At 36.2% G+C, this 72,089-nt stretch overlaps 2 protein-coding genes across 2 annotated transcripts; one reads left to right on the forward strand and one right to left on the reverse strand.

The window, feature by feature from the left end:
* The first annotated feature begins 12,673 nt into the window (after positions 1–12,673).
* Positions 12,674–28,655, forward strand: POU1F1 (POU class 1 homeobox 1). Its single transcript, XM_026490506.3, has 6 exons — positions 12,674–12,815; positions 15,170–15,319; positions 24,099–24,323; positions 26,623–26,787; positions 27,513–27,573; positions 28,442–28,655. The coding sequence occupies exons 1-6, from the start codon at positions 12,674–12,676 to the stop codon at positions 28,650–28,652; spliced, it is 954 nt and encodes a 317-aa protein (XP_026346291.2). The 3' UTR covers positions 28,653–28,655.
* Positions 28,656–32,710: 4,055 nt separating this feature from the next.
* Positions 32,711–59,661, reverse strand: CHMP2B (charged multivesicular body protein 2B). Its single transcript, XM_026490420.4, has 6 exons — positions 58,930–59,661; positions 45,096–45,187; positions 42,072–42,266; positions 38,034–38,136; positions 34,567–34,673; positions 32,711–34,385 (listed from the first exon to the last, which is right to left on the reverse strand). Exons 1-6 carry the CDS (start codon positions 58,961–58,963, stop codon positions 34,275–34,277), a joined length of 642 nt encoding a protein of 213 aa, XP_026346205.1. The 5' UTR covers positions 58,964–59,661; the 3' UTR covers positions 32,711–34,274.
* Positions 59,662–72,089: the final 12,428 nt, after the last annotated feature.

Here is a 72,089-nt window from a genome sequence, read left to right on the forward strand (position 1 = left end):
AGACACGCATCATATAGAGCCCTCTATCCTAGTCTACCCAGTTCACACATGTTACACAGTATAATTTTTAATAGTACTACTTTTCTTCTAAAGGCTATCTATATTTGGATGATAAGTTATATGGTCACCCTAATGATAAGAGAATGGGACTATTTTAATAAAGGGATAACCAGTGATAATCACTAAAGGCTTCTGAGTGGAAATACCTAGGAAGTAAGAAAGTCATGTTCAGTAGTATCACGTGAGCCACTATGAGTTTGCCTTCATGTAGGACTAGTTGTATTATTGACTCAGTGTCAGAAGTGAAATTTCTCAGTGCTTTTCAATCATTTACTCATTCTATTTTTACCACTAAAATAACTTTTTGAACCTTGATTTCCTCATCTGTAAACTAAGACTGATATCGATCACACTAATTGCCAAAAATGAATTGCATAATTTAATAAAACTATAGATCATAAGTTCACTGGAAAAGAAAATATGCAACATTTTACAAAGATGTGCCTCTTTTTTGTTACATCTATTTTGGTTCTATTTTTTAATTGACGTGTCTCTTTTATTCATACTTTCACAAGGTATCATAACATAGTCCATATCTTCATAAGAATCCTGATTTCTATCTAGCCAATGGGGTTAAGTTTGATTTTTTTATACTTCCTATGAAATTATTCATTTCATTTTCAAATACAGCCTTTTAGATTTTAGTGCTCAGTGTTAATTGAAGAAGGTGCAAATGTTCTTTCTCCACGCTCTGCTCTCAGTAAGTGGGATATACAGCATTGCAAATGACCACTTAAAAGCAACCGATGCACTTACGACAGGATTTGGCTCCTTCAAATGTGGTGGGCGAGGCGGGGAGTAGGTGGACACAGACATAATTCTTACTCATCTCAAATATGTAATTTTAAAAATGTAGTAAAAATCATTATTCTGGAGAGAAGTACATATGGAAGAGATGTTGAGAGGATTGTATGATAGTCATATTCTTTTCAGTTTTTTTTTTTTAATTTACTTATTCAACAAATTCCAGCTCCTCTCCACATCCAAGATTATTTATTTGGATAAAGTGAGATTTGGGGTTTTTGTTTCAAGTCAATACTTGAAAATGGTAGTGCAGTTAGGATATTGCTCTGGTGGCCTTGAAGACAGGCAAGGAAGCAGTCCAGTTGCTTACTATGTTTCCTCTAACCCCCTCTGCAGCTTTTCTCATTATGTTTTATAGTTCTGCCAGCCTAGAATGTCTTTCCTTCTGTTCAAGTACTACTCATTCTTCACAACTGAATTCCAGCCTCAAGATCTCCATAAATAATTTTCACAATGACTTCAACTTGAACAATATTTCCTATTTGCAATAGGAATTTAAATAAGTCTTAGAAGTTAAGGTAAAATACTTTCTGGAAATGTTCATTTACATTTTCTCTTTCTCCATTTTCTCTTTCCATCTCTTCAAGTGCTTCCAAAACTTTTGAGGCAAGACTTTTTCTGGATTATGTTTCCAAATGTCTAGATGATGAGCCTTTAAACTCTTCAAGCTGGGAGAACAGAGTGGTGTTGGTATTGGGAGAAAAGGGGACTTGCAAACGACTCCCTGGCAGGACCCCAGGAGCTCAGGTTGGACGCCAGTGCTTGAGTTTCAATCCTTACCCAGAGTTCTGAGCCAAAGATGTCTGTGTCTCAAACATGGCAGAAACATAACAATGAAAGCTTGAAGTGACCATACCAGCAACCCAGATGTGGTATAGATTCACCCCTATTTGTTTCTGTTATCTAGAGATTTTTTTCTTCCTTCCTTCCTTCCATCTGTAGCTCAGCTACGCATATAAAAAAACCTTTATTTTATGCAGCATTTCTATTTGTAACAGAAAGTTTTCTAGGTTATATGACTGCCATTTTTCCAGAATCAAAGTATTAAAATTAGTATGTTTATGGTGATTTTGATATAAAGACCTTTTTAAATATGTATCTATAGCTGAATCTGCATGTCTTTTCCTAAAGGAATCTTTTTAATTTTCTTTAAAACTCAATTTACATCGTGAGTTAGATAATCAACTATAAATTCTGTTTGTAAGGCTGCATTTTTTTATAACAGATGTCTTAATCCATGTGTACTTATTTGATATATGCTCAGAAGCAAAGCTCTTATTCCAGTGTTTTTCAAAAGTAAGCCAAGAGTCACAGGACCACTTATTAAATAACACTTTCTTTTCCTACTGATTCTTAAAAACATCTTCACCAAAAATGAAATTCTCACATCGATATTTCTGTGATTTTGAAATTATTAGTAGAACTTGACAAATTGTAAATATCAAGTATTAAGAACTATTTTGTTAGAAAACAATTCCACTACAATGTTTTCAGTTTCAAGTCTTCTCTGTCTTATGTTTCAAAGTGTTACAAGTGACCTTTTACAGGTGCTGGGCACTGATTTGAATATGCTGATGAAATCACTTGGCTTGCAAGATGTTTGATAGAAAAATGAAACCTTAAACTACCAACTGAGTTTGAACAGATGATGTTTTTCTGCCTAATACACCAATATTCATTAAACAGAAGTATGTGTCCAAAGTTCAGTTATGAATAAAGATGAAATGGCTTTTCTGGGTGCTTACATGTTAATCTCCGTTAGGTCATTATTTCTCAATACCATTATGATTTGTACTTTGCTCTTCAATATAAAAGAAGCAATTAAAATATTACAAAGCCCCCATGAACTCCGAAGAACTTTTGTTCTCATTACTAATCATTTGTAAACTGGAATTCTGAGGTTAGCTTTACAAACTTGCGTAAGTGACTAATTCCAGGAACTTGTTCTACTCCTATTTTCATCCCTATTTCCCTAAATTTTCTCTCCGGGTTATGGGTATCAAGTACAAGCAGAGGAAATACTAAGAATAAGAATTTAAGAAGACAAAATTCTTTGTAATCTTTTACATTGCGTTTACCATCTCTGTCATAATGAACTGAATCATATGACGGTATAGTTTGCTTTTCTCTCTGTCCCATGTGAAACATGACCAGCATTCTCTGCTATATGTCTTCCATGCACCTGTTCCTACCTACCTTTAAATGGGATTCTCAGTGGTCTTTAAACACATGGTATAGGTTTAATCCTCTTCAACCCCTCTACCTCTCTTCCCCCAACTCCCTCTAACTTATCCTCTTCTCTTTTCCCCTCACCCATCCCAATCTATTTGATGCCTTGGAAAATATAGAGAGTAAAAGTAAGACAGGTAGGAAACATGTTCATTTCACTGTGTGTCAGCTACTCAGTACATGCATTTATTAAAGGGAAATGTATTTGGAAAAGTAATGGTCATGTGTTTTTTATATTTTGTAAATATCAATACTCAATTATTCATATGGCAATATGACTTCTGAACCACTGATTCAATTTTTCATTAGAAATACAATTATATTCAATTATATATATATTCAATTCAATTATATTTATATATAACGTATTTTTAAGTGATCTTATAGTACGAAATAATTAGGTGATTCTGGTCAGATTCAATTTTATATTCTATTAGATAACTTTATTAAAACTCACTTTTTAATTTTCATTTATCCATGGTATCTTAAGAATATTGATGCCATTGGTTTTATCACACTTATTGGTTTTCTTTATTTTATGTGTTCAATTTTGTCAGAAACGTTTTCCGTTCAGTTCATTGTTTTACTTGGATTATCATCCTTTATGATTCAGAATTTAGCTTATCTAGTTTTAAAAACTTTTTTTGAAACACTTTGTTTACACGCCCTACCTGTTTTCTGAGAACCGTGGGAAGAACAGCTTTATCCTCAGAGATAGTTCCTTTCTTCAGTGTACAACAGAGTGGTTTTCATTTGCAGAATCAATCTAGTGCAAGGCAGGTGTCTCAGTGAAAGAAATTCTAATTTTATTTACACTTTATTGAATCCTTCATTTTTTCTTAAACTTCTAGGTTCTGTCAAGAGTAATGTAATTATGTTTGTTTTTATTCAGAGACCTAAGGCCTAGACAGTTAATTAATCACAAATATATATAAATATATATATGCATATATACATACAATGTACTTATATGGTTAATTGCTATTATTCAGGGCATGAGGAAGCATTCTCCTCAAATTGTCTTAATCTGTTCTCTCCATTTTTCCCTGCAGAGACAAACACAGTCTACTTGCATATTAAAGAACTAAACTTGAGTTTTCCTCTACAGACTTGTCCAGTTACTACATTGAAAGAATTCTAGTACTTGGAGAGATTACTAGTTTCAAAGTAAAGTGCAAATATTTGGAGATTTCTGTGATAGTCACACTACAAGAAATATAAAAGAAGCGTTTTCAAGTAAAGATATATAAATAACAAATTTATATTTAATGACCCACATATCTAACAATGTCAGGAAAATATAGAACAGAGATTAGCCTAAAATCACTTGGAGATCATTAGAATTACACTCAGTTAAATAACATGTTGGAATAACGTACTTCAAAGCACTTAGGACAAATGGGTCACAGAGTAGATGCTCAGTAAACAGTAATTGAATCTGAATTCATATTAGAAAGAAATGTCTTACTATTAAAAATAAAAAGTGTTCTTTCCTAATAATTGAGCACTAAAGAGTACTATGTGCCTATGTGCCAAGAACAGTCCTCAGCATTATTTTTTTAAAGATATTATTTATTTATTTATTTATTTAAATTTAATTTATTTTACTGGGGGAGTGAGCGCAAGCAGAGGTTGCAGCAGGCAGAGCACCAGAGGGAGAAGCAGTCTCTCTGCTGAGCAGGGAGCCCGATGCGGGACTGGATCCCAGGACCCTGGGATCATGACCTGAGCCGAAGGCAGACGCTTAACTGACTGAACCACCCAGGCATCCCCTCAGCATTGTTTTTAAATAATGTCTCCCCATCACTGGAATTTTTCAATGCATTTAGTTGTGCTGCCAGTTAGTTCTCCCACATTCATCAAGCCATTCATTTTTTCCCCATTTGAATTATAGAGAAAAGTTGAACCATATCTGATTCAGAGTAGTGTCGATTTATGAAAGTTTAAGTTATTAGATCTTCTAATCCTCAAATGATCCCACAGAAATTTACAAAGACTTCATCTGTTCATGGCAGTCCTGCAATGTAAGTAGGAAATATAAAGGCAGCATAAATTATACTTTTAAACATGGTAGTAAAAAAAAAAAGGATAAGTGGAAGAGGTTACAAATGGTATAGATAACATTTTAGGATAGGTGGTATTAAAGCAGAACATGGTATGACTGTCTTCTGAAAGCCTTCTGTTTCTTCACTGTGATCTGTGAAAGTCTTGCTTACCTTCACTTTTATGAATTTTTTAATGAAACATTGTGAGTTACACAGAAAGGACCAGATTTTTTAGTTGACATATTCTGCCCCCCCAAAAAAGCCAGCAGAACACTGAGGCAATCTCAAATAATCAAACGTAGCCTTTGATCTCTATCAGAGGAAATGAAACACCTTTCTTTCTCCCACTTCACACCCCTGTTTACCTTGTCTCCCTTCTATAACCCCCACATTAGATTATCTTGTATCATGAACTAAGCCATAGCCAGATGATTATAATTAAATAACCTCATTGCAGTAACTAAGGAAAGCATTCTGCTTCTTTCATCTTCAGAGATGCCTAAATGAAAAAAGGAGGCAGACTCTCTTAGCACAGTATCAGTTAATTCGCTGTGTTCTGTATTTATTTCTTGTTACACCATATGATATGCTTGTGTCACTCAGTAAGACTACTAAGGAGCTAATCATTTCTTTCCATCATGAGTTTAAGGAATAAAAATATAACTTCTAATTCAGGTTCAAATAGAAAACATCTCCTGTGAAAGATTTATACACTTCAAAATGTACCTCTATGCATCTTGCGGTAATGCTGTCTAGTGAAACTCGGAGCAAAGAGGCTTCCCAACTTAATTAATTCAGGTGCGGCAGTCCATTGTTTAGACAGGACTTAACTCTATTTAAGTGAGGAAGACAAATGATAAATCTACCCATGAACGGGGATATGGCCCTTATGGGTGAGCGTCACTCCTAAGTCAGTGTCTCACCTTGACATTTATTTTCCGTAAGTAATGAGTTTACCCTTTAGACAGCATTAAGAGAGCATTCATTTTCAGGACGGTTGCAAGCCATCGACATTATCTCTTCCTTGGGCAATAAAGAACCTCGATTTCTGGATACGAAGGAATTTAAGTAAGAATGAACTGAATAATGCACACATTCATTGCTGTTTTCACAATCAATAAAGAGCCAAACATGGCATGCGTGACTGATGTGCACTTTAAATAATGTCTGTTTCCAGTGTGACAGAGTTCCTTTTCAAGCCATATGGCTGTATAATCTTTTCCTTAAAAAACTGCTTTGAGTAAAATTTATCATCTTTTCAGAAGTTATGAGTTGTGGGAATACTATATTTTATTGCCACTAAGACTCTCTGAATAAATTAATTTAGATTCATTTTCATGTCCTGTTGGGAATCTCTCATCTTAATACCATTTCTCTCTCTCCTCTCTGTATATATCTGTATATAGATACAGATATAGGTATACAGTTAGAGATACAGATATATTTATATAAATGTTTATATATATATATAAATATATATTTAAAATATCCACAAATTTGGGGCACCTGGGCAGTTCAGGTCGTGATCTCAGGGTCCTGGGATCGAGCCGCCCTAACTAGGGCTCCCTGATCAGCGGGGAGTCTGATTCTCCCTCTGCCCCTCCCCCTTGCTTGTGATTTTTCTCTCTCTCATAAATAAATAAATAAAATTTTAAAATATCCACAAATCTGAATCAGTTTGAAGGGCTTTGAATTACAAGTTGATGAAGAAAGAATTATTAACATCAATTAAACACATTGTTGGATGGGGTTAAATTATTCATCAGTGTTAGCCCTTTGCCCCATAAGAAGTAATATCTATATTATTCTTGTAACATACCTGCATACTCATATAGGTTTATATAGCAATCTGGATGCAGAAAAGATAGAACACTACATCTTTTAAGAGTTATTCTTTTTCTCATGTTTTCTCTCTGAAGCCATGTGACAAACAAAAAGTGTGCATATAGAGGTACATAGAAATATGGAATGGATTTAGATAAATCTCAATATCAACATAAATTTTCCTTATACAATAAGAGGCAGTATTATGTAGATTGCTCAGGCTTCAAGTGGCTTGAATTCCTACACCAGCTCCACGATTTCCTATATGACTTTAGGTAAAGCTTTAGCCTCTCTATGACTCAGTTTCTCAGTCTGTACTATGGTGCCTACCTCATTGGATTCATGTGAGGATTAAGTGAAATACCCATAAAGTATGTAGACTTAATAAGCATCAACATTATTATAAAAAGTCACTTATTAATAATTACTAATATTTAGAGTTTATTACATGCCTGGCATTGCTCTGACACGAGTAATTGTCTCCATTTTATGGATAAGATAAACTGAGGCACTGAAAGGTGAAGCTAACTGTCAATCATTACATAGCTGCTAAGGTGTAAAGTTTGAGTTCAAGACCATTCTGGCTCCAGAATCTATCTATATGTTGAATCATTATTCTATAGTTTTCAGCTCAAACAAAAACATAGAAAAATTAGCAAAAATATAGAAAAATTAGCTATTGTTTTTTAATAGCATGTTTTCTAGATTTGTATGTTTTTCTCAAAATATGATCATTCTGTCAAAACTCAAACAGTATATTTAAAAAAAAAAATACTTGGCTTAACTGAAGAGGAGTAACAATGAATGAACAAAACTAACAAATATGCCTGGCTAGGACTTCTGTTATATTTTCCTTTATTACTTTAACCTGATTAGGCCTTTCTTTTTATTTATCTAATAGTTTTCAAATTATGCTATGTTACTCATTAGTATCTAAGCAATTATAAAGAAACTCTAAACATAATGAATATGGCAGCTTAAAATGTCAAAAGGAATTTTTAAGGCTCCAAAATAACAAAACACAAAACAAACAAATTTCTGGACAAGCAGCACCTGGGTGGCTCAGTTAAGTGTCTGCTTTCAGCTCAGGTGATGATCCCAGGGTCCTGGGATCGAGTCCTGCGTCCGGCTTCCTGCTCAGCAGGGAGTCTGCTTCTTCCTCTGCCTCTACCCCTACCCCTCACTTATGCTCTCTCTTGCCCTTGCTCTCTCTCTCAAATAAATAAATTTTTTAAAAATCTTAAAAATAAATTAAAAACAAAAAACCCAAAATTTCTGGACAAGATGTAAAAACTTAAAATTATTAAGAAATGCATAAAAGAAAAGATCAATGTAGTTAGCTCATACTTAGACTGGTATGTATGTCAGTGTCCAATATAAATTTAAAAGACAAGAAATTAGGAAAATTTTAATCATAAAATGAAAACACTAAAAATTAATGTTCTTAATCTATTTTAAAACACAAATTGATAATAAAATAAAAAGATATTAAATAATGGGGTGAAATACACCGCTCATTAAAACAATAAATACAAATAGCTAATATAAATATGAAAAATAGCATATTAGCAATAAAAATGAAAATTATATTAATAAGATGCCATTGTCTTAACAGACTAATATTTAGTATTTAAGCATAAGTATTTAGTCTTTATTACCGACATAGAGAATGCAAGAAAATTGTCAATTTCACTCCACTGGTGTTTTTGTAAAATTGGAGAGCAGCATCAGTCACATTTTAAGAATGTCTTCCCAGATAACAATCTATCCCTCATTGTCTACAAATGCCTGACTGCTTCCAATGCAAACCAATCCATTCCTAAGTAGAGGCACCAGGACCAATGCTGTACTTCTGCGACACATCCCTAGCCATGGCCAATCAGAATGTTTCTCTCATAAATATAGACTGAGGGGCTTTTGCCTGGTTAAAACATTAAGGCATAATCTGGGGATAGATGGAGAATCAGTCAGGCAGAGAGTGAGGAAAAGAAGATAAACAAGTCAGAGGGATTTGGCAGATGGCTTTCCATTTTTCTATTCAGTCTCTCCCGATGGCCTTTGTTTTCTGTGAGTTCCAAGATACCCCATATCTCCTAATAATAAACGGTTATTTTTTGCTCAATTTGTCCCTAATATTTGAAACAAAATAATAATAGAATTAATTGCTTGAAAAATTAAGCCAAAGACTGGGAGAAAATATTTGCAAAAGATTTACCTGATAATGGATTGCTACCCAAATATACAAAGAGCACTTAAAATTCAACAATAAGAAAACTAACAACCCGATTTAAAAATGAGTAAATGAGCTGAATAGACACCTCAGTAAAGAAGATATACAGATGGCAGATAAGCATATGAAAAGATGCTAAACGTCATATGCTATCATGGGATTACAAAATTAATACAATGAGATACCACCGGACACCCACCAGAATAGCTAAGACCCAAAATAGTGACTACACCAAATGTTGACGAGGATGTGGAACAGGAAGTCTCATTCATTGCTAGCGGGAATACAAAATGGTACAGCCACTTTGGAAAACTGGTAGTTTCTTATGAAACTAAACATACACCTATCATGCAATCCAACAGTCACATTCCTTGGTATTTACCCAAAGGGACTGAGAACTTATGTCTACACGAAAATCTGCACACAAATGTTTTTAGCATCCTTATTCATAAATGACAAGACTTGGAAGCAGCAGGATGTCCTTCAGAAAGTGAATGTATAAATCAACTGTGGTGCATCCAGACAATGGACTCTTACTCAGCACTAAAAAGACATGAGCTATCAAGGTGTTGAAAGACCCAGAGGAATCTTAAATGCATATTACTGAAGCAAAAGATGCCAATCTGAAAAGGTGACGTACTATGAAATTGACATTCTGGAAAAGGCAAAACTGTGTAGACAATGAAAAGGTAAGTGGTACCAGAGGCTCAGGTCTTGATCTTGGGGTCCTGGGATGGAGCACTCAACAGGGAGTCTGCTTGAGGACTTATCTCCCTCTACCCCTTCCCCCATTCATGTGCCCTCAGTCTCTCTCTCTCAAATAAATAAATATTTTTTTAAAAAAAAAATGGTAAGTGATACCAGGGGTTAGAAGGGAGGGATGAACAGGCAAAGCACAGGAGATTTGTAGGACAGTGAAACTTTTCTGTACTTTTCTGTTACTATATTGGTAGATTCAAGTTGTTATACATTTTTCAAAACCCATAGAATATATTACAAGAGGGAACTTAATATAAACTGACTTCGGGTGATAATTCTGTGTCAATGTAGATTCATCAATTGTAACAATGTAGCAGTCTGGTGGGTGATTTTGACAGTGGGGAGAACTGTGCATGTTCCAGGGCAAGGGGTAGATGGGAACTCTCAGTACTTTCTGCTCAGTTTTGCTGTGAACATAAAACTACTCTTTAAAAAAAGTATTTTTTGAAAAAGCAATTTTGGAATGTACTTTAAAAATCTTATAAGACAAACTCAATAATCCCACTTTTAAGAATCTATCCTCTGGGAGGATTTTTAGATTATATTGTAAAAGACAGATTATACTGTGAAAATTCACTGCATAAAAAAAATTTGGATAAAAACATTCATTGCGCTGTTATTTATACAAGCGAAAAGCAGAAGGTGATACAAACACCCAACAATAACGAAATGGTCAAATTGTAATAGGTCCATACAACTTGGTATTATGCAAAATTATAATGGTTTCCGTAACTGATTTTAAAAACTGATAAATTAACAGTTGGTAGTACTAAGTGAGAAGCCTGTAGTGGAAACGTCTGTTTTCTGGCTTTGCACATTTTTAACTGGAGCATTCTGTTTGCTTTTCACAGCCCAAACAGTTAAAAATTTTAAAACTGTTATTAAATGATGTCTAAGATTCAACTGTAGAACTTTAGATAGTATGACAGACTGCTGGGAAAATGTTTTGTTTTGTCCAGCGAGGTTGTACAGTGCCCCTCAGTATCTACCACTGGGTTGATATACTTTATCAGCATATTGCAAAGACTCTATCATTTAGCTTATGTTTTTAAATATTTAATGCCCAATAAACTTATTTTTATTTAATTTTCTTAGGAAATTCTCTTTATAAATACATTGAAAAACTTTTTTTTTTTTTTTTGCTTGTGTGGTCTGAAAATTATATAAAATTCTGCAAGTGTGAAATACATACTTTTGGTTACCTCTAACCTTCTCTCGTTTAGGGAACAGAACTTCAAAGCTACAGAATTCAAAAGGAAGAAATATGTCACTTTCACAGTAAGTATTTTTCAGGCAATATCTAATGATTTGCATAACCCTATATTTTCCTACAAAATAGCAATGGTTACTAACAAAATGCTCAAGTTGCAAGTTTTTTTTGAAAAGTATTATTATCAATATAAATGTTAGGTTTAGCACAAAACAACCAATTCCAGGTTATCTGGAAACATTCCATAATACAAAATTTCAAAGAAGCGAGTGAAGCATGGCCCTTGCTTATGTCAGTAATCTCTATGCCTCTCAGTTTACTTCTGTCTGTTATATTATCCCCAGCAGACATTCTAAAGTAGTATTGCATTCACTCATTTATTTGTAGAAATCATGATCATTGTACATGATGCTAAAATATTTATCTTTGAACTGATGCTAAAATATTTATCTTTGAATGAACTGTTCTTCGTGTGTGTGTATTTTATATATATATATATATATATATTTTTATATATATATATATATATTTTTTTTTTTTTTCATGCTTCTGTGATGTCAGTATTTTCTGTGTGGAAGGTTTGCACCCAGTGCTACCGTGGTGACTGTAGGCTCTGGAGGAGTCAAGCATAGTTGAGGACAGTATGGTAAAGAACTCACACAGATGTGAGCTTTGCATGAGGTGAACTATATAGAAAGTGCCTAGAATAGTGTCAGCTTCTAGTGTGAATGAATGTGAACTAAATGTTCATTCTTAATGAGTAAATTGAAATCAAGGGAAAGGTACTATATCACTCATGTTTATCTTCTCTACACAGTACTAAAATTTCATTCAATATTTTTCTATTTTCTATTTATAATACATAACAAATTTACATAATTTTCCACAATTGCATTGTTGAGTCTGAATCAGTAGTTGGCAATATATTCATTCTCCATATTTAGTCTTCTATGCATCTTTCAACGTAAACATCAGTATTTATAGTTTCTTAAAAATTGTGTAGTCTGTTTTATGTTATTTTGCAGATTGAACGAGAAGTTATCAAAAAGAATCTCCTATGTAAAAATTTGTTATTGTGTTAGTAACACAAAGACAGCTAGAATTTTTCAATTCATTTTAGGATTATTTCTTGGAGGGACACTGACTTCTGAAGTTCTTGAATCCTTTCTAAAATGTCTGAATCACAAAAGTTCTCAAACAAGTTTCAGGTTTCTCCCTTTCCCTCCATCTATACCCCAGAACCAGGTTCCCTCTTGGGCATGGATTATGTTTGGCTGAGAAGGAAGACGGTTCAGATTGATAAAGCAATACCCCTGGGAAAAGACGATTAACATGTATAAAGGGATTTCCCTGCAGTATAAGTACCAAGCACGCGCCCTCCCGCCGCTCCGGGGCCTTCCTGATGTATATATGCAGGTAGTGAGATTTGAAACGGCCCTTGGAAACAGTAATAGAATAAAACTCTGATTTGGGGAGCAGCAGTTCTCCTCAGTTTTCTACTGTCTTGTGGGAATGAGTTGCCAACCTTTTACTTCGGCCGATACCTTTATACCTCTCAATTCTGAGGCTTCTGCGACTCTGCCTCTGATCATGCATCACAGCGCGGCCGAGTGCCTCCCAGTCTCCAACCACGCCACCAACGTGATGTCCACAGGTACGGACTCCCGCACCGGCCTGCCTGTGGCCGGGCCGAAGCGTTGCAGGATGGATGCTTTGAATCTTGGTAGTTTAGAGCTTCTTGGTTCTTCTATTTCACCTTCATTTTAATTGGTTTTAAGTTAAATCGGAAGAATGTTTTAAAAAGCCAAACTACCTAAGACATTTTTAAAGAATACTATTAAGTGTAGTAATTTCAATTGTTGGTTTTATTATAAGGAAGATCTATTTTCTACAAAAGTAAACAGCGAGTCTGGGTGTTTTTAATCCAAAAAAAAAAAAAAAAACATGTTTATGTAAACATTTATGGGTCAGGAACAAAACTAAAGAAACAGTCTAAATAGTGTTGAAAGGTGTTACTTCTTTATCTTAAAGATTTATCTGGTTTTACTGTGTCTAAAAACAGCCATATACTTTGTAGTAGCCATATACCTTGAATGATTCCCAATACCAACAACAATGAATTTCAAAGAAGAATATAATTAAGTGGTTTTAACAAACATTTTTAGCATAATTCAAAACTCAAAAATCAAAGCTAGAAGCAATATGTAGCATTCAGAGCCCACAAACTGTGTTAAAATAGCTTAAAACTGAATTCTGGATAGGCTTCAATTTCTCTAACCAAGTTTTAATATTTTCTTATGGAACTTTCTAACATAAAAATTAAGCTTGAAAATTTGAATATATGGTCTCAAATGTATCAAATAGGTATGTGTTGCTAATGCGTCCTTCATGCGGTAACAAAGTTTTTAAAGTAGCTTTATAAATGGACAAAGTCTTCAGTTTCTTTCATATGTAAGTTTGGATTAATATGCAGCTGAATTTTTAAAATCTAGAGAGTGAATATTTGGATTTTTGGTGAAATCATTAATATAAAGGGGTTTTTTGTTTTGTTTTGTTTTTTCATCTACCAAAGATTCTCACAATTTAAATAAAAAGACAATAATGGGAGTTTCCAAACACATTTTTTAGAAAATATAAAGTATTTTAACCAAAAATATGTACTAGAAATAAATTTAAACAATTATCACATAACTAATTATATATTTTAAATAATCTAATCTAAATAGATACTTAAATAATATTTAAATATATGATAATAGCATTGATTTTATAATTTTTCCAGCAAATTATAAATTACTAGGTAAGAAACTAGAAATATTGCTTATAATGAGAAGAACACTTGGATATTACATGGATTTCTTGTTTATTTAATTTTAGATTGCAGAGTAAGATTTTTACGTGTAACCATTATAATGTAAAATGACTTCAGTTCTTTCTACATGTTAATTATAAAATGAAAATTTGTGCAGATATTTTAAAATATTGAAGATTTATCAATAGTAAGAGAAGATGTTTTGCTTTCTGAAGTGACCTCATGTCTTTAATCACTGGATTGTATCTCAATATTTTCAAAGGATTCTAATTCTATACTTTATAATATATCATATTTATTCAAGGATTTATGATCATATATTCATGAAAACCCACCATTATATTCAGGTTATGAAGGAAAAATCAGAAAATAAAATACATAAAGAAACAGTGGTTTTATTGTCAATACCCAAACTCTAGTCAACTTGGTGATTCATGTTTAAAGTTTACTAAAAATTAAGGAATTTAAATTTACTTTCATAATATACATTGATTCCATAAGGCAAGTAACTATTTATGAATGGTTATGTTTATATACTGGGTTCAACCATTATGGATCTCAAGTCATTCAGCAATCAATTTTTTTTGACCAGCTTTATTATTGGAATTGTTGAACTGATTGCATGCAGAAAACCTACCACCTTTTGGTTTCAACATCAGCATAAATGCATCATACATTGTCACAGATTTTTCATAAACCTCTGAATTTACTGGGGTTTGTATCCAATTAGAGGCTAGTTGGTTGGCCATTTTCTCTTTGATGGAATAAATTTGTTAGGAGAATAAGCAGAAGTAAAGATTGTTCAAGAGTGGATTTCTGTATTCATTCTTCCGGAGAAAGACCGCTATTTAATACCATATTACACGAGATTTTAAAGAGATTATTCCTCTAGTCAGTTTATTGTAATATCTATATGGGATGGAACCTAAAGGATTCTGCAACTCCCGGTTGAGCAACGTGAACTGGTCAGTCACCCCTTCACAGAGCACAGCATAGTTAATGAATGCTATCATCCACACTGATGATTTATGATCTGATTACTTGAGACAAACTTTGATTCCTGCTTTTAACCTATTCATCAGAGAATTTCCCCCAAGTGAAAACAAATTACTGCCATATAACTTTAAGAATCACATAAATGTGTATTTTTGCAATGAAATGAATGTGTCTTGAATCCTCATACATTTTCTTACCAGTCCCGTCTATTTTGTCTTTGATCCAAACTCCTAAATGTTTGCGTGCATATTTCTCGGTGCCAACGTTGGGAAACACAGCAACGGGACTTCATTACTCTGTTCCTTCCTGTCATTATGGAAACCAGCCATCGACCTATGGAGTGATGGCAGGTAAGAAAAACTGTCTGTGTATATGAGATTGAGTTTGGGGACACCTAGATGGATTTCTTGGGTCTGAGGGAATTTTGAGCAGAGCATATCATGAAATTCTCAACTCTTAACCTTGGAAATTGCTGGTAAACCACTACTTATCAAAATGTTCCCTGACATGGGATCCCTTCAGTGACCATAGTGGTTAAGCCTTATCGCCCCTGTTCTCCATAACCCTGAACGTCTGTGCTTCATTCTTTTGTTTGCTTTGTATGGTTTTTACTCTGATTGACTACTACCAAACTGCTGATCGTCACTTGATGTCATCAGTGGGCTCGATCCCGTAATAATATGGTAGTGACTAACCTCATATGGTTATTTAAATTTTTTTAATTTAAATTCAGTTAGCCAACGTATAGTACATCGCTAGTTTCTGATATAATCAATGATTCATTAGTTGCGAATAACACCCAGTGCTCATCACAGCATGTGCCCTCCATAATGCCCACCACCCAGTTACCCCATCTCTCCACCCACCCCCCCTCCAGCAACCCTCAGTTTGTTTCCTGGTGTCAAGAGTCTCATATGGTTTGCCTCCCTCTCTGATCTCTTCCCCTTCAGTTTTCCCTTCCTTCCCCTAAATTATTTAAATTTAAACGTAAATTAGCTAAAATAAGGTCAAATTTGAGATAGAGTCCCTCAGTTGCACCAGCCCCATTTCAAGTGCTCATGAACCTCATGCGGCTACCCAAGCAGACAGCACAGGTGTACAAAACATGTCCCTCCCTGCACTATGTCCTCTGGACGTTTGGTCCATAAAGATAAATAAGACATTGAAAGCTAAGAGTCAATTGCAGTGGCTTTAGAGATAGTCATCTGAAGTTGTGGCAGCTCACAGTTGTTAGTCTTCAATGAGATTGAAGAGTTGAAGTAACTTATGTTTCTCCGCTGGATAAATAAAGCACCACTAAATCGAGGTTAATTATTTATTGATGCTTGTAGGAAAGCCGTGATAACACGTGCCTTAAGGAAGAGGAAAATCTGACCTAATCCATTCAGAACAAAACTTAACGACTTAATTTTAGGATATGGCCAGAAAAAAGATTTTGATGGTTTCATAGAGTACACAGTTTTCTACCCATGTTTTTTTTAGCTATTCTTTGATCTTTTCTATTCATTACTCAGGGAGAGAATCTGATGGGTGACAGTAAACTCCTGGGGCTCGGTGTGAGAAAACAAGAGTGTGTGTGCACGTGAGAGAGAGGGAGAAGCTTTCGAATAAGGGATCCTATATAAGGGAAATCTTTTCTCACTGATGTGTTTTGTTATCATCTAGAATAAGTGACGGAAAAAGAACCCATGGATTTAGGACTCTTAATTTGAAATAAAATTGAACAAAAAAATTAGTTCACCAACATTTAATTTCTCCATATTTTTTTCAGTTTGAGACTAAATAAAACACTAAAACTTTAAAATAAAATATTCCAGAACAAATTAGCTTCACTCACATCCTACCGAGCAGCATTCTGAATAAACTAGTAAAATGAAGACTGATGTTCTTAGTGATTACCTGTAAATCCTAGATTCTCTTTTTTTTAAATAATTATGAAATAGAGACAACCATATTTTTCCCTTTGAAAACTGGTCATTTATGATTCATATATTTAATACATAATCAGTATTCATGGTTAATGAGAACAGCCTTTGTTGATGATAAACTCCTTTCATTATAAAAATGGTAAAATGTGCATTTAGCCACTAGAGGTGCAGGCAGAATGCTTCGTGTGGTCCACACCACATTTTGATTATGAAGACAGGAAATGACAAGCACGTGGCCATGTGCTGCTGTCTCTTGGAGGGGAGTCAGAGTGATTCCCACAAACCCAGGTCCAACTTTAGGTGCCTTCTAAACCCAGCGACAGGCAGCAACGATTGCGGTTAGCACGAAGATAACATCAGCCACAGACCAAATACTTTTGCGGGGGCGGGGGAGGGTTAAGAGGGGCAAAAGGAGAGGGAGAGAGACTCTTAAGAAGGCTGCATGCCCAGTGCTGAGCCTGACGTGGGGCTCTATCTCAATCCTGAGGCATGACCTGAGCCAAAATGTGAACACTTAACCGACTGAGCCACCCAGACGCCCCCCAAATACTTTAAGATGGTTTTTGCTACTACCTCCCTCCCCACCAGATCAAGGCCACCGGCTACTGGCCTAGTGAATTTGCAGCTGGCCTGAGAATTCTAACATGTTTCCAGTTTCTGGGCCCAGGTTCACAATGAGAGTCCACAGGCAGCCCAGCCTGTGCTGGTAAGTCCCCTCAGCAGGCACTCAGCAAACCCCTTCCCCACTGCAGTTGAAAAGGAGAGGCCCCCAGAAGGGCCCTTTAAACGGATCCAAAGCCTGGGTTAGTACCATGAGGAGCAAAAATGGTTATCCTAAGATTTGAATGTATCACCATAGTCTTAAAAGTAAATATATGTTGTCACTGAAAGAAAAATTCACTATGGCAAGTGTAGAGATTATATCTGAATATGTTTTGAGAGTGGTCTGCTTTATTATTTGTTGGAATGTCACTATTTTGACATGTTTAGTGTGAGTATTTGCATCATAGCAGATTAAACCTCGGAGAATCCGAACTCTCCTGCCTTTATCCCCAGAGAAGCTACACAAATTGAGTTGTAAAACACAGGAATTCAAATGTAAGAGAGCAAAGGTATAAAATACACGAGAGAAACCTGGTTAATGTCATTAGAATTTTCTGAGAAGTCCCAGGGCAGTCACAGAGAATCACATATCTCACACAACTCACAGAAGCATCTTCTCATCTACAACAAAGACAGGTGCATTGCCTCACGTGCCATATGAAAGGAAAGCTGGAGAAAGACCTACATTTCAAAGCATATGAAATTGCTTTATTTTAATGTGGTAATCTTATAACCCATACTCTGATGCTTACGTTTAGTTTGAGCATTTCATTAAATGAATAACCCAGTGGAAGGGAAGAGCTGTAGCTAACGTTTTGTTAAAGTTGATAGAGAGGACTTTGCAATTATCAGATGAATCCTCTGTGCCTTATCGTCCAGGTGTGGGCACAGCAAAAAGAATGACTAATTGGGAGCAATGAATTAGCTGCACCATGAACTAATTACAAACATTGTTCAAGTCACTTAACCTCTCTGAGTTTTGGTCTCACTCTCTTTTTTTTTTTATGTGCTTCACTTTCTTTTTATTTTTAATTTTTATTTTACTTTATTATTAACATATACCGTATTATTTGTTGCAGGGGTACAGGTCTGTGGCTCATCAGTCTTACACAATACACAGCGCTCACCAGAGCACATACCCTCCCCAGTGTCCATCAGCCAGCCACCCCATCCCCCCACACCCCTCCCCTCCAGCAACCTCTGTTTGTTTCCAGAGATTAAGAGTCTCTTATGGTTTGTCTCCCTCTCTGGTTTTGTCTTGTTTCATTTTTTCCTCTCTTCTCCTATGATCCTCAGTATTGTTTCTGAAATTCCACATATCAGTGAGATCATATGATAATTGTCTTTCTCTGATTGAGTTAATTCGCTCAGCATAATACCCTCTAGTTCCATCCACGTTGTTGTCAGTGGTTTCAGTCTCTTCGTATGTGAGCTGTGGTGAGTGCCACCACTCTGTTGAAGTTGAATTGTGGCAGATTTGTACCAACTTGACCCGTTTTCCTATGATCTTCTCTTTAGATACATTTGCAACTAAATGCCTTCTGTGCCTTCACTCCTGAGAATTTAGGGAATTCAACAGCCTACAGTGAATTAAAGGTGCCCTTCAAAATCTCTTCTAGATAAACACAACATAAAAGAACAACAACAGCAAAAGCCCCCAAACTAATTCTTGGGTGTCTGGAATTGTTTCTGTTCCCTGGTTTCCGAAGCTGGGTGAAGCTGGCGAGGATTCTCAGCGGGCTGTCCACCCTGTCCGCCCTCCTCTGGAAACAGTGTCTCAGCCACGCAGGGATGACAGTGACCCAGCCAGCTCAGAGCATATAATGGCCAAACCAAGGTGCCGTGTGGGAGTCCTCGTTTAAAAATTAATTTTAAGAGAAAAGCAAAATAGCAGAGGTTTGGGAATTAACCACGAAGATGGATGCCCATTTTTTGTTGTTTTATGTTTTAATGGGAAGTGGTTAATAAGAGAAAAGATCATTACGACTGAAAGCACCCTCTCCACTGTTCCTATGCACAAAGCAACAGAAATCCGTTTGATGGTTGACATGGAGATATAGTCAGCTTTGGAGTCCATCTCTTATTCTTAAATTATTTTCTTTCTTCTTCTCCTTCTTTTTCTCTTCATTCCTGTGCTCCTCTTCATCCTTCTTTCACCTCCTCCCTCCCTCCCTCCCTCCCTCCTTTTTCTTCTTTCTTCTTCTTCCTCCTTTTTTCTCCTCCTCCTCTTCCATTTTCTTTCTCCCTAACTTGTTCTGGTTGTGTTGACTCTGAGGGAAGTAGTAATTCTGAAGATTTTTTACCTCCGAATCAGAAAAGGCAGTTCAGTAGCAGTAACATGAGGTATTTTCCCTAAGTTTTCTTAGTCTTTCAACTACTCAGTTTCATCACTAGAGCAGGAAAGCAGCCAGAGGCGACGTGCAAACATAGGTGCGTGGCCGTGTCCCAGATAAATGACACCACCAGGCGGAGGATCCCTGTTGTATATGGATAGGATTTACCAAGGCACAAAAGAAAAAAGATCACAATTCACATTTATGCTTTGCTTTGTATTGTCTTGTGTGATGAAAAAGAAATAAATGGAAATATTCAGATACACATTTCTTTGCATGTCTCCGGCAACACGGCGTATTTTACCGTATCCCTCTGCTTTCCCTGTGTGTTCTTTGACGGCTTCACGCCTGTAACCTCAGAGATGTTGTCACTTAGCATCGGCAGGACCACGTGCTCCAGAAGAGCAATTTGCCCCCTACCACGCCTCTACCTCCCCATTGCCTGCTTTAGAAGATGTACCCCTTCTCCCACTTCCGCCGCACGGAACTATATACACAGCAATTTAGAAGGGCTTTGCTGGATTAATCTACAGGGTGAGGATATACTTTGGGCTATAAATACCGTGCACACTTCCAGGCTCTTTAGCTGTGCGCTGCTCTAGGCTCGCAGGCAATTTTGCTTTATCAATGTTTTGGAAATTGTTTATGAGACCTTGGCTGTGCAGGACTCCCTGCTTCTTTTATCTTCTTCCTATTTTTTTTCTTGTTCAATAATCCATGCTTTAGAAAGATTTTAAAAATATCTTGCCATAGAAACCATACCAGTCACTCTGCACTTTCCCCCAGATACAGGATCACAGATACTGCCGTTCGTTTGGCTTGCCTGTGACTGTCCTCGTGAATTTCTGTTTAAGGTTAGCGCCAGGAAAACCGCGTCTGTGTGGATAACTGTGCGTGTATTCACGGAATGAAAAGCACAAACGTATCACACATCGTGTTTTCCTCTTTGCTCTGAACATGGTATTTCCTGTGCTCTTTTCATGGACTCGTGTTCAGATTTATTCTTTAAATGTTGATTTTTTCCCCCGGAGTATTTATAACATATAAGCTACCTTTATAATTTTCCAGAAATAGGGGTGACTATCTTCTAAGATTGTAATGATTATAATATCTTTGTCTGAAAGCATCTGTTTGATGTAGCCAAATGTGTTTAAACTGCAGATGTCTTTAAAGGAAAATCATCAGGTTTACCTGAGGACAGACTGCCGGAAAAATGAACGAGGTGTTTGTTTTGATGTGGTTTATTGCAGTGTTCATTGGACTTCGGTTCTGGTTTTCACTGTATAGTTGATTCATTACGGCAGCCAAGGGAGGTTATTGCCTTTTACTTAAATTTTCTAAATTTTAAATTGTGAACAAAAAAATAGTCTTTCTAGCTCACTTACATAAGGCTAGGAAGATGGCAAATGTGAAATGAACACAGCACAAAGCAGCACATGGAAGATTTGTAGTGGTGTGTGACTGTGGTCAGCAAGAAAAATTGAAAATAATGACCAAGACTGCTAACAGATTCAGAACTTATGGCTTATCCTATAAAAGATACGTAACAAATTACTTATGGAAAATAAAAATAATTTGACATAGGTTAAACGAGTTATCTAAAGTACCTTAAAATACATTACATGTGCAAAATCGAACAGCAGTCTGCACATATGTACACAGGGAGATATTACTCAGCCTTAAATAAAGAATGAGATGGGGGCGCCTGAGTGGCTCACTTGGTTAAGCATCCAACTCTTGATTTCAGCTCAGTTCATGATCTCAGGGTTGAGTTCAAGCCCCACGTCTGGCTCCATGCTGGGCATGCAGCCTGCTTAAGATTCTCTTTCTCCCTCCCCCTTTGCCCCTCCTCCCCCTCTCTAAAACAAACAGAAAAAAAGAGAGAGAGAGAGAGAGAGATGGCTATTTGTGAAAACATGGGTGGATCTAGAGGGTATTATGCTAAGTGAAATAAGTCAGGGAAAGGTAAATACCATATGAGTTCATTTATATGTGAGATCTAAAAAACAAAACAAATGAACAAACAAAGTAGAAAGAGACCCATAAATATAAAGAAAAAAGTGATGGTGCCAGAGGAAAGTGGGTAGAGAAATGGGCAAAATGGGTGAAGGGGAGTGGGAGATACAGGCTTCCAGTCACGGGGTGAGTCACAGGGATGACAGGTACAGCCCAGGGACCATAGTCAATGATGCTGTAATGGCATCATCTGTGATGGATGGTACCCATACTGACAGCACGCGGAGCGTAACATATCAGGTTGTTCAATCACTGGACTGGACCCCTGAAACTAATGTAAATTGTGTGTCAATTATACTTCAATTAAAAAAAAATAATATAGTAAGAAAGAGAAAAACCCAGCAGCCTAATTTTTGCTCACTGCTTTTACTCTTTTTCAGAGTATTTCATCATTAAGTGTCTTGAGTGACATGTGGTATTTTTGAATGATGAAAGAAGAGAAGATTTTTCATATATCTACTAACTCTGAAAGCCTAAGTGAAAACAAAGTCTTGAGATAAATACCAAGTAAATGCTAAAATAAATGTGATCAGTATTCTTTTAACGTACGTTAGTCTTTCCTTTTACTTCAACTAGCAGAAATCCAAAACTAATAGAAAGCTAGAAATAAACCCCCAAATTAACAACCATTTTCAAAAATGGAACTATGTACTAAATTAAAAATTGACAAAACTGCTTTTAAAAATGTTATCTGGTCTGATCAATATACTACCCACTAAAGCATAAAATGGATGATTAACTGACTTTAAAAAGTAAGACAATAATTTGGTTTATAAAAGCATAGATTTTTTTAGACAAGAATACTTTCTTTCAAATATTTTTCACAGCAGCTAAATTTATTTTATGCTATTTTGTTTAACCCCTCACTTGTATATTTACTTTGCTTCAAGATAAAAAGATAGTCTATTGGGGGTACACTTTATAATTACATATTGTCATATAAATAATACAAGCCAACAATTTGCTGACTTACACTATTCTTTGGTCATTACATATTGATATGTTAATGTAAGATTTATATATTCTGGAAATCTACATTACTCATGTCTTTGGTTTGTGAATGTATATAGAGAGAAATAATAGGTAACATAAACTTGATATATTTTTCCAGTGTTCTCAAGATTGATTATTGCATATATTCTATAGCAATTTATTTTTAGTTTAAATATTTATAATCATAAGAAAAATGACTAATTACCAAATATTTAATTTATATCAAAATGTCTTCGTTATACAAATGTCATTTAATGTAAATCGAGGTGAAATCTCTACCAATAAAAATGTGATGTGTTAAGGAAAACAGAAATAAAATGTCTGGAAATTTGGCTTATGCTATCCTGTCACCCATTGAGAAACTCTTCTTTCCAAGTAAAGAATGAAATCAGGAGACAATTTTTTAAAAAATAGATCTTTTAGTGGGTTCTTTTTGGTGATTTATCATTTAACCCAATTGATCTAACGCTTCATTGTCTGTGGATGAATGCCCATCATATCTACAATTGCACCCTTCCCACCACTTATTTTTCTTCTTAAATAATAATCAAGAAATGATTCCACTATATTGTATACTTTTCAAGAAATCTTGATGCTGACTTTTTAAATAGAACTTTAAAAATTACCTTTTGTCTATTCACTCCTTGAATCTATTTAACCATATTAATGTATTTTATGTTCTCATAATTTTCTTTTTACCTGCCTTTGTTAAACTTTTAAAAAGACATGACGATTTCCCCCTTGAAATTAAGCATTATCTGATAAAACAGTGGAGCTTCTTAATATTGTAAAATCAGTTTTCGAATCCTAAGAAAACTTCCCAGCATAGCACTTAACTATATGCCTTGATTCCAATAAACATCACTGATTTTTTGTGTAATGAATTAAGAAAACAGAGATCAAAATATACATCCTGGTTTCAGTGGAACCTCAGATTCGCAGGAACCAGATATCTTTTAAGAGAAAAATGAAATAATGAAAACATACCTCTGAGAGAATTTGCTTATTTCTATTTTAATTATTTTTCCTTTGGCATTATTTTTGTTTTCACTGCCCTGAGGAAGGTGGAAAGGAAATAATCACCTTTTTACTAAGCTACTCTGACTTCTATTTCAGACGGCTGAATGTCAGTTAACCTTTGAGAATTGTGACGGCTGCAGGGGAATAATGGGTTCTAAGTGGCAAAACTTTTGCTTGTATAGAAATGGGGATAATTACAAATGGCCCTTTTCTTTTCTTTCTCTGTTTCTTCACAGGTAGCTTAACCCCTTGTCTTTATAAGTTTCCTGACCATACCTTGAGTCATGGCTTTCCGCCCATGCACCAGCCTCTCCTGGCGGAGGACCCCACAGTCACGGATTTCAAGCAGGAGCTCAGGCGGAAAAGTAAATTAGTCGAAGAGCCAATAGACATGGATTCTCCGGAAATCCGAGAACTTGAGAAGTTTGCCAATGAATTTAAAGTGAGAAGAATTAAGTTAGGTATGCACTTTTTAAGAGTAACGGGTATACAACTTGGTCTGCAAATCCTTACGATGTTACTGTTCAGTCTCTTATACTCTGCTCGGAAGTGCAAGATACTTCTCATTATCTGTGCTGTGGATTTAAGTTACTCTAATTATGAAAATCCTACAAGAAAACCCTTTATTTCCTTGTTAATTCTTGATATCCTAAATACACAGATTTTTAAACTAGTGATATTTTTTTCAACTTCCCTAGCTTTGAAGTGCTGGTTTTACTCCCTATTTTATTTGAACTTTTCTAGATGAGCCATTCATATGATTCAAAGGCATAAAGGGTGCAAGCGAAACGTATCTTTTATGTTTCTTTCCTGTTTATCAATGTTGTTGGTTTCTTTGCACCCTTCCAGAAATATATTTTGCACATACAAGCAAATACATACATTTCTTCATACAGATTTTTTATTTAACTATTTTATAGAGCTTTCCTTATTAAATTTTACAGAGATTTTTTTTAAATGGGTCTATGAAATTCCATTTCGTGAATATATTATTTAACCAGTCCCCTACTGACGATAAATTTAGGTTGTCTCCAATCTTACATTGTTAAAAAACAATCCTACGATGATTCACTCCATAAATGCCGTTTCGTACCTGTGTAAATAGATGTGTAGGACACATGTTAAAAGCACAATTTCTTAAAGTGCACGTATATTTGTAATTCTGATAGATGTTGAGAAACTGGCCTATATAGAGGTTGTGCCAAATTTTACCACCACCCTGAGTGTCTCTTGGCAGACTCCTTAGAATATAATTTTTATGAAAGCAAGAGTTTTTTCTTTTTTTTTTTTCCTTAAATTTTTATTTTTCCTTAAAGACATAGCCTCAGCACTTGGAACAGTGACTGACAGCACAGAGAATAACTAAATTATTGAAGGAAAACTATTGTTTAATCTTTTGGATCTTGGCAAATCAGATAGGTCCAAGTGGCCCCATGGTAGTTTTTTTGTGTGTTTTTGGGTTTTTTTGTGTGTGTGTGTTTGGTTTTTTTGTTTTGTTTTGTTTTTCTTGAGAGGGGAAGAATGAGCGCGCGAGAAAGTGGTGGGAGAGAGGCATAGGGAGAGGGAGACAGAGAATCTTAAGCAGGCTGAACGACCAGCACAGAGCCCCACACGGGGCTCAATCTCACAACCCTGAGATCATGACCTGAGCCAAAATCAGGAATCTGATGCTTACCTGCCCGAGCCACTCAGGCGCGACGGTGGTTTCATTTTAAATTTATGAGTGAAGATTGAAAAGTATTATTTCATGTGTTTTACAGTCATTTGTAATTCTTTCTCTGTGAACTGTCTGTCCATAGGCTTTGCACACTCTCTTTTCAGTAGTGTTTTTAAGATAAAATAACTATAATAATTAACCTTGATTTAAATTCATGAAATAGTGTATCTTTTAAATGGATTGAAAATGATAGTTCCACCCTCTGCACTTGTGGAACAAACCACAGGTAATTCTGTAATGATATTTATTGATGGGCATCATATGTAACCATTTTATGCATACAGATTTATAGCTTTAGGCCCTGAATTAATATACAGTTACTATATGGAATAAAAACAGCGGTAGGCATCTTTATAACAACCATTTTCAGTTTGCTGTTTATATTGTTGTGAATATTTCAAATTCCATGTTGATGGTTGATATCGACTTGTACTCTAAAAATGTTTTGAGACAACCAGTAAGGATCTTTGGCCTGAAGATAGAAACATTACCAAATGATATAATAAATGTGCTTAGAGATACAGTTAAAATATTAGGTGATCACAGTCTTGTAATAAACATGTTTTCAGGGGAAGTAAGCATAAGTCTTAGTTTTATTTGGTACCTTTTAACAATATAGTTGAATTTTATACTCTTACTGTTGAGATACAAATATATCATCGTATAATTTATGCATTATATTTAATATACTATATTGTTGAGCATATATCATCAGATATTTAATAATAATAGAGAGCAAGAATTTGTAAGTATCTTATAAAAAGTGTTTATGACACATCTATCCATTTTCACTAAATACTGTGAATGGCGGGGGTTCCTGTCTGAATTCTTTTTACTTCTGGAAAAAATTAACTACAAGTAGTTTTTAAAGTACCAGACAAGTCTCCACTGAACTTACTAAGTAATTCTAAATTGCCAATGAACATATGCTTAAAAGCAATATTTAATAGTTAAAGCAAGACACAACGATTTCTGTGATACCCGGCCACAAAGAACACTTCTGGAAGAGCTGAAGCTGACGGGTCTCTCCTGCCCTTTCACAGGATACACCCAAACCAATGTTGGGGAAGCCCTCGCTGCTGTGCACGGCTCTGAATTCAGTCAAACCACTATCTGCCGATTCGAAAACCTGCAACTCAGCTTTAAAAATGCATGCAAGCTAAAAGCAATATTATCGAAATGGCTGGAGGAAGCTGAGCAAGTGGGAGGTACTGAGGTTACAGGCTCTGGGATGTTTTAACCTAAAAACGATGGCTTCTGTTGCTAGGATTTATGCGAAGCGGAGAGGTTTGAGGTTTAGTTGGGTTTTTTCTCTTTCAGATGAAAAATAGGTGTGTTTCATATTCGAAAAGAGGAAGGCTCATGCAAGTGTAGAAGTAAATTTACTGAGAAGGTAAAATATAGTGAGAAAAGAAGCTGCGGTAAGGACAGCTTTCTGGAAAACGTGGCAGAGGCATAAAGTGGTGAAATGATTTTTTTAACACATCCAGATTTTCTGGCTCTGTGCATACGGTAGTATATGTACATGAGTTTTTATAACCTGATATTACTGTAACCAGAGCATATCTGTACACACCAGCCTTCCGAGTACGTACATAAGCAATTGCTAATGTAATAAAATGATCTACTCATACTAATGTCAAGGCTGGGTAAAGAGCAAGGTTTGAAAGCATGTAAAGCAAGTGTTCCAAGAAGAGTGTGGTCAGGATATCATTTATAGACTGTTGTCTTTGCAAAGTTAGTATTTTCTGCATTAACATTTGTATCTTGGTCTTGTACTATAAAATGATGTAGAATGCAAAAATTTAAGACAAAAATGGATAGCACCTTTATTTCACATTGTTCTACAAAGAACATTTGAAACTCAAGTCTGATAGGTTTTTTTTTGAACCTACTTTGTTTTTTGTAATTACTTCCCTTTTCCCCATTACAGCTTTATACAATGAAAAAGTGGGCGTGAATGAAAGGAAAAGGAAGCGAAGAACAACTATCAGGTATTCTTGAGATAGATTACAACGTATAGAGGAGAGGGATACATACGATATACACAGAGAGAAGAGGGAGGGTAATATAGGTACAACATAATGTAAGTATATGGTGTCTAGAGTCAACAGGAAAAACAAGACTGGTGAAAAAGCATAATTTAATAATTTGGTAGTGAGAAATGGAGAGCTAGTAATTCTAAACATTTGATGGAAAAGTAGTTTATTTGATTCAAGAACACTTGCTCCACAAGTTTTGGATAAAATGGAAATTAAAAAAATCACTTCTACAAAGAGGGATCATTTCTGCTGTCGTTTTAGATACATCTGACTCTGGCAACTTGGTATCTATGTTATTAAAAATAGCAAAACTAGTCATCAGTGTTTCAGTCTCTTAAAGTCCAACATGATACCTTGCATTTCAAACCAAAAGATTGTTGGTTGATCTTTCGGTAATTTGCGTGAAAATTACAGAGGAAATGCTAAAATACAGGTTTTGTTTTGGTCGATGAGTTCACTAAACATTTCGTCTATTGTAAATCACACATGATTTCTGAGGGACATTTAGAAATGCCTGCACAAGTGTTCCTTTCCTTTTCAGGAAGTTAGTGCCCTCTAGTGGCACAGAGTGGGATACACGTAGAAAGCCCAGAATACCTTACTTCTTTCCTCCTGTGACTTGGCTCAGGATACCCTAAGACAAGCATCTACATATTCTAGAGACTGCACCTTTAGCTTTGTTGAAGCTTTGGAAGTGTTTTCAGAGTCTTTAAAAAATATTTTAATGTTGATATTTATGATATTCAACATTACTTAATTTTGATCTGCCAAACATCCTAAAAACACCACAATCTCACCCTTCTCCACCCCCTCCCCTCAGTATTGCTGCTAAAGATGCCCTGGAGAGACACTTTGGAGAACAGAATAAGCCTTCCTCTCAAGAGATCATGCGAATGGCTGAAGAACTGAACCTTGAGAAAGAAGTAGTAAGAGTTTGGTTTTGCAATCGAAGGCAGAGAGAAAAACGGGTGAAAACAAGTCTGAATCAGAGTTTATTTACTATTTCTAAGGAGCATCTTGAATGCAGATAAAATTTGTTGTGTGATAGCCACTTTTTTTCTATCTTTCATTCCTTTCTCTTCTCCAACAAAAATAGAAATTAGTTATTTGGTTGGCTCCAAAAATCATTTTATATCAATAACTTTTGCAGAAGCTTTTCTACTTTTTTTAAAAAAAGAATACAACTTGAATGTTGACAAATTTTCTTTTAAATAATTATTCTCAGAAGCCAAGCTGTACATTTTTAAGCCAAAGATAGCAATAGGAATAAACAGTGATTCTCTCTCAATCTTTCTCTCTCTCCCTCTTGCTCTCTCTACAAAACACACACAGTGTGCACGTGGGTCTTTAAGATTCCTTTCTCAAAGGCTGTTTATTAGCTTTTTAACATTTCAGTCATAATGCCAAATAAAGAATATCACAATAGAAGACAGTTAGAAAATTGATTGACTAATGTCCTGCTTACCCTCAGCTCTGTTTGAACTAAATAGTTGGTTTGCACATAAGGGCAAAGGTGCCTTTGAATTTTATTAGTGCATTTAGAAATAATCGTAATCAGAAGCGACACTTTTTTATCTTTTTATTCTTCCCAGAGATTTCGCTTTTCTGATGTTTATTTATAGAAAATATGCTTTAGGGTTCGAGAAGCCCACACCGCTCCTCGGTAAGCTACAACAGCGCAGCAGCGATGGCGTCTGGCGTGTCTGCCGTTGCTCCTCTGGCTCCTGAGGAAGTGTTTGCGCGTTGCGGGCACGCGGTCTTTGTTAAAGGAACAAAGGAGTGTGCTGTTAATGACTGCTACAAACTCGAAGGTGCCTAACTTAATAACGTAATTTATTTTAAGTCTCACGACCTAGAAAATCATCTGGGATGCTACCAGAAAAGACTATCACTTTGGTTTAATTGGTTAGAGTATGATTTATTATTGATGAAAGAGTTGGACATATTGAGTTTATAAATTTGGGGAATTATATACAAGGAATATATTTATTTAACTTATAAGAATGCACTTAATTGAAACTTGCAAGTAGAAGCAAACAGTAAGGTAGTATCAATCTAAGTGACCTTTTTTTGCGTTTAAAATATAAATCTGCTGGCAACGTTTATAGAACTTATGTGACAAAAATGGAGACAATTAGACCAAATTTTATTACTGATTTAGAATGCTTACTAAGTTATACTGTCCAGTCTCATGGTTTTTATGATCTTAATAAAGACCAAACATTATACATGTCATAATCTCTATAGATCATATGTGTTTATGCACACATAATCGCCATTAATTGGATGGCGAGAAACTTTGATATATTATTAACAAAAAGAGATCTTTTTCAGCGGCTTAATCATCGACGCTTAAGTACACATCTAGCACCCAGGAGATGTTGAACAAAATATATGTACAAAGACTTTCATTACTCAAGAGTAAATTCCAAATTATTCAGCCATGTAGATATGTAAGTTCCTTCTCTGTATAATTCAACCAGCTTACCACACACACTAATTGGGAAGGGATTCTTTAGTTTGCAAAAGGCAGGATAGGATGTATCTATGTATATATATATACATTCTACATACATACACAAAAATGCATATATACATGTCTGAAAGCTGCAGATAGAAACAAAATGTAATGCAAAATAAATCTAGAATAGCGACTTTTTTGCACTTTAAATGTGAATCTGCTGGGAACGTTTAATCTGACTTTCTACAACAAAAATAAGCATGTATGTATGCTTCTATCATCACCACATCTATATGATCATAATCTCATCAGACATTCACTCATAAGGTCATTCCAGTTTAGATGCAGCTAGCATTGAGAAGTAATTTTTCTCCCTAAATGGAATTATTTTGAATCAATACTTAATATTGAAATAGCAAATCTTTAGTTATTCACAACTTAGTTGTAAATGCACTGGTATTTACTATTCACTTATTTGTATTAATGAGTTTGAGAATATTTATTCTTACTACATTGAGATATTTTAATAGATATACATTGATCTTTTTATAAAAATAGAAAATAGTTCTTTAGAACCCTAAACTGCAATTAAACAAATGGCAAATGTAGTTTCCTATGCAAATTTGGGAATATTATTTGAGAATAAATGGCACAGCTGACTTTAGCCATAGTCTTTCCATCCTGTGCTGTTGTCAACTCTTCAGTGGTAAATCTTCGGGAATTCAGTGTAGTCCATTAAAGCGGAAAGCTCTATTTGTCAACTATACCAGTTGGTACGTTCAGTTTTATCTGGTAGAAGTGGTTGACATTCATCCATTTACCTTTCCATCTCTAATGGTGCAAAGATTGGTCTAGTAAAAAAATATTTTCAGTGCTCAGGGAAGGGAGCGGTGTGTGTGTGTGCACCTGCACTCAAAGGTCTGGGGAGGATGGCAGGATGGAGTAAGGGGAGTATCCATTGTGCGGTATTCCAACAATTAGTGCCTTAAATCAAACTTCACAATCCCCAGGCTTCCTCTAAGGTGAGTTCAATCCAATTGACTTTTAAAGGAACCAAGAATAGAAGAATGGCCTTAAGTCCCTTGATGGGACTCAATTTCTACAGAGAGGAAATTGGAAAGTTGGTCCGTTCTTTTGCTGCCCCAAAAACCTATTCTTGCAGAATAATGGCATCAAAGGAGAAAGTCATCACAGTCTCTGGACACACACCCTGTTTTTACAAGGGAGTATCTAAAATAGGAGCACATATTTAAATTAGGCCCACAGGGATCAGGCTAAAAGTGTGGCTCCTGGGCTAGTAAGGAATGTCCTTGTGGCTCAGGGGACAGTACAGTTTTCTCCCAAAGGCACTCAAATGCAAAAAATAAAATATAGATCACTGTGCAGGTTGAATAAAATAAAGCCCAAAGCTGCCAGATTCCCTCTGGTCTTAAGGGTCACAATCTTGAGCCCCTTTCCACTGGGCCTGCCAGAGCCAGGTTCTCCTCTCAGAGCACGGAATGTAGTCCGTACAACATAATCATCTGACAGATGGTCATTTTATGTTTTCTAAGACTAGCTGTTATCATCATCAGTACTGACATTTTCAGACCACATTCCACTTCTCTGATATCCTGAAATCCACACCCAGTAATGAATGTGACACTGGGCTACATCTTGGTAACAGAGGTATTGCTATACTCTCTCACTCTCTGTTGGCAATCTTGTTTGACTACAATTGTTAAAGTAATCCTTTTGCCAAAAAAGGGAAGTTAGGGAAAGCAAGGCAAAAAAAAAAAAAAAAAAGTCAGTGCAGTTGACCATTGAACAATATGGGTTTAAACTTTGCAGGTCCACTTATATGCAGATTTTTTTTAATACAGTACCATAAATGTATTTTCTCTTATGATTTTCTTAACATTTTCTTTTTCTTTATCGTACAATATATAATACATATAACGTGTTAATCAACTCGTCATGTTGTTGGTAAGGCTTCTGGTCTACAGTAGGCTATGATAGTTAAGCTTTTGGGAAGTCAAAAGTTCTATGTGGACTTGTGACCGCATGGTGGGAGTGCCCCTAACATCCACGTTGTTGAAGGGTCAACTCTATTTTCATTGAACTCAATGTATAAGAATCCTTGTTTCCTAATCTTAAGGATTGAAAATAAGTTTTATTTTTAGTAAAGGACAGTGTAACAGTATAAATTTATAATGATTGTGAAAATTGCCACAGGAGCATTTTATAAATACAGCCAAATCAGAATGGCTCCACTCTCTCCATTGAGTCCCAAAGCCGCCTTTTGTAGTATCCATGTTTGACTGAAAATCAAGGAAATCACTAAGACTTAACTGTTTAAAAATAATTATTTAAAAATGTTTATCCCCTGGAAGTTCTAGAAAAGGACTCATCAGATCAATTTCATGTGAAACCACCAATTCTTAGGCTTACTCCATTCACAAACATCAGTCCTGTATCAACTGCTAATTCTTAGAACAGACATTTGTTAAAATGTAAGGAGCAGAGTTACCTAATTTTCTTTCCAGGAAAATAATAAAAATCATTCTTTTGAAAAATTACCAGATATGCATAAAAACGTTAACTTTAGCAGAAGCCAAAAAGAGAGTAAAAGATAAGGAAAAAAAAGCGTAACAGCAATAAATCTTTATTGGAATTTTTTTTTTAACAAAATAGTTTTTAAAAACAAAAGCCCCCGCATGTAAACAAGAAAGTAAATAAAGTTAGTTGGCATCATTATGTACATCCAAGAATCAAAACAAGTTCTGGGTTAACATTCCGTAATCCAGTAAAATGTTTTGACCCATCAATGGTCAAGGAAACTAATACTATCAATAATGCAACCTGATCTTTGAACATCATACAATGGTTTATGAATTATAAATGATATAGTTGAACTTTTTATTCTCACACCAATCCATCTGCCACATGTAGACTAGGCCTAAAATGGATTTGCATTGTCGGTATTAGACCAAAATGGCCATCCTCGTAAGTTGACCAGGTTACACCTATCTGACCTCCTCTACAGTTTTTATGGTGGGATATGCTAGAACCCATATATTACAACATAACTTTTTAAAATCAACCTAATCCTAAATTCTATCTCTAATCTGTAATTTCATTTTTTCTCACTTCCTATACATACATTAAATACCATAGCAACTTCACCTTGAAAAATACTGCTAATACATTAATACACATTTAGGCAATAATTTCTTACAAAGTTGTAGTTTATTTAGCAAGAAAAAATGCTATTTTTATTTTAAAATTTAGGTCAAGTATTATCAAATAGCGTTAAATTAAGAAGGATGGCTTCCATTTAGAGGGTTCAATATACACATTAATGAAGATCAAAATTAAACAGATCAAATTATATCTCACATGGGGAAATTTTTCTCAGTTCTTGGAAGAAAGACCAAAATACAGTTTTATTACTTATAAAATGTTACTAATTCAGTGTCCGTTTTTGCTGATTACATTCAATTCACTTTTGTAAGCTTTACAAAAGAGAGCCAGGATAATTTTTCTAAGAGGTCTTAATTTTGGTTTAAAATGTAAGTCTTTTCTGTCAGTTAAAATAATTTAAAAGATGTGCACAATATGTGCTGTTTAAGGCAGGTGCCAAGCACATTTTGAAAGGTAATAAACTTACCAGCTAGAATGTTCTCCCAAAGGAAAAAAAAGAAAAGAAAAGCTCACAACAGTTTTTAAGACAGAGGTTTAAACAGCACTCTTCCTTTGGGTCATTTAAAAATGATCTGGCAGCTGAACCACCTACGGTCATGCCACGCGTCACTAACAAAGGACAAGCAACAGGTACGAATTGATGATATCTTTTTAATATTTCTACAAGTCTCTTTAGTTGGTGCCTAGTGGCATTTCACAGGATTTTTGTATTCAGTGTAAAAAGAACATAAACACTAAGTAATGAATATAATTTCTCTATGCCATGCAGAAAAGAAGTCAAACATCTTACACATCACTCCTAAATAGTTCTAATTAAAATCCAAACTGTTCCCATTTTTGCATCTTTGTCATTCTTTGGTAAAAGATTCAAAATAGTCACGGGTTAGGAAACAACTCTTTGCTCGTGGTCTTCATTTTTGCAAGTAAATGTGTTTTGTAAAAGGAATTTGCACTGGGCCTGGTTTATACTAAATAATTATAAGTAAGCAAAATATTACTGTTTTTCTGACTAATCTACTCCTAAAGCTTTGAGTTGCCGCTCAATCTCTTCATCGGAGATTGTAGCCTTTGAAGTGGAGGCAGATGGTAAGCTTCGGGCAGCTGACGGAGCTTTGGCCATCTGTATTAAAGGAAGAGGGAAAAAAACGTGCATTATCAAACATTTGGGCAAGGACACAAAGGATGTGCGGCAAAGATGTTTACCATTGAAATATAAAAAGATGCATCTAAGAGCAAAGGCTAACTTAAAGTGACAAAAGTGGTAAAAACTATTTCCAACCAAGGAGAGAAGATATTCATACCTTTCCAGAGATTTCAATTCCGATTTCATCAAGAACTTGATTTACAATATCTTGGCTTTCTTCTTCATCATCAGAGCCATCAAAAATGTCATCAAGTGTGTCATTGACTTGGGGGGGAGGGGAGAAACAAAATTACAGTTACTATCAAACAGATTTCACGTTAGATTTACATTTTTAGAAGGTGGCCCAACTGTGTGTCGTATATTACTCAACGGCCAACTTAGCTGAACCAACAAACTACAGAAGTCCTCTTCAAATGTTAGTGAAGATCACTTATACATTTTTGAGTTACTAAATCTGGAGTACTTTTCATTGCAAACAATTATCCTATAATAAAACAAGTCTCTCATTTTTACAAATGTCTCTTTAATGAACAATAAAAGAAATTCACAGCTAAAGGCTTAGTTTTTAAATGTGATTCCACAAACTGTATTCACTTAGTTAGTAGCTGTTAAATCTGACCATGGAATAATAGGCAAGAATCAAATATCCTGTAAATATTACGGAGACAATTTACTCTTTTTATACCTATAATTATGTTTTCAACTTAAATTTACATTCAACATGTAGGTAGAATATTCTAACAAAGTCTAAGGTTCAATATTTTATTAAACTTGTCTAAGAATGACATCCAATTTAAACTTGCAAAGATTATTACTGTTATTATCCCTCTCTTCCTCCCTTCCCTTCCCAAAATATTTATGGAAAAGCTTCTGTATGGAAGGTGTCACGTTAGGATTATGTCTTGTTTATTTCTGAAACAAAGTGCCTAGCATGTAGTACAAAGACAATTAATGGATAGAGAAAAATGAAGACCTCAGGTAGTTTACACTTAAGTAGAAAAGAAATTAATATTCAGATTGTGGTAAATAAGATATTAAAGGGAAGAGACCAGATCCAACTGGGAGGAAGTACATGTGAGGTGGTCCTTGAATGATGCCCAGGATTTGACCAAACAGAGACGGAGTAGAATGAGCAAAGACTTGGTGGAAGACAATATAGATACACTCAAGGTAGAGTAAGTTCTTGTTATTATTTAAGATGCATGAATGGAAAAGGTGTATATTCTGGGTCAAAGAGCTTATGTCTGATATGGGAAGAAAGATCTGGGGAATCATTTGGGATGTCCTACCCGTCCCCCTGTTTCACATGTACCTCTTAATTGCTTGTGTCCTTGCTGTAGTTAATAAAGCTTGATACTGGTTAAGATCTCTGGTTGGTATGAGCATGATTTGACAATTTGATTTTTTGTGTTAGCTCAATAGCATAAACTACATTTGGAAAAAGCTATGTTCAACAACAACAACAAAAAAAAACCCCAGAGTATCTATCATCTCTGAAGAAATAAAGCAAATGTTAAGCCTTCAATTAGAGTCTCAATTTTTCCATTTAGTACATAAATGGACAACTTTTGGAGAAAGTCATTTTACCTCTCTGGACCTCAGTGTGCTCACTGGTAAAATAAAGGGGCCTGACTTGAAAACTGTTTTTGATGATTGACATCTGGGGATTTTTATTTTGTAGTCAGCAAGAAGCCACTAAAGGAATCTCATTGGCATTCTCAGAGGTAAGTTTCTGGAAAAATAATTTAGATGCTAGTGAAGTAATAATGAGAGTGGTGAGTCTAGGTCAAAGTTTATAAGGGACTCGATGAAGAAGTAGCAGAAAAAATGAAAGAAGGGAACAGATGAGAAAGAACAGAGAGGTATAATCAGGGATTAACAAAGAAGGATGCTTTCAGAAAAGGTGTAACAAAATTAACCTTGTGTGTGTGTATGTATATACATATATATGTATATATACACACACGCACAATGTACATTTCAACTGGAAAAAGACACATCCATTTAAATCTTGAATTTATCTTTGGATGAACATACTAATGTTAATGTACTTTACTAGGTCATAGAAGAAATGAGTAATCACCAACAATTACTATCCTTTCAGACCCATTTGCAAAGTACTAAAATACAAATGAGAACTATGATTGAGTTGTGTGAGCCTATTGATTCTCTTCATTATAGCTTAATGGAAAAGTTAATTCTGCTAAGATCTGCTCACACCTGTGCCATCACTGGAACTCACATAAACATGTTAGATACTGTGATCATTATATAAATGACAATTCTCACAGTCATTAAAAATTCACTAATGATGTTTCAAAAAAGTCATATTTTTCAAAGTAAAGATTCAGAGTCAAGGCTAAAGAATTTTTGATTAAGGATACACATACAATTTCATTAATTCCTAAAAGGAAAATAGATATTCTGAAATTGAATACTTGAACAGTGGTGAGTTTAGTATTCCTGGTAATTTAATTAGATACTATTTTATACAGTAAATGCCATTATATTAAAATGCTGGCAGCTAAGCAGAGCTAAAGTGGCATATCTCTATATAGCTGTAAAACAATTAGAAAATATCTTTGTGAAATAATGATGTCACTTTTGACATACCATGGTAAGTAATGACTCAATGCTCACCAGGACGCTGCAAAGGGTCACTTATTTATTAATGACAAGTAAAGACTGGGATAGTCTTTCTGAGAAGAATCTGGTAGAACCAAAAGCCTTAGAAAACTTAATACTCTAAGAAGATTTAAGAAATTTAGTCAAAAATAATGTAGAAACATTTATCAAAGAATTAGCAAATACACAACAAATTTTAAGACAATCTTACCAACGTAAGAATGGTTCAATAAATTAAGATGGATATTTAATACTGATGTTATGCAATATTAATGCTATTAAAAAAAGACTTCAGAGAAAGTTTAGGTCATAAGTACATGCATAATATCATACTATTATATTTTTTAAAAGCAGGGTAAGGTTCAAAATTGCACATGTAATATGATTTAACTACTATAAGATACAGGAAAATACAGGAAAGACGCATATAACAGTAACTATGTCTGGGTGGTGTGATAATAGATTTTTTAAATAAATTTTGTTCCTTTGTGTTCTCCATATTTCCTCTATAAAATGCAATTAGTTTATAGTCAAAAAAGAAAACTAAACATTAAATAACTTTGGGAAGGAAAAGGAAAAAATAACAAAAGACCTCCATTATCTCTGTCTCCAATAAAAACAGAGATGATCTCTAGTATGAAAGAATCAAAACAACCCTGAAACCACCAAATTCATACCAGGAAGAGTTATTTTATTCACAAGTTGGTTTTGGTCCCCTCATCAATGAAGTAAAACTGCTGGGGCCAATATGGCATAAAAATATGGCATATCATATTTTATATTTTTCCTTCCAGTAAAGTTTGATAAGATTTGAGCCTTATAGTTGGCCAATTTAAAAATACACTGAAGTTATAATATAGACATCTATTCAGAAGGTGCTGTATCACGGCTTTTTTCAACATTTGTGCTTTTATGGATTAGAATATGAGGCTGCTAGTACATAAACTTAGCTGATTCAAAGATGAAAAAACTAAATTTCATTCACAGTTATTAACTTACTCATTTCTTCAGTCATTTCCATTTTCATGTTTTCCTTCTGGAAATTCTGCATTGTTTGTAATGTCTTTTGTGGATCCATCTTCTTGTTAACTGCTTGCATTGTCTGTAAATATATGAAAAGATTCATGTTGGCTACATAAATGTGACATTTTTACTATGAAATAAGTCCAAGGAGAACATATCAAATTAGATATAGCCTTTCTAAAGATATACATACTGCCATAATCAAACATAAGACTGTTAAGTATTCTAGAAAAAAATGAAATACTCACTTGGAAACCATCTGCTTAACATTTATGTAATAAAGACCAGGGTGAAAAAACTCATATGAACAGTAGGCAAAAAAAAAAAAAAAAAAAAAAAATTAAAAAACATTGTCAACAAAAAATCCATTGCTATTCAAATGGGAAAACTACATTTGCCTACATTGTGTCAAGCAGGTAATATCTACATTGAAAAGAATTAAAATTTAGATTTTATAAAATTTTTCATTAAGCTTTTGAGGTCTAAATTAAAAAGGATACAAAGCATACACATTTAATCCATTAACATATTTTAAACCATGGTTAAAAGAAATGAACAGAACAGAGTTTTGCAAAAATATGTGAAAAGAATTCTTACATTTTATATTCACATGTTATTTCATTAAGAGAAATGCTATCTAGTATGGCCAAAATATTTTATACATATTATATATAAAATTTATGTATTATATACAGTTCAGTATTAAAAGACGCCATACAATATAAAACACATCAGTTTCAAAGATACCAAGCAGTCTTTTCTCATTCTGTATACAATGCTACAGCCAAAATAACCTTTAGGTATAACACTGGATTTCCCCACCCCCTCCAGCCCACACATACCTTTGAAGTGACTTTCCGTTCTTAGTATCAAAAGCCAAAATCCATAATTCACTATGAGACTAAACACCAATGAACTCTGCCTAACAAGCTAGTCTTATGGTGCACCACTTCCCTCCAGCCACACTGATCTTTCACTTCCTTAAATGTGCCATACTTTCTCTTGCCACAGGACATTTGCATATGCTGTTTCAAACTTGGACTGCTCCTCTCCATTTGTTTTCACTATCAACACTTCAGATTTCACCATTTTCCTTGGGAAGTCATCCCTGACACTCTGATTAGAATAGATACCCCTGTTAAATCCCACTCACTATAGATGAAATTATTTATTGATGTAAATTATATTACTTCACTTGCAACTTACAGTATTGATGCAACAAATACGAATAACAATGATAATAATGATAATAAAGCAGTAAATGCCTATATAGTCTTAATTATGTGCCAGACACTGTTCTAAGCGCTTTACATATAATAACATTTAAAGTTAAAAGACATTTACTTAAACCTGACAAATTTTTCATGTGCTAGGTGCCACCATTTTCCCTATATTAAAAATGGAGAATGAAGGCACAGAAGGGCAAAATAACTCGCCAAAAGTCACAAAGCTAATGAATTGAAGTGAGATTTGAACTCAAGTAATCTGGTCCAGAACGTATGTTCCTAATCACCACACTAAATTACCTCTCAAATGGACTGTTTTTGAAATAGACCGTATGGGGCGCCTGGTGGTTCAGCTGGTTAAGCATCCAACTCTCAATTTTAAGTCAGGTCATGATCTCATCAGGGTCCTGGGACTGAGCCCCGCATTGGACTCCAAGCTCAGCATGGAGTCTCCTTGTCCTTTTCCCTCTGCTCCTCCTCCCACTCTCTTTCTCTCTCTCAAACAAATAAATAAAATCTGAAATAGACTGTACAGTTTAAACCCTTGCCTGGTTTTGCTTTCCACTTCATCCCCTCATTTGCTATACTTCCTACCTACAGGGTCTAAACAAATATTTGCTGAATTAATACATTTCTAAAAAGATTAAGTGAAAATCCCAGTTCACATATCTCTATATGGCAGGCCCATATTCGGTACCTTTTCCTGCCTACCACCTGCAAAAAAAATTGCAAACTAAGTAGTTGTCCCCTTCACATTACTGAAAGGTTACCATCTCAAGTATGTGATCATCACATATGATCTTTTCCTAAATTAGATGTTTAGTTCTGTCCGTTTGTGAAAGAAAAAAGGAAAACAAAAGTTTTTGCCCTTACCTGTGTATTTTTCACTGTAAAATAACAACAATCCATCAAGAGTAAATTAACTGACAGAACAAAACTAATATTGAAACTTCCTCTACTTTTTTGAAACTTCCTCTATTTTTTTTAAAGAACATAATGTGTCACTGCACTTATATCTATGATGGATAAATTCTATTTCCATGTGCTCTGTAATCTAAAACACAACTATAGTTGTTCCTCATTATTTCTGGATTCCATATTTGTGGATGTGCCTACTCACTAAAATGTATTTGTAATCTCAAACCAATACTCACAGAGCTTTTGTGTTCCTCTGTGGACCCGCAGAGGAGAGCAAAAAATGTGAGTTGCCCAACATGCTTGTTTCCAGCTCGTGTCAAACAAGATGACATTCTGCCTTCTTGTTTCAACTCATACTGTAAACAAGTGTCCTTATTGTGGTCAACTTAGTGCCACATTTTTGTACCCTTTGTTGGTGATTTTGCCATTATTAAGATGGCCCCAACCACAGTACTAAAGTGTTGGGTAGTGTTCCTAAGTGCACAAAACTACGATGTGTTCATGGAGAAAATACATGTTAGCTTTGATTAGGCATGAGTTCAATGTTAATGAATCAACACTTATTAACTACGGTGTCTTTCAACAGAAACACATAAAACAACATTAGGTAAAAGCTGGTTGACAAAAAGGTTGTGACCAAAGGCTCACAGGAACCTAACCCTGTACTTCCCCTAGGAGCAATGGTTCGATATTCACTAATGGAGTGTTCCCAACCTAACATAACATTAACTACTTCAAATAATGAGAATCAATTGTATATACCATTTTTCCAATATGAACCTCCTCCTACTTTCTCTTCTCTGTGGCTTTTTCTTTTGGTCTTCATATTCATACTCCTCCTTCCTTATCTTTAACACCTAATGGTATTTTTAAGACCTAGGTCTTCTGCAAAGTCTTTCAGATCATTCAATTCAAAGATCTGTGCAGTTCACAGAAACTTAGCACAAACTGATGTATGTAGTAGGTCGTTTCCCTGTCAGATATAGCTTAACCTCCCTGCTCTCTACCCCCACTCCATCCCCAACTGAACTAAAAAATCTGTGAGAGCAGGGCCTTTGTCTTAAATGTCTTCTTATTCCTTATAGTACTTCATATGCAATAATTGAGGGACTCATTATTTATTAAAAAATCAAAAAGCCTGGGTGGCTCAGTTGGTTAAGCATCCAACTCTTGATTTCAGCTGGGGCGATGATCTCAGGGTCGTGAGGTCAAGCCCCACATCCATGCTGAGTGTGGAGCCTGCTTAAGATTCTCTCTCTCCTTCTCCTTCTCCCTCTCTCCTCCACCCCACCCATGAGCTCTCTCTCTCTCTAAAAAAAGCTCAGTCTTTTAAACTCTATAGTAAAAACATTTATTTTATATAAAGACTATAAATTAAGCATAATTAACTGATAAATCCTTCTGACAGAAATCATGTGTCCTTCTGACACATACATGAAAATGAATCAAGAGCAAATTATTACTCAGAAGTAATTAAAACTTATAGCTTAATGAAATAAGACCAAAAGTCTTTTGAAAATTTAAGGGAAAAAAGCAAACAACACTTAAGTCAATTTAAAAAATTTAGAAGTTACACGTGACCTTGGAAAAATCAAAATGTCCTGAAACAAGAAACGTTATAGTAAAACAAATCAATAAAGAATCTATGTACATCTGAAACTAATATAATACTGTAAGGTAACTATAGTTCAACTAAAAAATCCAGAAGTAGTTATCTGGATTATCTAGTATTGTAACTCCTTTTACTAAATATTACACAGATTCTGCACCATATATACATCAGAAGGTACTTTTAAATCTGATTTGAATACTGACACTTAAATGTCTTAGATAAAACTATAAATGTACGGATATAAAGGTTCCCACTTACTTTTGCGGTAGTAGACATTGCTCCCGCCATCTTCATCTGGGAATTCATCACTTTCGTTTGTGTCGACATAGAAGTGACTTTTGAACTTACAGCAAAAGTTCTTGTTTTCTGTTTCCGTAGATGCACAAGCTGTTTGGCTAAAACTCTGCAAGCTTCTTTATTACCAATCTTAGCCATTTTCTTAATTTCTAATTCCTAAGAAAGGAAATAAAAAGAAGGGAATAAAATCATTAATAGGTAGTCCCTAATGATTTACTTCAGGAAAAAAATCAAACTCACATCATATACCCTTTTCTCCCCGATCATGAAGAGAGGAAGAGGCAATCATAAAGTCACAGAAAAAAAAAAAAGTTAATTTGAGAGGGCAATTTATTCCACATGTTTACACAGGAAAGACAGAATTTGTACATTCATCCACAAATACAAAGCAAGTCTATGGTATTTACAAAGAGTCCAAAAGAAAATAAAAAACCTCAACCCAAAAGTCAGTAGGAAAAAGGAAAAAAAAAAAAAGAGTTGGTGGGATAGAGCAAAAAGAGCGCAGTGGTAGATTATATAGAGAATAATACAGACAATTACATTAAGTGAGAAGGTTCACCTAACACCTCAGTAAAAGACAGGACGTCATTTTAGGTAAGAACATAAACTGTACTATATGCTATGTCAAGAAACCAACTTTAATTAGAAAAACTAAGCTAAGGGGTGCCTGGGTGGCTCAGTCATTAAGCGTTTGCCTTCAGCTCAGGGTATGATCCTGCGGTTCTGGGATCGAGCCCCACGTCAGGCTCCTCCGCTGGGAGCCTGCTTCTTTCTCTCTCACTCCCCCTGCTTGTGTTCCCTCTCTCGCTGGCTGTCTCTATCTCTGTCAAATGAATAAATAAAATCTTTAAAAAAAAAAAAAAAGAAAAAAACTAAGCTAAGTAAAAGGATAGAAAATATATCCCATATAATTACTTAGCTAAAATCTGAAAACCTGGAGTATGTACATTAACATCAGATAAAACAAAAAACAAAAAACCCCTTGAGAACAAGGACTACTAGCAGAAATAAAAAGGGGCATTCATAATGACAAAGAAATCAATATATAATGATGTTAAAACAATCCTATATGTGCATGCACCTAAGAACAGCACTTCAACATATGTGAAGCACAACTGACAGAACTGAAAGGAGACACAAATACACAATTAGCATGAGGAATATCAACAACTCCTCTCTCCAGTACATTGCTATAATTGTTACAGCAAGTAGACAGAGAATCTGTAATGATACAGATGTATAAAAAATACTATCAACTTCACCTAACCAACATTTATAAAAACTCCATCACCAACAGCAGAATACTTTTTTTTTATAGATACACACTAGAAAATCACCAAAACATATCATATTTTGCTCAGAAAACAAGACTCAATAAATTAAAGAGGACTGAAATCATACAAAGTATGTTCTCTAACCACAGTGAAATTAAACTGGAAATCAGTAAGGAAGAGGAAGGAATATCATAAATAAGGAGAAATTAACGTGGTTCTAAATAAGTCATGGGTTGGAAAAATCTCAGGAAAAATAAGATATTTTGACTTAAGAAAATGAAAATGCAACATATCAAAATGTATGGGTTACAGTTAAAACAGTTCTTAGAGGGAAATTTATAGCATTAAAGCTTGTATTAGAAAAAGATAAATATCTCACAAGCTTCACAATTATCATATGGTTTCACTTACATGTGGAACATAAGGAATGGCACAGAGGACATTAGGAGAAGGAAGGGAAAAATGAAGGGGGGGAACCAGAGGGGGAGACGAAACATGAGAGACTATGGACTCCTGGAAACAAACTGAGGGTTTCAGAGGGGCGGGGGGTGGAAGATGGGTTAGTCCGGTGATGGGTATTAAGGAAGGCACGTATTGCATGGAGCACTGGGTGTCATACGCAAACAATGAATCATGGAACGCTACGTCAAAAATTGATGTACTGTATGGTGACTAACATAACATAATTAAATAAAAAGAAAAAAGAAAAAGATAAATACTTCGCAAGCTTCAAAATTGAGAGAGTAGAAAAAAGAAGAGTAAGTACAACAGTAAATACAAGGAAAAAATAATATAAACAATAAAAGAAATCTATATAGTGGGAAAGAAAAAATATAGAAAATTAATGAAATCCAAAGCTTTTTTTCATAAGAGATTGCTCAAATTGATAGTCCATTAGCCAGATAGGATGGGGGGGGGAATGAAACAAAAAGAATACACGAATTACAAAGATTAGGAATGCAAAGGAAGGATCATTTCATATGCTAAAGATGTTGAAGGATAATATGGGAATATTATGAATAATAGGTCATTACATTTTAAAATTTAGTAGACATGGACAAATCACTTGACAGATGTTAACTACCAAAGCTCATTTAAAAAGACAGGTATCCTGATCCATTCTGTATCTGTTGTTTTTTCTAAAAATTGAATCTGTAGTTTAAAAACCTATCCACAAAGAAAGTTCCCTCCCAATGGCTTTACTGATGAATCCTATCAGACATTTAAGGAAGAAATACACAAACTCTTCCAGTAAAGTAAGAGTAAGAGAAACCAACTCATGCTTCAAAGTCAACATCACTCAGATGTCAAAACCAAATAAAGACACTGCATGAAAAGATAACTGCGAATCAGTATCTTTCACGAACATCAAATATTCTTAACAAAATTTCAGCATACTGAAAAAAATTTTTTAAAAAAAACCATGTTATTACCAATGGAGCTTATTCCACTCTATGTGTTTCTATTCATGACTTCTACAAACTGAAGAATAATTTGATTTTATAATCAGCAGAATAACACAGAATCCTGATAAAAGTAAGCAGAATGACACAAACAAAGGTAAGCAGAGAATGCAGGAAGACATTAAATGCCATTTCTTAGTAAATCACTTACCGCCTGCCATGTGTCTTTTTCTTAGTTAGCTAATTATTCCAACACTAATTTCCAAATTTGTTTGAAAAGTTAAACTGAAATTTAATGTTCTACTTACCAGCTGTTTTTCTTGTTTCTCTAAAGCTGCTCGATCTCTGATTATAGCCCTCTGTGTACCTCGTAATTCTCGATTCTGTTCTTTTATTACATCTAAGAGAACCACAAAAGAAACCTAAATGTATGAATTCCAAAATCTTTTTCAATACCATTTGAAATATTAGACTTGGAGATCTTAATAAAAAAAAAGAAATCTTGATTTATTAGATGTTAAAATTTTTTCATTCACTATATTAAAAAATTAGTCAAATATTAATACTTGGATTATAAATATTAATTATACAAATTACAAAAGATTAAGTGCAGATATGCTATAGTCAGAGGTTTAACCAAAAGTATATATAAATCACAATAAAATATTCCCTTAGAGAACTGATAGTATGCAATGCTTTATGTGGTACATATATATGTCTGTCTGTCTCTCTTTCTCTCTCTCTCTCTCTCTCTCTCTCACACACACACACACACACACACACACACACACACTTTTCATCTCTTCTTACTCCAGTACTGTATGAAATTCCAGGAAGGAAGACAGATCATGTGTTTATTAAATCCTTTTTTCTACACTAAGTCATCATAACAGAGTAAAGCAGCAGAACTTCCAATGAGGCAGACCTGGATTTGAATCCTCCCTCTGCCACTGGATCATTATATGATGATATCTTGGCAAAATCAGTATTCTAAATTTCAGGTTTCTTATTCATAAAATAAGGATAGTTGCTAAGGTGTAAATAACATACATAATTGCCCTGATATACTATTAAATTTCCACTCAATGTTTTTCTAACTTAATTCATTTGGATTCATTAGTTCCCATCTTTTGAAGAAATAAAGTATTAGTCTAGGCCTGATGGACCACAATTTGAGTTAGTTGTTACTAAACAGTAATTTCTTCAAAAATCACATATATTGATGGTAACTCTTGCCAAAACTGATGTCTCATTATCAGGAATCTTGCTCAGTGCTGTACATATAAATATCCACACTAATGCTATGGAGTTGATTTTTCTATTATTTTATATTTAAAGAAAATGGAGTGTTCGGAAGTTTAAATAACTTGCCCAAGGTCACAAGGAAGTAAGCAGTAATGCCAGATTTGGATCCAAGTATTCTGCCTTCTGAATCAGTAATCTTAATCACTTCATTAGAGTACCTTTCTAGTGAAGAGGTAGATTTAAAAACAATAGTAACAACAGAAAGAACAGTCTCTTCATCAAATGGCATTGGGACAACAGGATGTCCACATGAAAAAAATGGACCCCTACATCACAGTGTATATAAAAATTAACTAGGGGCACCTGGGTGGCTCCGTCAGTTAGGGTCCAACTCTTAATTTGAGCTCAGGTCATGATCTCGAGGTCATGACATTAAGCCCGCACCGAGTCAGCTTGAGATTCTCTCCCTCTCCTTCTGTCCCTCCCACTGTTCTCATGCCCATGCACTCTAAATAAATAAATAAATAAATAAATAAATAAATAAATAAATTTTTAAAAGATTAACTAAAAAAAAGATTAATGACCCAAATATAAAAACTAAAATCAAGCAATTCTTAGAAGAATACATAGGAGTAAATCTGCATGATCTGGGATTTGGCAATAGATTCTTAGATATGACTCTAAAAGCATGAGCAACAAAAGAAAAAAGTAGACAAAATGGACTTCATGAAACTTAAAGGCTGTACATCAAAGGACATCATCAAGTGGAAAGATATTCCACAAAAGGAAGAAAATATATACAAACTATATATATATATATGGTAAGCGTCTAGTATCTAGAATACATAAAGAACTCTTAAAACTCAAAAACAAGACAATCTAATTAAAAATGGTTGAAGGACCTGAATAGACACTTATGCAAAAGAGATACAGAAATGGCCAATAAACACAAAAAGAAGACGCTCAACATCATTAGTCATAAGGGAAATGAGAGATACTTCACACCCACCAGAATGGCTATAATCAAAAACAAAAATGGAAAATAACAAGTGTTAATAAGCATGTGAAGACTGGTATCCTTATATACTGCTGGTAGGAATGTAAATTGTTTCAGACACCGTGGATAACAATTTGGTGGTTCCTCAAAGATAAACATAAAATTACCATATGATGCAGCAATTCCACTTCTAGGCATAAGAGAGATGGAATATAAAAATGAAGTATTCATACATACTACAACATGAATAAAACTCAAACATACTATACTTAGTGAAAGAAGCCAGATATAAATGGTCACATTTTATGATTATGTTCATATGAAATATCAGAATAGATACATCCAGAAAGACAGAAAGCAGACTGGCAGTTGCCAGGGGTTGGGGAGAGAGGAGAACGCTGAGCACTGCTTTACCTGTACAGGATTTCACTGTGAGGTGATGATGTTTCGGAACTAGAGGTGGTGGTTATACACCAATGTGAAAACACTAAATGCCGCTGAACTGTTGTTCGCTTTAAAATGGTTAATGTTATGTGAATTTCACCTCAAATAATACAACAACAGAGCCAACGCCCATTATCCTTTTACTGATGGAACATCACAACCTTGTCTTTACACATTTCTGTGTATAACAACTTTACTCAGAATAAAGATAACTAATTATATTGAGGAATAGGCAGTATACTAAGAGGTTCACAACAACCACAAAAGTAAGTACTATTATCTCTCTTATCTCAGAGAAGGGAATTGACATTCCGTGAGGTAATCTGCCCAAGAAACAGTGCTAGGATTCATATACAGACGGTCTGATTCCAGGGCCTCTGATTAACAACCGTATTATTCCGTGAAGCCTTTTAGGCAAACAAGAAATAAAGTTATCAGAGACATAATCCTTATAAATACAGATCTGCATCAGCAAAAATATACAATTTTAAAACAGAAGGAAAAACATTTCAAGTCATTATATAAAATATAACTAATCAACTACAATGACTTTCTGAGTAAAAGTTAAGCTGTCAGAATTCCTCCTGACAAGACATCTATTTCCCCTCCTTTGACTCTGTTTCTCAATGAAGTTATACTGGTGGACAGCTCATGCTCAGGACTTTCTAGAGATGTACTCTATACGTTCTTTAAATATAGAAATAGGAAACCATACCATATATATAAGAGCAATGGGGGGGGGTGTCTTCCCCCCCCCCACTTACTTTCTTCTGAATGGGTAACACATTTCACTTATAAAGACAGAAGAAATGTTCCAGAGACAAATATATTTAGGAAATGTTAAAGTTGAAAAAAACTGAACAGATTTGCTTCAAGGCCTCTAAGACTGTTTAATATATGAATATGCACTGTCAATCCTTAAGGGGGGGAATACATTATAGATTATTTCCCAAATTAATTACTTACCTTATTTTTAAAAGATTTATTTATTTATTTATTTGAGAGTGAGAGAGTGCGCGAGAGAGCACGTGTGCACACACATAAACAGAAGGAGGGACATAGGGAGAGGGAGACAAGCAGACTCCCTGCTGAGTGGGGAGCCCAACGTGGGTCTTGACCCCAGAACATTGACATCATGACCTGAGCCAAAATCAAGAGTCAGATGCTTAACTAACTGAGCCACTCAAGTGCCCTTTATTTCCCAAATTTATTAAGTCAAGGGTCCCTTTTAAGAAATCTCTATTAACATTCCATGGAGCACTGGCTGGCATTCTATTGTCACAATTTATTAGTTTCCTAGGGCTGTTATAACAAATACCATAGACTCGATAGTTTAAACAACAGAAACTAATTTTCTCATAGATCTGGAAGCTCAAAAGTCCAATATGAAGGTGCTGGCACGTCTGGTTTTTCCTGTGGCCTCTCACTTTAGCCTGTAGAGGGCTGCCTTCTTGCTGTGTCTTCACATGGCCTTTTCTCTGAGTGTGCCCATCCCTGGTGCCTTCCTCTTCTTATAAGGTCACCCTCCTATTGGATAAGGTCTATACCCTCATAACCTCATTTAACCTCAATTACGTCTTTACATACCCTCTCTCCAAATATAGTCACATTAGGGTTTAGGACTTTAACGTATGAATTTTGTGGGCATACAATTCAGTCCACACAGTGCACAGTATCTTTTCTCTGACATCTGTAGACACTGAACAGCAAAGCTCTCATTTCCCTAGACTTAAAAGCAATCATCAGCCTTTTCATTCTCAACATTCCCAATTTTCTTCTTTTGAACTTAGTACACTATCTTGCCAGAGCCAATGAATTGGTACAAAAACACTGGCCACTTACCCTACTGTTTCAACAGAAAATATGTTATATATTTAAAACTATGAAATTACAAATGAACTTTTGGAGTATAACATCTTTGTGTACTGACAACTTCCTAAACTCAACTAGTACGAAATGAAATGGTAATAATGAGATAGTGATGAGGGTCTTTTAAAGCCTTAGGAGTACAGAAGTGAAGCCACCATATTGGCAAGTTAAATTGTGATCAGATAATTGACACAGATGCAAAGCAATTGCAGAAAGCCTTGACTGCTAAGATCTAAAAATCCATCAATATATACTTATTCATTATTAGAATGGTATAATATATAATAAGAAGTATATGTTTGATCTTTGTCTTGAGTTCCTGGCACAGAGCTCCTAAAACCCTTGAGATTTCTTTAGTGGTAGGAATATTATTTAACTCAAGAAGGGGGACCCCTAGATAGTTTCTGGAGGGGGCTGGTGACCAGAAAGACCAAATGCTTGAATAGAGGGTAGGAAGTTCAGCCCCACCCCCTGGCCTCAGAAGAAGGGAATGGAACTGAAGACTGGGTGATAAAAACTCCTGAATAAAGAGATGAGGAGAGCTTCTGGGTTGGTGAACATACTGATGTGCTGCATGCCTGAAAAGAGCAGGAAAGCTCTGGGCCACTTAGAGCCGCTAAAACCTTGCTTCCATTTGGCTATTCCTGAGTTCTACGGGTTGTCCTAGCAAATTATCAAACTGTGGGGGAGGTTATGGGGACTCTATAATTCACAGCTGGTTAGTCAGAAGTACTGGTGGCCAACTGGGACTTGTGACTGGCATCTAGCATGAGGACAGTCTTGTAGGCCTGAGCCCTGAACCTGCGGCGCCTGTGCTAACTCCACAGTGTTAGGACTGACTTTTTAGACACACCAGTTGATGTCTGAGAATCAGAGAGTAGAAAATAGATACAGCCATCTTTGTTGGGAAAACACATATCATGACATGAAATTTTACCAAAACATGTACCTTAATCAAAATAGTTTTACTTCCCTTTTCTTAATTTTATGTAACTATATGTACCATAACTGTCACTGTATATTAGAGAAAGAAAAATAAAGAAAATTAACTACTGCATATTCCATAGCCCCATAGTTAATAGGCCTATTAATATTTAAACAGTTCTAAGCTATAAACTGAGAGCATCTAACGTTGCATACTAAAATATAGACATAACACTTTAAAACATATTATGGTAAGTAAGAAAAGACAGTAGAACGTTTTCTTCATATAAGATAGGCATATCCTATGAAACAAACAAATTACTCTAACTTAAAAAAAAATCCCTATGTTAAAGCCACATTTAATGGTTTGGTCTTCTAGATAATTCAGAGGGACTAATATGAGAATGGTTCTGAGACACTTTTAATGTTTTTAGGCCAACTTTATTTTTCATTATATTTATTTTTTGGCAGGTTTGATTTCCTCCCAAGATTACAAGCCCTTTAAGAGCAAGGAGCACATGTATTTTATTTATTTGTATTCCCACCACACTTCATGCCAACTACTACCTCAAAATAGTATACTTAGCAGTGATCTACGGGAGTACAAACATACTGAAATGTAAAAGAATGTGCCTTACAGGCATAGTTAATACATTTCTTTAAAATGTATAATAAACTCTATTGGTTACCAAAAAAGATGGTTGATAACTTAACCATGAACCTTAACTTTGATAGATCTCTTTATACAGTGGAAAATGGAGTACTGAAATAACCAGATATTTCCCTTACAATTTTCTGCTTTCCCTTTTCTTCATTCTGAGTCAAGACAATGACAGAAACATGTACGGGGCATTGCTGACATCTAGGAGATACAGCGCTTGGCTCCTGTCCATCCCTGCTTTCTTCTCTAGGCAAAAGAATATGCCCAAATTTTTATATTCCAGCACTTCATCTACCGTTTGGGGTTGCTGTGAAGCACTTCAAAATAGGTAGTAATAAAGAATTTTCACATCGTGAAAATGGCAATGGTACACAGTTGTGACTCTGGTATGTCCTCTTTGCTACTGTACTGTGAGGTAAAAAAGGGTCTGGAGGCCACCTCAACCACCACCCTCTTCTCACCCATACCCAGCACAACACTTAGAGAAGGCCACCCAAGCCAGCTCCACTGTAGGCATTAAAAGCCTATCTCAAGGGGCACCTGGGTGGCTCAGTCATTAAGCGTCTGCCTTCAGTTCACGTCATGATCCCAGGGTCCTGGGATCCAGCCCCACATTGAGCCCTGCCCCACATGGGGCTCCCTGCTCAGCGGGAAGCCTGCTTCTCCCTCTCCCACTCCCCCTGCTTGTGTTCCCTCTCTCACTGTCTATCAAATAAATAAAATCTTATTAAAAAAACAAAAAGGCTATCTGAAGCCTTTCAGGCTCTTTTTACTGAATGAAATATACATGTATGCACTAGAGTGATCACAAACTTAAATTTTGGACTTAAGACGATACAGACAGAAAAGGTCATTCTGCTCTCCTTAGTTCTGAGTCAATAAGGTCTATCTGCTTACAGAAAAAAAAAAAAAGTCAAAAAATAAAAATAAAAACAAAAGGGGCCTCCATGTGGTCCAGCCTAGCTTACTAGAACTCTCTTCTGGGGTTTGAGGCTAGGCCCCAACTTGAATTATGGCTGTCCTTCCAGACCCTGCTTATTTATATACAATTTGCACGTTGAAGGATTAAAGCAAAAACTAATTATCAACTCTAAAAAGAGGCATTCATTAATTTGTTGAGTTATATTTTAAATATGTTTAGGGGAAAAGGAGGTGGCCTGTCTCAAGCTTACAGCATAGTTCAGGTTATTGCCCCAGGAGCCCTGAGGCACTGGTCTACTAGACAGCAGCCACTCTACCATATACTGGGTTTTGTGCTGTACTGTAAGGTCTTGTTTATTATAAGGTCAATACAGAAATTTTAGTCTAATATATATTTTCTGCTTCTAAATGTGTTTCTTTAAAGAAAAAAAAAATCATTTTGATCCATGCATTTTTATTGCCTACCAGTTGTCCTAAATCTAGTGATCACATGGATTGAAATAGGAGCACAGAGTAAATAAGGCACATCATGCTTTACCATTTTTCATGGTAGCTTTGGAGATCAAGACCTGAGGAGACAGGGAGCTTCTCCTTCAGACATCACCTGCAATCTCTGCAGCAGCTGGGAGTGGAAGTGGTGGGTCTGCAGCCCTGGGATGGCAGGATAACAGGTATTACCTACATCCTGGTCCTTACTCAACAGAAGAACCACCTGTGTGAAGGGGGTGTAGTAGAGCTCACCAAACAGTGAAGAGGAAAGGAGTCCTGGCTAGGTGGGGATGTACCACCTTCTTGGGTGGATGTGGAGAAAAAAAACTGCAAATGGTACAAACTCAAAAGTTAAGGGATAAGAAAGAAACATTTAAGGTCAGTTCCTAGAAAATGCTGGCTCTGGGAACCAAAGGTACTGAGAGGCAGAGGTAAATGACAATGAGAGAATGGGTGCGGGAGGAATCAGAATTTGATATGCGAGCAAATCTGTTTCTCAGGGTTTGAAAACTGTATAGCAAAAAATCAGGGAGAAATGGCATCAGCTTCATTAGCCCGTTTTGATACATGCTAAAGAAAAAATAAGAACAAAAAACAACTATGGGAAACTGGACTGTGGAGGATTGTGCCAACAGATTTCTTCTACATACGATCCTGGGAGCCAACCATCCATTTAAAAACTAGGTTGAAGTTGAAAAACTCAGCAGGGCTGTCTTGGAAGGAGGAGGTGGAATACTAAAGAGAAAACAGGAGTCTAGCCGTATGGTAGCATAAAAGGAATGCTGCCCTTTGCCCCCCAGTAAAATCTCAAGTCACTCGAATACTGAGAAATTCATTCAGATTAATTTATTAGTAAAATATCAGTGTTTTCAAAAGCTGAAGGAAGGTCTTCATAGGGGCTATGGGTCAGTAGATCTTTAGGTCTCATTTGGTCCTCAAAGACAGGCTTTGGTACCATCATCAATAACAGCTTCAGTTCAGAAAACTGTGAAAGAGCATTTTCTCACTTAGGTAAGAACAAGAGGGAAAGATCCTATGAAAGCAAAGTGTCACAGACCTATGGACTTGAAGGCAGAAAACAGTAGCATGAAAAGAAATACCAGTCTCTGGGGTCATGCTAGGGATGCAGAAATACAAAGGGGAGACATTTTCCTACAGAAATATCCATGGATGGTATCCATCCATCTCTATACCAAAAAGTATGGAGAACTTTAACTCAGAAAAATGCTCAGAAGAGAGTTCTGTGCTTCTGAATCCCATATTCAATGACTTTTCTTTGGTGTGCCAAATGTAGGGGCCAAAGAATGTAGGGGCCAAACAGCAAGTAAAATTTGAGTTTTTAAATATTCAGAATAATAAGCACTAAGGGAACACACAGCAACCTAGGAAAGATCTAGGTATTATAGGTAGCACCAGGCAGTTCCATCTTATTTGGTAGAAAGCAGAAAAGTTCTGGAGGGGATTCAGTTTATATAGATGGCAGATTTTACTCTCTCTTAAGATATCACAGATGTGTCAACCTATCCTTTGACAGGAGCTTTATCCCAAGTTAGTCAAAACTTCAGATTCTGAACTCCGGAGTACTAGCGTACATGGATACAATCCCACTAATGCAAAACCAAGAAGCTTGCTCCTCTTCTGTCAGTAGGATTCCTCAAAGTATGTCTAAACTTGCAGGTTGGTGGCAATGATATACGGATATAGACTATAAGCTCTGGATCCTGGAAACACTACTTTTGGGTAGTAAATACTGTTATTTTGAATTTTTATCTCTAAATCATAAACTGCTGCAGAGATACATTCATGTATGCTGAAGAGACTACCACCTTGCATTAATGCAACGTAGGAAAAACTCTGAATAAACATAATCCAACTTTGGAAGTGCACAAGGATCTACTTTAGTTCCAGTGAATGCAAGTCAGAAAGCAGAGGCTAAAAAATAAGAATACAGGCGTGAGATACTTAACACACTTTGAGGAGGCATCAGAGAAGAATTCTCAGAGAAGAAAAACTCCTGACATAGTGCAAGTTATCCAGAGGAAGGAAAAAGAGGGTTCTATGCATAAGGACATCATAAGCAAAAATATGTCAGAGAGAGAAAGAGTGTGGTATGGTATGTACTGATGAATATGAGAACAATACTGCTGGACAGTAATATGTTCAGGGACATGACAAGAAAAACAAGGACCAGATCAGGGAGGGCTGTATGTGCCTTATTAAAGAGCTCTCGTTGATCCTGTTGGTACCAACGAATATAATTAAGGGGTTTTCACTGAGAAGTAGCATAGTCTGATTTGGGTTTCAGGTACATCAAATCACAAAGCAACTCTGTAGATGAACAATTTAAGGGCTATGACGCTACAGGAAAGAAAAGCAGAAAGGTGATGTAATAAAGTGCAAGAAAAATGGGATCTGAATTACAGCAGGAGTTGCAGTGGAAAATCATGTGTGTCAAATACTTAAGAGGTAACAGGAACAAAACTTGGTAATTAATTAAAGGTAGGAGGCAAAATCAAGACCTGCCAACATTGGAAGAGCAGACTCAGGAAAGGAACGGACTTAAAAGGAGATGGTGATGAATTCTGTTTGGAATCTTCAATTTGCGGTACTTTGGGAACTCTAGGTGGAGATACTCAGCAAATTGCTGGTCTGAAACTCAGAAAAATATAACTAGAAATACAAATTTGGGACCCATCAGCATGTAGGTAATAAGTAAAATAATAAGACTTTGGATAAGATCATGCAGGGAAAGAGTGTACAGTTAGAAAAGTGCAGCCCAAGATGGAACCAAGAAGAACACTAACATTTAGGGAGCAGGGTTAAAAAAAAAAAAAAAAGAAGGAAGGAAGGAAGGAGGGAAGGAAGGAAGGAAGGAAGGAAGGAAGGAAGGAAGGAAGGAAGGAAAAGATGAAGGAAAAAAAGAAAAGAAAAACCTGAAAGGAGAAAGAAAAAGAGTGGTTAGAGGAATTTGAGGAAAATATTAAAGTTTCATGGAAGCCAAAAGAGAACTTCAATAAAGAAATTATGAGGATCAGAGGCGCCTGGGTGGCTCAGTCGTTAAGCGTCTGCCTTCAGCTCAGGGCGTGATCCCAGCGTTCTGGGATCGAGCCCCACATCAGGCTCCTCCGTTGGGAGACTGCCTCTTCCTCTCCCACTCCCTGTTTGTGTTCCCTCTCTCACTGGCTGTCTCTCTCTCTGTCAAATAAATAAATAAAATCTTTAAAAAAAATTATTAGGATCAAATGCAAAACACAAGCCCAAGAGGTGATCACTAAAAAAATGGCCATTTTGCCAATCTAGGAGTCATTGATGATCTCAGTAAGATCTCATCGCTTAAGATGTAAAGCAAACGTGCTGTAGAATTGGGGGTGGTCTGAGAAATAAAGGGATAGAGATGGGAGACAACATTACTCCTTCAAGAAGTTTACATGAAGAGCAAAGAGACTGGACAATACTTGCTAAGAAACCTGGGTCAAGGGAGAATCAGGGAAAGGAGGGTTTTTTCTAGTACTACTATTCAAAATCAAAGTTCTACCACTGATTACAAGGGAAAAAGAGCCCAGTTCACAGATAAATGGTTACCATTACATAGCATCTACCAAAAGTTGAGAATTCCATATACTAGAAAGAACGGCAAAATTAAACTGTGCCATTGGATCTCTAATAAGAAAATATTATCAATGATAATACTCAGGGGATGAGGTCCTAGTTTTGCCACTAAGTTGTGTGACCTTGGGCAAATTACTTAGTCCTTCATATCTCAATTTCCTCACCTACAGAGTGAGGATGATAATAGTACCTATCTTCTAATTTTGTGAGAATTAAATAAGATGCTGCATACAAATGCTACCACAGTGCTGGCTTACAGTAGGACCTCAAATTTGCCTTTATTGAGGATAACAGACAAAAATTATACAGTGCTTAAAATTTTTCACTTTTTAAAAGACATATTTAGTTATGAATTCATGACAAAACCTCATGGCATCCTGATTTACAGGTTCATAGTTTCAATAAATAGGTCACCATTAGTCCACTAGGAAAAAAAACCAAAACAATGTAAACACATTACCCTATGTATATGTGTATACCTTATAAATCAGTAAAAGGAAAACCAAATATTCAATTGTAATTTCAAATTCAAAGGAATCTTTTTCTTCTATGGCATTGAGGTACAATTCTCATTAATTTCTGTAACAAAGTATACACTGCAGAGACTTGTTCATCTTTGTGTCAAAATGAATTAAACATAACTCTGAATAGTAATAAGTGCTGTAATGTTGTCTCCCTTTTTAATTTACAAGTGCAGTAGTCTTTAATGATATAGTATGCGACTCTTCTAGCCAATCCAAAGAGACAAAAAGATTCAATTATTCTCCAAATCTATGTACAGTTACATATTTCCCTTATATATCAGAATTTCATTACTGCTGAAACAGATAAAAAGAAGGCATATAGCAAAAGATCTTATGATCAATAATCAACGAGTCTGAGGATCTGGGAGAAATACATAAAAATACATTACATTTCATAATATATAGCCTCATTACTGCTAAGAAGAATGCTGTCACCTTCTAAACAAAACACCTTCTTTTTAATAAAACAAGGAGTAAAAACATCGATAAAGCTCTATATCAGAATAATGAAAGTACAAATCTATAATTAAAATGTCATCAAATGATTTGAATTGACATAATAATGTAAAAAAAATAAAGTATGCAGTTTGGTAGTTATAGTAAATATACATGGTAGCCAAATTTACATTCAGAAATTTCACACATAGATCTTTAAATCAGTAGTATAGCTCCTAGCTAAAGTCCGTAAGACTTTCTTTTCACAAATAAATCTATTTAGCAAAAAACATCATTTCTTGGATGAATTAACGCAACTGCAAATGAATATACAAATACCCTCACTGCACATCCTCACTTTTTCTCTTTTTTATTCTGTCCTATACTTCAAGTACAATAGTCACTAGGCTGCCAAAAGCACCAAGAAACACAGTGATGAGAATATAGAACTGATTTTTATGTCTTTGAAGATATTTGACAGATATTAAGCAATTAAAGCTGTTTGGCCTTTAATGTTAAGATGTTTTTTAAAATATAATTTGTAACATCATAGTAACAAAGGTACAACTCTTTTCCTCTGTTTAGGAAATTCTCACTACTTAAAACTGAAGCAAAAAAATAAACCTTTTCCCCCCTCAAGTACTATACAATAACTGGAAACCACAATATTGGCACTGAAACAGTGAAGAAAGTGCCACATTAAAGATTAGACAGCATTCTCAAATAAAATCCATCTCACATAATTCTACTATATCCTATACCAACTTGAAAGGTATTCTAGGTACTGTAAATGGTACTTCTTAGTTAATAGAAAGTCCACAAATCAAAAAAAAATTTTTTTCCACCAACTCAGGGTAGGCAAAAATGTATTCTGTGTACTAAATTAGGCCTAACATTACACTATGTGTTGAAGTGAAGGGTAGAGGGGCAAAATAAAAGTGATGTCTTTGTTATCCTCCCCAAAATAATGTTGCTGGCACTGGAACAGTCAATACAAAGGAATGAAGGAGTTACCCCAGGTCTGGACTCAGCACCCTGTTTGTACCAATCACTGTCTAGCTACCACTGCTCCTTTTGTGGCAGGGTTAGACCCTTACAAAGAAGTGATTCTTTGGTTGAACCAACAGCAACCTAAACTCAACATCTAATAGGAAACACAATTTTTAATTAACTTGAATGAATTTGATTCCTGGTGGCAGTCAATCAAAATATCAAGAGTAATTAATCAGTGTTATATATACATTACAGTAATTGCTTATAAACACCAATTTGTGTATTTCTATACACTCCTTTTTTTCCCCTTAAGATGACATTGAGCTAAATGTTTGAAACAATGCAAGTTATTGTAAAAAATGTAAACTTCTATGCAGATAATACATACTACATCTCTTACTTCAGATAGCAAAAGATAATCACAGGGAAGGAAAAATACATTATGAAAACTAAACCCAAGGCACTTCCCTTAGGTTTCTTATATATTTTTCCTGGAGTCCGTAAAGAAGCAGTTGTTTCACATCTCTATTGACAGGATATTCTTAAGGGAAGCCGACCCAGACCCAGGTTCATTTTGTAACTGGAGCCTGTTATCCCCTCCTCCAGCTGCATACAGTTTTCCTGTTTGTACTCCTTAAGTAGTACAGCTCCGAACTAAAGGAGCAACAAACCAACAGATGAAACCAACAAGAAATTCATCAAATCACGTCTAATGACACTCAAGGGTCAGCCGCATCCTGTCTCCTCGAAATGCTCAAGGTCTCGCTAAAGGAAAAACGTGGGGGGGGGGGCGGTAAACGTGGTGTATGTGTGTTAAACAGAGAGAAGCAGCCAAATTACTCAGGTGAGGTTGAGGTGTGGCGAGTCAGCAGAGATGGGGAAGCAGAGAAGTGACGCACGAGGGCGGTCACCTGTGGGGCCACTTGATCCAGCCCCGCCCCCAGGGACGGCTGAAAGAATCGTGGCCGGAAGCCCCCAAAACACGCCAGGGAAACGCAGAGCTGGGCCCCTTTGGCCCGGCCTGAACTCACCATCCACGGTTTTCTTCTTGAAGAGAGACGCCATGGTCAGGGACCGCGCCTGGGCTGCCCGACTCGGCCGGGTCCGACCCGCGACTGGGAAAGGACGGGAGGGAAAGGACAGGCCCTTATAGGGTTTGGTGTGGCGGAGCGACAGGCAAGAGAAGAGGGCGGGGTCTTCAGGCAGGACCCGCGGAAGGCGGGTATCCAAGAATCCTACCGCAGCCGAGTCGCCCCGAGCTCAGGTGACCGAGAACTAAGACACTTTTTGGAGAAGTCACTTCTGGGCGGCGCCTGCGCATTAGGCGCGCGCGCCTGCGCACTGCGGCGCCTGAAGCTGCCACCTCTGCCCTCACCTCGGCTGCTGCCCGTTCTTCCCGCTTGCGGGGTCGTGGCGTGGCGTGGCAGGAGGGGGCTTGCGGTGGTAGCAGAGCGTGGAGACCGTCGGCGGTATCGGGAAGTTTCTCTGTGCGGGTTCCGTGGGGACATGCTAACAGAGATGAGCCTTGGTTAGCTCTTTCTTCCTTGTTTGGGGGAAGCTGGAAGTGGGGGTCTCCAGCGTCTTAGGACAAGTGCGGGTCATCCCGGAACCAGTTGGTTTACAACCATCCCGTTGCTGTCAGTATTAGTTCTTTCATAAGAGCAGGGGTTGGTTGCAGGGCTGTGGTCCGTGCCCCGGCGGTGTTTGTCTCCGAAGTTCACGTTCTTTTCCGCCCTGACTCGTCAGCGATCTCCCGGGCACTCGCCTGCGCAGCCCCCTGTGGGTCCCGAGGCGTTCACCTGCCTCGCCGGGCCCAGGTCTCCGACCACCCAGCGTGTCTGGGAATCCTGTTGCTAGGCTTGAGAATGGCGGGGAAGGAAGGGAATAGGGAACAACTTTTTAATTCAACACTATTTTCTATTCTTGGCTGGAAACATTTTTTAAAAAATCCACACATATTTGTATACTGGTTTAAACGTCTCCAATTCTGTTTCTTAAAATCTCGATTTCTTGTAATTGCTCGAGAAAAATTCATGACCGTACTGTGAACCTATTAGAATGCTATATAGCTGGGTCTTCATGCTTAATGTGGAGGGAGGAGCCCCTAAAGGAAAAGCATACTAAATTATTTAAAGAATACTTGTGCATATAAGCATAAATATGGAGAACAAATCTTTGGATCAAGACCTTAAGTTCATTGTTTTACTTCATTGTGTGTGTGTGCGTACACACGTATCTCAGTTTGATATATTATCTTGCTATTTAGAATCTTAATTTTGCTGTGAACTTTTTTCCTTCCAATCTACTAGAGCTTTAAGCAACACTGTCTTCCACAGGATAAAAATAGTAGTAGCCTTTGTTTCATGTCATTTCTGCCAGGGAAAAGACTCCAGTAATAGTGTCAATACTATTAGTCAGCTCTGGCTTTATGAATCATGTCTCAAAGATCGGTAAGTGTTTATGGGAGTCAGACTTTGCTTCCGCATTTTTTCTCTCTCATATCAAAGTCCTCAGGGCCACTGATAATCCTACTTTTGTTGCTAAAATTTAGCTAAGAAACTGCTCATGAAAACTTTCTCAGAATGACATTGTCTTATTCATCCTCAAATTATTCTAGATATTATGGGACAATGAAGAAGTACGGAAACGGGAAAAAATGTAAACAAGAACGCTTAGACTCTGCATGCAAGGCCTGGGCTTTCTGGTGTAAACTCTATGGCAAAAGGCAGTTTACCCTGGCTGCCTGTGGTAATGAATGGCATTGAGCTGTGCTTGAATGCATGAGAGGCAATAAGCCGTTATGTGCGTAGTAATCGTACTCCTCCCTGCTGCAGTCACCCTTGTTTTATTGCTCCTATACAATCCCCCCCACTGACCCAATTGTAACAGTTGGGAAAATGCCAAAATACTTAGCAGCAACCATATGGAAGGCCCTCCAAAAGTGCACAGCAGGAGCCAAAGACAGGGCTTGTTCATTACAATAAAGACAAAATAAAAATATGTAGTATTTAAACTCAGCACTCTAATAGCTTGACTCTCCCATAGTTTGAAGCAGGCAGATATGAGCTGATAATGCACCAGACTGTGGTCATCCATTTTGATTAGTTGGTGACCAAACTGTACCGGTTCATATTTTGTATCTCACTCCTTATTTAAAGGGCATATACACTTAAATATAGCTGAGAAGCGGAGACTTAGGACACCACGGGGCTAGAAACAAGAATACATGGGTATTTTTCATTTCTTTAAAACCATCCTCAAAAACGAAACAAAACACAAAAAAACCCACCATCATCACAAACAAACTCACCAAATCAAGACACCTATATAAGCATGGTGGGTAGAGAAAAATTGTATTCTTTTTAAATCTCATTAAGAAATGATGAACTAATATCCTACGGTCACATCATTATGACAGAATGCTCTTCTTCCAAATTGCTCAAATAGCAAAAAAATATTACATACCTAATGACACATACCATGTTATGGACGGGGGACATACCAGTGAAGAAACAAATAGAGTTCCTCCCCACTCTTCTCTTACCTGCCTTCCTACCAGGTTTTTCATCTTTTCTCATCTACTTGTTACAATTCTGACACCAATTCCAATATGTGTGTATTTTTTTCCCCACACCAAGCAATTCTCATACACCATCTAAGTGTTATAATTCAACTCAATTCTGACACTCTCTACTTGGGACATTCCACAGGTTAAAGGTTCAGTCTTATGGATTGCCCCCCTTTCAGATGTCAATCACAAATCCAGGTTGCTACTTGTGCTTCTGACTGACTAGCTGACAATCAGAAATTTCCATTCCCTCCTCTCCCTCCCTCCTCCCCCTCGCCTTGGGTTTGATTAATTTGTTAGGTGGGCTCAGGAACCCTGTTTATTCACTAGATTGCTGGTTTATTCCAAAATATATAAAGGATACAAATGAACAGCCAGAAGAGATATCCCAGGGCAAGGTTCTGAATGAAGGCGTTTTCGTTCCCTTGGAGTTCAAGGCCCCAACACAGTTGCGTTTAGAGGCATTCTGATTTCACCAAACTGGAAGCCCCCTCAACCCTGTCCTTCTGGATTTTCACGGATGCTTCGTTACACTGAATGACTGATTAAACCACCAGCCAGTGATGACTGAACTCCATCTCCGACTCCTCCCTATTCCCCAGATGTTGCAGGGCTGGGACTAAAATTTCCAACCCTCTAATCATATTATTGGTTCCCCTAGTGACCTGCCTCCATCCTTAAGTGCTTTCCAATAGTCACCACATTAACATAAAGTCGTGTGTTTGAAGAGGATTTGTCATGGATATCAAGATACCTTATCACTCTTATCACTTAGGAAATTCCAAGGGTTTTAGGAGCTCTGTGCCACAACAGGACAATGATCAAATATTTATTTCTTATTATAAAACACAATATCACTTGTCCATCACATAGAAGCAAGTTTTGGCTCAAGGTAAGAAAAAGAGCTCTTAAAACCAGAGCTATTCTAAAATGGGATGAGTGCTGTGCCTTATTAAGTTCCTTGTCAAGGAATTGTTCAATGAGGAGCAGGTTGTTGTAGACGGGATTCCTTCAAGGAATCAAAGGCTTGATTAGAAAGTTTCTACGGTTTCTTTAAAATCTGGAATTTTATTTGGATAACAAAGAGTTCAGGCCAAATACCTTGGCATATGGTGTTTCACACCCTGCAGATAATACTACCAAATCCTGTTGGCTTCACCTTTAAAGTTATGATAAAGCCAAAAAGATACAGTATTTCATTATTTTGAATCATCCTGATTCAAGGAACCTTTACCTCTCATCTGGATCATTATCACCTTGTTATTTCCTTGCTTCTATCCTTACCTCATTCCACTTATGTCTCAACATAGTGTTGCAGGATTTCTTTTCCTTCTTCCTTCGGTGCCCGAGGTTCTTAGTCATGCCACTTTGAAGAATGAAGAAGTAGACCAGACAGAATGCTGGGCAGCAAAGCAAGGTTTATTCAGTACAACAAAGTTTATTGAGTGACAGTAGAAAGCTCCCAAAGAGGGAAGGGACCCAAGAGGTTGCCACCAGAGTTTCTAAATCTAGGGGTTTTTATGGGATTGTTGGAGGGCTGTTTTAATCTGATTAACCCTTCCTGTGCCTGTCATCCAATTGGGTTTTTGTCATCTACCTATCACGTGGGAAAGGGTGGGGGGCTCCTTCCAGGGCGGTGTAAAATTCTTTCAAGGGTGGTTTCCTCTTAGGGCAGGCGTCCCCTTGTCCTTGCCCGCCTTTCTTCCAACTGTCCTTCAAGAGAAGACAGAGTGGTCCTGTTAAAATACGGATAAGATCACACTATTCTGTTTCTCCAAAAGAGATCAACGTATTCCCAATACTTATGTCTGGAGCACACAAACGAGTGCACGTGCGCACACACACACACACACACACACACACACACCTGTTCTTCAGACCACACTTCTGTTGTTTAGTCATTAAATGTCCAAATTGTTACCATCCAGGCTGCCCTCCTAATTATTTTCCTTCATCGTGTGTCACTCAGGTGGAACATAACTATTTAGATGCAATCTTAGAATTCTACCATCCATTACTGCCCTTGTTCTGTAGACTGTATTTCTGACAGCACTCCCTTCGAGTGCACTAGCGTTTTTGACTACCATTCGTTGACTCATATCAAACTTTTAGTCAAGTAAAACTTCAGCACTTTTAAAAAAATACAAACTCTTGCTTAGTCCTCCCCATCCTCTATCTGACTGATGGATAATTTTAACCTAAAAACCTAAAAACAAAACTTCTCGTGCATCACTAGAGACCTCTATTCATCTTTATATTTATTCATTTATAAGCACTTTTGAGGCATTGTAGTTATCTCCGAATCCATTTATACTAACTCATCAAGGTTTTATTTAACTTTCAGTTTTGAGACCATTTTGAAGATTTTTGTAATTTTTAATAAGAGAAAGACATTTCTGCTAAAATTAAGGTACATTATGCCTATGTTTTATTCACACTTTATCAGTTACAGCAAATATAAAGATAAAAGAGATGAGTTGAGTTTGGCATAATTTATACCTGAGGAAAAAATATTCACTCCATATGATCAATGGTTTCTTTTCCAAGTATTAATTAAAACATAATTTAATGATCTGTTTAAGATTGTTTTCTAGAGCATTTCATAAAATAGTTTCCTCTTCTTTGAAAACTGGATATTTCCCATTCATTGGCTTTTAATATCTTAGGTTAAAATTTGAATGGATGCCCTCTTCTGCTCTGTTGGATCTTGAAGTGTAAATGTCAAGGTTGAGAGTGCTGACTCTGGACACAAACTGCCTGGGTCCATAACCAACTCTGCCACTTTTCAGCTAATTAGACCTGGGGCAAGTCACTGAACCTCTCCATGTCCATTTCATCTATATAAAATCACCTTCATATGGCTGTTGAGAGAATTAAATAAGCTAATATATATAAAAGTCCCAGAATAGGCCTGACACATAATAAGCACTAACAAGGTATCACCTATCTGTATTACTGTTCCCAGCTTACCCTCCCATGTTCTCTCAAGAGTAATCTCTTTACTTTGAAATTCACTCAGTCCTAGATACCTTCACTCTATCAGCTACTCCTCCCCCATGAGTCTATTTCTTTCTCCTTCGTTTAAAAAAGAAATCTGTTTTTCTTGTCCTTGATTCTATTATTTTTATAGGAGTTGACTTATATGTCTAACATTGGTTTTTATTGTATGTATTTGTTTATTTATTTGAGAGGGAGGGGGCAGGGCAGAAGCAGAGGGAAAGGGAGAGAGAGAATCTTAAGTCACACCCAGCATGAGAGCCCAACATGGGGCTCCATCTCAGAACCCTGAGATCATGACTTGAGCCGAAATCAAGATTCTGGCGCTTAACCAACTGAGTAACCCAGGCACCCCTTGGTTTTCATTATCTTAAGAAGATTCATTACAGGTTTCTTTGCATTGGTTTTTCTTCCTGGCATCAGCTCCTAAGCTCCTTGGGTTCAGAAAGGATGTGTTGTCATACTCTTCAATCATTTCCCTATTGAAAGATACATATATTTTTTAAACTTAACAATGCAGTAACATCTTTATATATCTATGTTTTAATATTTTTGATGCAAAAATGACATATATATCTACTATATTTGTATTGACTTGACATACTCAATTTCAAGCCTCCCTATTTGTGAAGGGCATCCAACATTATCCATCATAAACAACATAGGTCGAGAAAGCCTGGTTCAAAATCAATAAATAAATCTGTCTTAGCTCTAGGTAAGGATTTTGTGTGGATATCCCCTTTTTTATTTCCTATTACACTTTGGTTTAAATATGGGCATACTGTAAGATATTTTACTATTTCATTCGCTACCTTACACTATATTTTGTTTTAATTCAATAATGCTACAGTACAAAGTATGACTTTATGAACAAAATTACAACCAACATGTCAACTTATATAGCATTAAAAAATTTAGAGACACAGCGTAGGACAGAAAGGGTCATTGGCAAAGTGTAAAAATCTCTGATTTCTTATAAAAGGTAAAAAAACAACAGAGAAATGAAATGGCTTTTCAAAGTCCTATAGCTAGTAAGAAATCGAGTCAGAATATGTGAGGACATATTCTTTTAGTGTGTTTATACTTCATAGCCAACCATGTAGAGTCTGTCAATTCCCTTGTGACTGTGACTACACAGGTTGTATGTGCTCAGGGGGCAGGGCAGCCAAGAATGTGGGTGGACTAATTGTTACTTCCAACATTCACTCAACAGAGGCATACAAGGTTTGATTTCAGGGAAGGGTAAGCTACAGAAGGATCCCCTGTTATACCGCCCCTCCTGGCTCCCATCACTTCTCAGGGCTCAACATCCCCTTATGGATACCCCTCTCTCAACTTCTCCAAATTCAGAGCAACTAGGCAGTACTTATTCTACTTGACTACAGAACAACACTCAAAAGAGATTAGCTCAAACATACGGATAATTTTTGTACATTTAAAGCCAAGTAATGTGTGCACCATTGTCCTATGTTTCAGCATGTTCACTGTGTTTTAACATTAACATGTGGAATATAATTTCTGAATCCATGCTTTATAGTTCCAGAAATTTACCTCATTTCTCTCTTTGTCAAATCTTGCTTTTAAAAATATATGCCATAAAGAATAAGTCAGACTAGTCAGACATTTAGTCAATGCAAAAGCTAAATGAGTACCCTAAATGTGTGTGGCTGCACATCACTGGTTTTATAGTCTAAGAGAGTTCATGTGTTATTTGGAATATGTAACAACATGATCCTTCTTGAAAAATAAAATAAACTTTGCCCTGGATTCCTCACAGTGTTAATAGTAGTTGCACATGAGTAAATCAAGACAGAATTTGTGCCCCCTGGCACAAAAGAACATATGTATATATTTGCTCTTCAATCCAATAAGGACCCTAGAGTGCAGAACTACTACTACACAAAATAGAAATGAACTTCAATATAGGGGTAATGGATTTGAATCGTCAATAAAATAAACCTTAATAGCTATCTCACTTTCTATTTCAAATGAATAGAAATTAAGAGAGGCTCTGGATGTTAGAGCTTGGTAAATTAGTAAGTATAAATAATTTGCTAAAACAAAGGCATTGCGTTTTCTGTACAAGTAAGGTGGCCTTTAATAAGGCCCATTTCAAGCGACATTTAAGTGGTCTTCTCTTCCTTGTTCAGTCTTGTAACAAACACTTATAGAGCAGTTACAATATAAAATCTGTAATGCTTGTTAGTAACTCTGAGGGATGTAAAAAGGAAGTAGATACAAATTCTGTTCTAAAGAAGTTAAAAGTTCAATAAAGACGTTAACGGAACATCAAGAATTAGATGACAAGGGGAAATGCCTGAGTGGCTCAGTCCCTTAACTATTTGCCTTTGGCTCAGGTCATGATCCCAGAGTCCTGGGACTAGTCCCATCAGTCCCCTGGGATCACTCCCTGCTCAGTGGGGAGCCTGCTTCTCTCTCCGCTTGCCACTCCCCCTGCTTGTGTGTGCTCTCTCTCTCTGATAATTTAAAAATCTTAAAAAAAAAAAAAAGAATTAGATGACAAGGAAAAATATGTGGCTATAAAACTTGGGGCCACTAACAAAACTATGTAATCAATTTAATTTATAACTGTAAATTTTATATTCAGAAATCTTTCAGATAGCTGGCCTATGATTCATGTGCTGAATGTAGAGATTTATCTTCATTTTAAAAATATGTTAAGTATATATCTCCTTTTACATTTATTTCTCTTATATTTGAGGAAGTTATTTAGAAGTTCAAAGATGCCTAAGAGCAGATGAAACATTAAAAACAATTTTGAAAATAATTTTAGACATTTTTGATGCAAAGAAATATAAGAATGTCCAAAGGGCAAAAGTCTGAACTTATTGATAGACACAATAGTAATAATAAATTATACCTGATTGTATATAATGTTCAGACTCCTAGAAATTACTATATTGTATTTACTTGGTTTAATAGGAGGACTGCTTATCTTTGCCTTCTCTACTTCTACTCTAATTGTGAGAATTACAATTTATGCTACAAGCGACCATTCCAAAACATAAAATAAAAATTAAAATTTTAATATTATACTTACACTATAAAATTTTAAGATAATCATTCATAAACAAAGACCTGGATGTTGTTTGTTGGAATCTTCTTGTCAATGTTTTTACACCCAGTTTGGGGATTACTCTCTACCTGGGACTAACTTTGACAAGGTTCTTATGATAACACAATCAATGTACAATATAAAGAAATATTAAGATGGGGCTCTGCCTATACCCTATGATCCAGCCATTGCACTACTGGGTGTTTACCCCAAAGATACAGACGTAGTAAAGAGAAGGGCATATGCACCCCAATGTTCATAGCAGCAATGTCCACAATAGCTAAATTGTGGAAGGAGCCGAGATGCCCTTCAACAGATGACTGGATTAAGAAGTTGTGGTCCATATATACAATGGAATATTACTCAGCTATCAGAAAGAACGAGTTCTCAACATTTGCTACAACATGGACGGCACTGGAGGAGATAATGCTAAGTGAAATAAGTCAAGCAGAGAAAGACAACTATCATATGATTTCTCTCATCTATGGAACATAAGAACTAGGATGATCAGTAGGTGAAGAAAGGGATAAAGAAAGAGGGGGTAATCAGAAGGGGGAATGAAACATGAGAGACTATGGACTATGAGAAACAAACTGAGGGCCTCAGAGGGGAGGGGGTGGGGGAATGGGATAGACCGGTGATGGGTAGTAAGGAGGGCTCGTATTGCATGGTGCACTGGGTGTTATACACAACTAATGAATCATCGAGCCTTACATCGGAAACCGGGGATGTACTGTATGGTGACTAACATAATAAAATAAAAAATCATTATAAATTAAAAAAAAAAAGAAAAGAAAAAAAAAGATGGGGCTCTGCCTAATTAAGAATAATCTATTTTGAACGATGATAACAAACCCTACAAACAAAATTACTTGTAGTAAGAGGGTTAAATTTGTAGTTAACAATACCAAGTTGATTTGTCTCATCAGAACAGACTTTATAGGTTACCATAGTTTTTATGACAATAGTTGTTGCCTCTGGAGATGCAGAGAGTCTTAAGTACAATTTGGAGATTAGCTGGTACAGGCTATTGGTTTGTAAGGGAGCCTGATTAGAAGCTATTTTCTCCTGATCTCTCTGTGGAATGTCTACCTTTTGTTTTACTACCAGGAGGGTACTGTATGAGTTTGCTACTGTTGCTCTCACAAATTAGCACAAACTAGTGGCTTAAAACAACTCAAATGTATTATTTTATAGTTATGGAGGCAAGGAGTCCAAAATTATCTCACTGGACTGAAATCAAAGTTTGATCAGGGCTGTGATCCTTCTGGAAGCTCGAGGGGCAAATCTGCTTCCTGCCGTTTCAATTTTTTGGAGGCTGCCTGAATTCTTTGGCTCCTTGCACCTTCCCCACCTTCAAATCCAGCAGTGTCGCATCTTTAAATCTGTCTCTGACTCTGACTCTTCTGCCCTTCTTCCACATTTAAGGTCACTTGTAATTACATCGAGCCTCCCAGATATTCCAGAATTGCCTCCTTATTTTAAAGTCAGCTGATTAGCAACCATAACTCCATCTGCAATTTTAATTCCTCTTTGCCATTTAATGTAACATTATCACAGGTTCCAGGCATTAAGATGTGGATATCATGCAGGGATAGCATGCTACCTGCCACAGGTGAGACTAATTTTTAAATAAAGCATGAATCATTGGTTCCACATAACATTCTTTTTTTTTTTTTTTTAAGATTTTATTTATTTGACCGAGAGAGACAGCGAGAGAGGGAACACAAGCAAGGGGAGTGGGAGAGGGAGCAGCAGGCTTCCCACCAAGCAGGGAGCCCTATGCGGGCTCGATCCCAGGACCCTAGGATCATGACCTGAGCCGAAGGCTGATGTTTAATGGCTGAGCCACCCAGGCGCCCCTCCGCATAACATTCTTTGAGCTATTCTAGTTGTAGACTGTTTTTTCAACGGTACCTAATACCTCCCATATGATTATAAAGAGCACTGTCGACCTTACTGACATGCATATGCTATTCTTTGCTATTACTGTGCCATGGTTAGATGTGTACAAAATGGTCGCGTAGCCTTTATTTGGCAGGAGTATTTTTGATGCCTTCTCATATCAGCCCTAACAGATTTCTAGAAATGGGAGTAAAAGATATTTGGAGAAACCTGACATGAAATTTTTCACTGAAACAGACTTGGTTTTACACTTTGTTCTCAATTCTCTGCCCTAGGGATATAATACTTTAGTATTTAATCAAACTTTTACTTAATTGATATTTAATTTTGGATTTGAGCTGTATCTATAATATTAACCACCAACATATTTAAAGTTTAAATAATGGACCGCTTTTTTTTTAATCCTTCACATATATTTAGCACATCAGGGTCCAATAAGTATCTGTTATATTTAGTGAAAAATATTCAATGAAAATTTAGCTTACAATGAAATACATTTCAAAAATGCATATTTAAATAAATCGCTCAATTTTATTGAAAGACAAACTAGGTAATCTAGATCAAGATGCTCAGTAACTTTATTCAGTCATCCATTTCTTCACTTGTCCATTCACGCATGCTAAAATTTGAGAGGTGAAAGAGATCTTATAGGTCATCTATTATAAACTCTTTATTTTGCAAATAAATATATCAAGGACCCATAGCAAAGAATTGCTGAACCTCACTGTTGGCCAGTGAAAGATCTACAGCTAGAAACTCAGATGACCCAACTCCCAAGCCAATGCTTGACCTGTCTCATAGATCTGTCTTAATAAGAAAGCAGAGAATACACAAGAAGAGATAAGATCTGGGAGGCAGTTGGAGAAATCTTCAGTCATTGTTGATACATTTAAACATCTTAACTTATGAAGAAATGACAGGATGTTCCCACTACCTTCAGTGCCCAGGATATAATTCATGTAGTTCATTGAAGCTGGTTGTGTAGATATGAGGTGCCAGACCTTTGGATAAACTTCTCATTCTCTTAGGTACATTCAAGCTAGGAATTTTTTTCTTTCAACAAATAATTTCTGCCATTCAACGTGGAGATTCAGGAGAATACTCATTAATATTTTTATAAAGATTGTCTAATTTTAATGAAGACAAAATTTTTCTAAGTCAGAAGCATATATGGGCAGAAGTAAAATAAGTCCCTAAAAGGAATGATGCAGAAATGGGATTGGGATTATAGAGATGGGATTTTTTGAAGATTTTTTGAAGATTTTTATCCACAATCTGCTAAGGAAATGAGAAAGTGATGAAAGCAATTCCCAAGTCAGGATGTACACATGTACCCAGATCACCATTTAATTTCTAAGCCATCAGAGACCATTCTTAATTCTCACAGTTTTCTCAAACCCGGCCTAAGGTTATCCTGGTTGGGGTGACGGGGTAAGGACTTAAAGTACTAGTATTTCCATGGGACGTATATTCTGCATCTGCATTGCAGAAGCCAAAAGCACAAAAATAAAAAGGGATGATATTTTAACCCAAAATTACAAAGATTCAGCATATTCTATGTTTTTACACTGAAAAATAAATTACAACCGGTTTTATGTCAAGAGAATGCGTAATGACAAGCTAGACTTTTCCAAAATAGAATCAGAAATGTTGGTCAGTTACACTATATGGGTACAAATATAAATTATGGTTAATGTTAGTCATTTAGTAATATCTGACGTTACAAGAGAGGGCAGTTTCTTTTTCTACATTCTGCCCATAATCCATTACACAGTAAAGCAGATCTAAGCACAGGGTTGTGTTACCAAAGGAGGTTGGAGACTCTCTCCTTGGGGGTCATAAATATAGTTTTCCATCTGCTGTAGACTGTTTAGGTGAAACACGCCTGAAGTCAGGGGCTGGATCAGATGATCTCTGGGGGTCTCTTCCAGCCTTTTGAGTCTTTGAGAGAAATTTCTAATCAGCATGTTAATGAGTACTTTAAATTTGTATTCTGGTTTCCTTGAAGATAATTACCAGAAACACTAAGCAGAGAACAGCATTTCTAAATACCCATTTAAAAGGAGAAGATAAGAAAGCAAGAAAGAAGAAAGAAAGGAAGGAAGGAAGGAAGACCCACGGCATTCTGTTTAAAAAGAAAAAAAAAAAGAGGTAATACAATGTGACCCACTTGATATCAAAGAAGGCAATTACCTGAGAAGGTAGTATGGTTCAGTGGTCTCAGTAACGTCTGAAAAAGTCCAAGGCTACTGGATCTTTTCCCAGTTCTCATGATGTCTTGCTGTGTGACCCAGGGCAAGTCACTTGACCTTAGTTTCCTCATCTGAAAACACAAGACCCCAGGAGTTGTGCTTGATTACCTGACTAATATCAAGCTACAGGAATTAAATGAAGAATGGAATTTCATTTTGGGCTTCATCACTGCTGTGGCGATGACAGATGGGAATCGTATGAATGAGGTTAGCCCTGCACTTCATTAACTGATGGGGAAAAAGCCCCAATGACATGGATGGTAACCTAAACTTTGAAAACCCTGGAAGAGATCTTAATTTAGGTATTATATAGATAAGATGTGCAGCAAAGACTTATTTTTATTTTGGTATTATGGAAAATCAATTGTGATATGACCCTGTGTTTCATTAATC

Source organism: Ursus arctos, unplaced genomic scaffold, assembly GCF_023065955.2.
Source record: "Ursus arctos isolate Adak ecotype North America unplaced genomic scaffold, UrsArc2.0 scaffold_4, whole genome shotgun sequence".
NCBI classification, from domain to species: domain Eukaryota; kingdom Metazoa; phylum Chordata; class Mammalia; order Carnivora; family Ursidae; genus Ursus; species Ursus arctos.

Coding starts and splice junctions, on each gene's coding strand:
- POU1F1 (XM_026490506.3), top strand. CDS start 12,674: ATGAGTTGCCAACCTTTTACTTCGGCCGATACCTTTATACCTCTCAAT. Junction 15,320..24,098: donor GACCTATGGAGTGATGGCAG/GTAAGAAAAACT, acceptor GTTTCTTCACAG/GTAGCTTAACCCCTTGTCTT. Junction 27,574..28,441: donor AAGCGAAGAACAACTATCAG/GTATTCTTGAGA, acceptor CCCTCCCCTCAG/TATTGCTGCTAAAGATGCCC.
- CHMP2B (XM_026490420.4), bottom strand. CDS start 58,963: ATGGCGTCTCTCTTCAAGAAGAAAACCGTGGATG. Junction 38,137..42,071: donor CAATGTCTACTACCGCAAAA/GTAAGTGGGAAC, acceptor ATATATTTACAG/ACAATGCAAGCAGTTAACAA. Junction 34,386..34,566: donor GAATTGAAATCTCTGGAAAG/GTATGAATATCT, acceptor CCTTTAATACAG/ATGGCCAAAGCTCCGTCAGC.